Source organism: Pipra filicauda, unplaced genomic scaffold (assembly GCF_003945595.2).
Source record: "Pipra filicauda isolate LSUMZ 115617 unplaced genomic scaffold, ASM394559v2 scaffold251_size2273266_pilon, whole genome shotgun sequence".
Classification (NCBI taxonomy): Eukaryota; Metazoa; Chordata; class Aves; order Passeriformes; family Pipridae; genus Pipra; species Pipra filicauda.
In genome coordinates, this window is record NW_024104367.1 from 951385 (window position 1) to 1021719 (window position 70335).

Genomic DNA, 70335 nt, shown 5'->3' on the forward strand with positions numbered 1-70335 from the left:
TGAGGGAATGTGGTGGAGCCTCATGCTGTTGCCCCTTTTTCTTCTGCCAGACCTGTCAAGCTGAGATTGTGCTTCAGTGCTGCAATTTTTGCCATGTGACATTTCAGATGGGAAGCAAAGAACAGCTCTGCCAACCACTGCTCTCAGGTTCTCTGCTAAATAAAACCAGATTGCTGGCATTTGCTGTGTCTGAAGGAGAGGCGGGCCTGTCATTTTTACAAACAGTAAAGGATACAGAAAAACAAACGTATTCCCTCGGAGCCAAACGCAGTTCCCCATCATGCCTGGGAATCCCCGTGGAAGGGAAAGGGGTCATGCTGTTTTAACAAGAAAAGATTTGACCAAAAATACCCAACCAAGCACAGCAGCTGCAAAGTTGTTTTTCTTTGGTTCTTTTTGTTTGTTTGTTTCAGTTTTCAATATTTTGGCTTTTAAAGAAAGCAGTCTCGGGCAGGCTTCTCTGTTTGTCCTACCATCACCAGCTTTAGCAGGAAGACTTCTGCCCTCCAGAGCTTTCCCTAGGCTTTGCTAGACTGATTCTAACACCACCAAAAGTCACACCCTGAGTATTTCATTAAAATCTTTGATGTGAATAACAGATAATTTTCTCCCTTTGAAAAAGTAGCAGGGACTCAGACAGCAGAGCCTAAATGTCAGCAGCGAGGGAAGTCACAGGTTTTATTTCTGTTCTCAGCAGACGTCTTTTCGAGGTGTGAATTTGCTGATGTCTAACCAAGGTTAAGCTTATGCTTTGTCTCTGCCTGGAGAGGGGAAGGGGAAGGAGAGAATGAAAATACCTTTCATCCAGTTCTGGGTTTCAAACTTGCAGACACCAAAGGTCTTGAATATCCTTTGGAATCAATCAACACATTCCAAAGTTTTATCCAAGGATCCATTTTATATATTTACGAGCATACACTGTAGTTCCATAACATTCATCGCATTAAGAAACACCGGTAAAATTAACTTTTGTTGTTGTTGTTTTGGGGGTGTTTTTTGGTGTTTTGTTGTTGTTGTTGTTGTTTGTGGTGTTTGATTGTTTGTTTGGTTTTAGTGTATTAAGAAATTCCGAACCATTCGTTTCCTTTTTTCTTTTCCCCTCTTTTTTTTCTGTTGGAAACCATCATATACCAAACCAGCCTTTCTCAAGTTCTGCTGGAGGACTTTCTGTAGGTCATGACAGGTCGTGTGACAGGTCACAGCTGTGTCATGTAATGACATAACATGCATCAGGGGAGGTTTAGGTTGGATATTAGGTAAAGGTTCTTCACCCAAAGGGTGGCTGGTCACCCAAACAGACTCCCCAGGGAAGTGGTCACAGCACCAACATTTGGAACAGGCATTGGGACAGTTTAGAAAGTGTTTGGACAACACTCTCAAGTACTTGGTGGGATTCTTGGGGCTGTGCTGTGCAGGGCCAGGAGCTGGGCTTCATTGATCCTCGTGGGTCTCTTCCAGCTCAGGGTATTCAGTGATTCTATGATTCCAGGTTGCTCCTTAACCAAAGAACAGCTGTGCATACTTTTAACAATGTTCTCAGAAACATGAAGCACTGTCAGACTGTTCTTGCTTAGAAGGCACTGGTTTAGTGCCTTTCAGGGAAGAGGAAAAAATATCCTTGAAATGCAAGCACATCTGAGGATCTCCTGATCTTCATCTCTACGTATCTGTGTGTGTGTCTCCTGAGGAATCACCTCATCCCTCAGTGCCTGTCACCCCAAAACCTCTATGATTCTTTTAATGCCCTTGGCTGTCTCTGTGGTGATTTCTGCTAAGAAAGTCCACAATAAATCAGAAATAAATGAAAAAGGTAACCTGTGATGACGTCACAGGTGTTCTGTTCCTACTCCTTTGAATTTATGGTAGTTCTTTACACCACAGATCTAGACAGGAGTTTATAGACAGAAAGGTCAACAAGCCAAGGTGAGACCCTTGGCTGTAAAGCAGCAGCTCCTGAATCACTCCAAATCTCGAGGGAGTGACCCACTGGGTGACCCCGCTGTGCCTCACACCACTGCTGTAGTGTACCCAGCACCAGTAATGAGAGGTGTTAAATATATCCTTTATAGCTCTTGGAATGGGCAGCCTCTTCCCTGCATCCAGCCTGGCCTTTGGGAAACCATGGATACCTGCTCACGGTCAACACTGCACTGAGTTTGGCCTGTGTTGCTGCCCCTGTCCCTCCTCAAGGCCTCCTCTTTGCCTTCCTCATCTTTCTCTTTGTCATTCCTTCTTCTTATTTCCCCCTTTTCCTCCTCCTCTTCCTCCTTGTCATTATCACATTCTTCTCCTTTCTTCTTCCTCCTCCTCTTCCTTCTTATCATCTTCATTTTCTTCTTCTTAGAATCACAGAATGGTTTGGGTTGGAAAGGACCTTAAAGATCATCTTGTTCCAACCCCCTGCCATGGGCAGGGACACCTTCCACTAGACCAGGTTGCTCCAAGCTCTGTCCAACCTGGCCTTGGACACTTCCAGGGCTGGGGCAGCCACAGCTTCTCTGGGCAACCTGTGCCAGGGCCTCACCACCCTCACAGGGAAGAATTTCTTCATAATATCTACCCTCCTTCAGCTTAAGGTCATTTTCCCTCATCCTGTCTCTCCATGCCCTTGTCCAAAGTCTCTCTCCAGATCTCTTGGAACACTTTTGGGCATTGGAAGGGGCTTTAAGGTCTTCCCTGAGCCTTCTCTCCAGACTGAACAACCCCAACTCTACCAGCCTGTCTTCATAGCAGAGGGCTCCAGCCCTTCTTGTTCTGTCTTCCATTTCTCATTTCCTTTTTCTTTTCCTTTTCCTTTTTCTTATTACTTTTCTTTTTTCTTTTTCTTCTTCTTTTTCTTTATATTTTTCTTTCTTTTTCTTTTTTCCTTTTCTTTTTCTTTTTTTCATTTCTTTTTCTTTTTTCCATTTCCTTTTCTTCCTTTTCCTTTTCCTTTTCCTTTTCCTTTTCCTTTTCCTTTTCCTTTTCCTTTTCCTTTTCCTTGTCCTTGTCCTTTTGCTGTTTTCTTTTTCTTTTCTTTTTTCTTTTCCTTTTCCTTTTTTCCTTTCCTTTTTTCCTTTCCTTTTTCATTTCCTTTTTCTTTTCCCTTCCCTCTCCCCCTCCCCTCACACCCCTCGCCCCCATTCCCGCCCCCTCCCCCTTGGCTCCACCCCTTTCCTGGACCCGCCCCCTCCTCGCTCCGCTCCCCCCCGTTCCCATTGGCTGCGCGGGGCGGCACGTGAGGGCGCGGGGGCGCGCGCGGGGGCGGGGCTGGGGGCCGCGGGGGCGCGCGCGGGGCGGCGGCGGGAGCGGGAGCGGCCGCACGTGCGGGCGGGGGGCGAGCGGAGCCGGGCGGGGGCCAGTGCAGCACAGCACAGCCCAGCCGAGCCGAGCCCAGCACAGCACAGCACAGCACAGCCGAGCCGAGCCCAGGCAGCGGGCAGGTCAGTGCGCGGCGGAGGAGGCTGGGGACGGGGCTGCGGGAGAGGGGGAAGCGCCGGCGGTGGCGGCACGTGGGTCCGCCCGCGCAACAATGCGGGCGGGAGGGGTCCGAGCGCTGCCGGCCGCGGGGCCACCGCAGCGGGGCTGGGCAGGCTGGGCGGCGGTGGCCCCGGTGCAGCCATCTCGTGGCTATGGCGGCGGGACAACAGCGTGCGTGACCCCCCCTCCCCGCACCGTGACCCCCACCTTTCCTATTTCCCGTCTGATTTAACTCAAAATTAAAGGAGGGAAGCTACAGCGCGGGGGGAGGGGGGTCACGCACGCTGCTGCTCGCCCGGCATACCCCCGTGGGGAGGCCACGCGCGATGCCGCAGTCCCCCGCCTTGTGGTACCACTCGGAGCATCCCACAGACCCCCATCCCAGCCCCGTGGGTGGGATGCGGCGCGGACGCTGAGGGGGCTCCGCGGGGCCTCTCCACCCCTCCCGGCGCCGGACGCAGCACTCGGTGTCACCAGGGGCCCCAGGGGGGAAGTTCCATGCTCCATCCAGGCTGTCTGGACTCGCTGTCCCCATGGATGTTTCCCACCTCTCCGCGTCAGACGGATGGGGCTGCGCTGGCTGCATCAGCTGCGGCAGGGACGGCCTCTCCCGGGGCATGTTCGGGACAGGCTTCCAAGGGAAGTGGTGGAATCACTGTCCCTGGGAGTGTTCGGAAAGCGTGTGGATGTGGCACTTGGGGACATGGTTCAGTGGTGAACGTGGTGGTGCTGCTGCGCTGAGGGTTGGACTTGGTGATCTGGGAGGTCTTTTCCGCCCTTAATGATTCAGTGATTCGATATTTGAGCATGTCTCGTTAGGCTGACGAGCCTTTCGCTGGTGGGGGCTTGGGAATGCCAGTAGTTCCCATTCCCAGAGCAGGCAGGTCACCTATCAGGAGGACACCCCATGCCTTTCTCTGCCGTAGGTAAGGTGCATTTTTGCATACAACAGGGATTACTAATCCAAACAATTAGCCGGAATCTGGCAAGTTTGTGCCGCTGCCAATTTCCAGTTAATTCAGTTACAGCTTCATCTTTCTGTGGAAAGGAGCTGAAACATAAACGAGGTGATCTCGCATCTGGAGCTGCTGGGTTGGGTTTATGTGCATCCTTCTGGCTCAAGGAGGATCAGCAAGAAAACTGAGCCTTCATGAAGTCGTGTATTTATTCCACAACAATGGAAAAAGAGTAGTGGGGATAAACGGGGCTGGTGACTTGTTTGAATACAAAATATGAATCTCCCCTGTTATGAGCTGGATTTAAATCCTACTGTTACAACAATTACTAATTTTTTTGTCATAGTGTATGTTTAAAATGTTGCAGGTGGATTTGAAGCTCAGGGCTTTGTGGACCCACCAATATTCTGCACCAATATTTATATACATCCAGGATGTATATACACTGTGTTGTCACTAGGCTTCAGAATTAACCTTCCAGGTGCTGGCTAGTAGGGGTACAGTCCCCCACAGCTGCTTTTTGGGGATGTCAGGTGCTAGTAGCAAAGACCAAATTTGACACTTGGGCAAGGGAAGCGAGAGATTTTAACCTTTGGTAAGTGCTGCAATCTGAAATTTGTTCCTTTTGGGAACATTAACTTCCACAAGGCTGGAAATAATCGTGTCATCAGCGTGCCACGAGCCATCGCCCTGTTGGCTCTGCTTATGGATAGGGCTGCTTGCAGAAGCAAAAAGCTTTTGTTACAGCTGTTTTATTTTTGTGTGTGCCTTGATAGCTCAAAAATCACTTGCCGGCTTCCAGTCAAGGCAATCCTGGATGAGAAGCATCCACTGGGATCGGCCTGTTAAGTGCATTTCTTTGATTTGACAGCAGAAGTGCCCATGGAAACGTCAAAAACCCCGACGTTTAGGCATGTTTCCAGCTTCATCCTTCCCTGCAAGCCATGGAAATGAGTGGCTTGAAAGCCGACAGCACTTGATATTAAAATAGCAAACAGTAAACATGGGCTCCTATCAATAACTTGGGGTTTGTCTTAAATTATGGTTTGGGGTTTGTCTTAAATAGACGCACGTTGCCATAGGGAATCAAAGTTTAGCATCCAGACGTGCTCAGCGGGGTGGTAGCGTCTTTGGACAGGGCGTAGTGTACTTTTATAGCATAAATTAAAATTAAAAAGGGTTTTAGCTGCGTAGCAGTGCTGTTGTGTAAGAAAATTGCCAACTTTTGGGCTGAGACCGCATGGTTTCTGGGCATCATGTGCTGTGGTGTGTTGGTGGATGGTGTTCCCGGGCGGCTTTGGACGGGGAGAGCGAGTTTTACCACTCTGGGGCTGAACCTTGCCAGAGTTTTTCAGCCCTAAAACGAAGTGCAGAGGAGGCTTTGTGTGTGCCATGGGTAGCCAAACCGAAAGCAAAAATAAACACCCGCGAAAGCTGGGTTTTTTTTTTTGGTCGTTGACAGAAAAGGAAAGTGCCGGTGCAGGGGCGGGCGTGAAGTCCCGTGTTCATTACGCTCTGAATCTGGAAAATACATATTGTGGCACATGGCAGTGGTGTGCACGGCTCATTTTTGCATCTTCTCTTTTTCCCTTCCGATTTAACCCAAAATTGAGGGAGGGAAGCAGCACCCATCGGCCATCGGTTGTATGTTCATTTTTGCCAAGTTACGCCACTTTGAGAACACGAGACGCAGCCGGATTCCTGTGGCAAGGAGCCCTTAAAATTTCAACAGCTCTACCTATAAATACAGTCGCCGTGAAAGGCAGTCCAGCTTTACAAGAAAAAAAAAGCAACCACACTCTTTTTTTAGTCTCGCTGTATCTGCCTGACTTTAGTGCCATGCGATGCACCTCTGGCCGGGTAGTGAAGTCGAGGCAGCATGGAACATTCAATCTCCTAATTCCTCTTGCTAATTTACGTGAGGAATGGGTGCAAGCAGAGAAAAAAAATTCGTTTTAGTTGTCCTGGAGGTTTTTAGAGTTGAGGTGGTGAGGTTGGGTCTGTGCAGCCTCATGGCCTTTGCAGAGGGACCTTTGGTGATTGCTTGGTCGCGGTTAGTCCCCAGGAGCTGCTGCGGGGCAGTGTAGGATGGAGTCTAAAGCATCCCTTTGGTGCAAAGCATGTCCCACGTGAAAATTAAAGGGGAAAAAACAGAAAGAAAGAAAGAAGCTGGCTGCCACCTTGCCCCAGAGGTGTCTGGGCTCACCCGCTGTTCTCTGATGCAACCTCAACTGCCCAGGGAGCTCAGGGGCTGGTTTTGGACATGCCCAGGGTTGCCCAGGGACAGGCTGGGTACAGAATGTTCTTGGCGCTCCTCCACGCCAGTGGGAACCCCCACCAGCCCCAGATGGATGCCGTGGGGAGGTAGCCACTGTGCACATCCTGGTGGAGAAGACAGCACTACCTGCAGGGCTGGGATTTTGATGAAGAAGCTGCCAGGGAGGGTGGTATTGCAGCATAGCGATGCTTTTCAGCCTTTGTAGCCAGAGCAGCTTCGGCGTGGAGCCCTAGGTCACCTTGCAGTGCCAAAACCTGCTGGGTACGGTTGGGATGGGGCATGGGCTGGGAGGCGTGCGGGGGTGGGGCGGGAGAGCTCTCCGAGGCGAAGTGCTGCGTGTGCAGTTGGGCGAAGTGCTGAGCCCGGGCTGCGCGGGAGCTGCAGACAGGCAGCGCACGTGACCGTCTGAATTTCAGGGGATTGCTGGACCGCTCTGCCAACAGCATCTCGCGGCTCATCGCCTGCGATATCGCTGCTTTTCCCACCACCACCATCCTCCTTTTTTTTTTTTTTTTGGTCTTTGTATTTCCTTTCCGCTTCCCCACCCTGCCTGATTTCCAAGCCGAAGCAGGAGGGATGAACGCGGATGCGGAGGGTGGCTGCAGCTGCACTGGGTTTGTATCCAAATGGGTTCCTGGAAGGCAAGTTTTTTTGTTGTTGTTGTTTTTCAGTCTTAAAAATATTTTTACAGCAAGTTTCTCACATCGGAGCTGTTTGGCTGTCAGGTTTAGTTTCCCATGACATGGAGTGATTAGAGGAGGGAGGGGAAGGAGGGGCTGGATGCTGGTTTACGTGCAGATCTCTCTGCAGAGGTACCATCACCTATTGATGGTAAATGTGTTCCCTCTCATCTCTGCGATAGTTCTCAGAGATTTCCTCTTTTACGTCACTTCAGTTAATAAGATGTTTAACTTGGGAGCTGGGGGCGATGTGGCGTGTTATCATGTTGCAAGGAACACTGGGGATGACGAGTTCCCGCACAGACTTGTGCTAGGGAAGATCATATCAATGCTGTGGAGAACAGCTGGGTTTGGAGTCAAACCACTGCCTTTCACCCTTAATGAACCTGACCTGGCTGTGTCTCACTCTTTTTTATTATGACCATGATTATTATTTCCCTTCTAATACTGAGAGAGGCAAATCAGTCCTCTCTGTCTGCTGCATTGTTGGAGTCAAGGGTCCACCTTGATTTTATTGAGCAGATTGTGTCTGCCTGGCTGGGCTTTGGCTCTTTTTTCCCCCCTTTTTGGGGACCCCTGAAACATTTCATGAGGGCACTTGATGACTTTTTTGTGGTGACACTGAGATGATGCTACAGGTGCAGTGGCTGCAGAGCCAGAGCCTCTTCAGGAAAGTCCTTGACTGTGCGTTTTGAGTCCCATTCATGTCACTAGTTGATTTTAAGTTAAGAAAGCATTGCTGTTGGACACGCCTTGACCAGGAATAGCCTGCCTCCCTGCTGCCACAGTTTGCCAGGCCAGCTCATCGAGAGCGGGCGAGTTGGTCAATAAACGCTCCGAGCAGCACCCTTGGGAGTTGTAAACCAAAATGGGAACACTTGTGTCCTTCAGCCCCTCCTTCCATGCCAAGTTGTTTTCTTCCCCCATCTCCTTCTCCAAACTGCCACTCAAACCCTCTCATTTCTGCTGTGTTTTTCCACAAATGTCTTTTGAGCATGACAGCAAGGAGAAGAAAGCTGGCACAGGGCCACGGGTGCCACGCCATGGGGGGCTGGTGCCTTTCAACCCAGCCCTTGCCTGTGGCTTTGGGGGCCCCTTCGTTTTGGGTGACTTGGCAGCTGCACGTGGGTTCACATCTGGCAGCAGTTGGGCTTGGAGCTGCCTCTGTCTGCCACCAGACCCATCCCACCTGCCTTGCATCTCTTCCAGGGCTACCACCTCATCTCCAGGGCTTGAGTCAAGTAGCCCAGGCATGGTGACCAAGATGTCCCCATGGAGGTGTGGAAAGGGGAAGGGCTCCATAACGCTCTCAGGGCAATGGGGACATAGAGAGTTTGCAGATAGAGCAACCACAGCTCTGGTGGTGGCATTTTCCAACCTTCCAGCAGGACCTGTGGCTCACAGTCCTGCCAACACTTAAGTGCTGACTTGCTGTCAGTGATTTTGCTCAATAACTCTTTTCTTTTTAAGACCAAAATGCTTCTTAAAAAACAACGTGCCACCAGCACATTGGGATGTTGACTTGGTTTTTGAGAGGTTCACAGCCTCTCAGCTCAGCTTTTGCTCCAGGGAAAAAGCAACATGGTTGGATGCAATTTTCATCCCTCGTGGGAACAGGGTCTTAAAAAATAACCCTACCACATCCCAGCTCACGCCCTCACACTGCTGGATGTGGGAGTTAATTTTTCTTGCTCCTGCCATGCAGAACAGCCCCTCTCTGTGCTTTTGCTGCAACCTGGGACAAGGGGAATTTCGGGTGCAACTCCAGGCTGTGCTGGCTCGGCACATGTCCCCGAGCTGGGTGGCTGCCCAGGGCCCCCTTCATGTGAACGGGGTCAGCAGCTGGGAAATTGCAGAGCAAAGTGCCTCCCTGGTAATTCCCAGCTGCTGTTAAAGCGGCTTTAAAATAAATTCCCTCAAAGAGCAATTCCAAGTATTTGAGGGTTTGAACTTTTCCGGAGAAGGGTTTGGGAGCTGCCGGCTACCGCGCTGCACCCTGGCATGCCGGGGAAAGGCGCCAGGGAAATTGCCCTTATTATCCCAACATCTAGAAAACACTTTTTTTAATGTCTATATGATCTTTGTTTATTAGCTGCGTGTGCAACACAATGGTTGGAAATGGCGCGCTGCTGGAAGCAAAGTTTGCTTTAAATTGGGAAGGTGGGTGGCTGAGCAGTGTCCTGGGCTGGAGGCAATGCCCAGGGACCCTCACTGTGCCATCATACCTGACCACCAGTGCTTACCTAGGGGTGCAGCCCAGCCGAGTGCCCTTCACCGCACATTCCTCATCCGACTTTGCTTGGTAACATGGGCACAACAGAAAACAAACTTTGCAGCAAGCTTTGCTCTCCCATAGCCCCTGAAGCTTGCTTAAAAAAAAAAAAAATAACACCAACTTTGGAGCAATGTGGTCTTTTTTTTTTCTCATGCTTATGAAAATTCTCATACCAAACCAGTAACCTCCTCTGCCCCCAGTTCATTATTTTTTAAGGTGGCGTTAGGGGGCATTTAAGGGAAGGCTTGCCTCAGCCTCTGTGTCCCCTCCTCTCCTACATCCCGTCATGGCAAATTACAGCTTCATCTGTGCTTGTGTGACAGGCACTAAAAACAGGGAGGTTTGGTCAACAAACAGGAAAATTAGTCTCATGCCTGAAAGGCCCTGGATGTGCCTGTGCTGATGCTCCCCAGGGTGCTGCATGTCTGGTGCAACGCTGGTCACAGGGATGTCCCCATGAGACTGGGTACCCCGAGCAGGGGACAGCCAAGCTTTTCCCAGCAGGGACAGTGCTGGGCTCCTACCCAAGTCCCCTCTCCACTGGGCCCTGGCACCAGTGCAAGAGCAGCCAGGCTGAAGGCTGGTAATTAAACCCATGATCCAGGTCACTCCTGCCCCTCTCAGTGCCCCAAACGATAGGAATGCTGATAGCAGGACTGCATCCAGGCAGGGATATTACACCTCTATGAGCTCATTCAAGGAGCTTAGGAATGAACTGAGTAGTTTAGTGTAAAACCACCCTAGAAAACCCATTGCAGCGGGGAGTTTGTCCCCACACACCCTTCATTGCCATGGCTAAGCTGTTCCCAGCTCAAACCCATTTTGTTTGTGGGCTGTCCTTTGCTCTGACAGCTTCTTAATGAACTTTCTATCGTGTATGTGATTTAAAAATATTTCTCTTTTCTGTTGTGGACATGACAGAGCTGTCTCCTGAGGTGGCAGAAAATACATCTTGCTTCTTAAGGTCAGGTTGGGAAACCTGCACATGGCACAAGGAGGTTTGCTGTGGACGGGACAACACCGGGTGCAGACCCAGCCCAAAGTCGCGTCCACTGGACCACACACTTAGCTCCCTTTTTTCTTCCTTTCCTCCAAAACTAATCCCTCCGGCCCCTTAGGCTTTTTTTTTTGTTGTTGTTGTTGCTCCTCTCTGAATTCCTTCTAATTTGCAGGCTCGCTGCCAGCATCCAACACGCTATAAAAAGGGGACTTGTTCTTCAAGCTTCCCTCCGGTACGCAGCGTTTGCACAAATAGCAACACGCTTGACAAGTAGGTCTGATTCCCCCTGCTATTACCCAAATGCTCGTAGGGTGCTCGGGGAGTAGAGCCGCTGTCTTAAGACAAGCCAAGTTTAATTTCACACAGGGCCCCGAGCCCAATTCCCAGCCGGTGTTTAAGCTCCTGTCAGCTGGAAGAACGGTGCCTTTTTATTTTCCTCCCCATGCCGCTCTCTCCAAGAGCAAGCAGATGTGGTTTGCACCCCTCTGTACCTTACCAGCCCAGGTACAGCTGCCGCATGGGATGGCTGTGGCAGAAGACCCATGTCCTGCTGAATCCAGCCCAAAGCCACCACCGATTTTTGGCTGGTCCCCCCCCCACCGTTACAAGCAGCCTCGACACAAACCCCTTGCCAGTTTCCTTCTTCAAACTAATGAGCCGTTTGACCCTGGCAAGTCCTCCGGGAAAGCTGTTGCCAGAGCCTTGCTGCTCACACGGATACAAACTGCTCTCGTTTCCAGCTGAAATTTATTTGTGGATGACTCGTACCCATTTGGCCTTGTTCTTCTTGTACCCGCACTGGCTTTTAGCTCGGATGGCTCTTTTCCCTGCTCTGGTGTTTATCCTCTGGCAGGCTGTGCCAAGAGCCCTGGGTCTGCCAACCTAAATAACCTCAGAGTTCCTGGTTGAGGGTGGATGGAGGGGGTGTAAGGGCATCTAGGCTTCCTCATTTCAGCAGTGGAGACAGCCCCAGCAACTCCATCTGGAGCCCACCCTCCCACTGACAGGGGAAAATCCACCATGCTGCCTCTGGACATCCTCACCAGGGACAGTTCCAACCTGCAGAAGGACCTGCACTACTAACAAAGGCTCTCAGATTTGAACACATCATCTAATTTCAGTAGCACACTTCTCTTTTGTGGAGCAAAAGCTATCTGGGCAGAAGATCAGAGTTTTTTTCCTGATGCAGCCTTCAGCAACACCCTTTCCTCTTGTTTTGGGTAGCACTGGGGCTCACACTCCTGCCTGTGCTAATCTTGTGCTAATCTCAGCCCTGGTCTTGTGGAGCAGAGGTTTCCAGTGCACGGGTGTGCCAGGCACTTTGCTCAGAGGCTGAAGTGGATTTACAACATTAAAGTTCATCAGTGCAAAATACACACATGGCTCCTTACTACTGGTCCCCTTTTGGGGGTGTTGGACCATCCAGGATGGTATGGGAAGAGCTGTGAGGTGTTTGCTCTCCCCCCAGGATGGTAATTTCCCACTTTGGGGACTCATTTCCCCCATACTTTTTGCAGCTGCATCTTTGCCATGAGTTTTCTTTGCAGGTTGATGCCTTTTATGTGCTTTCTTTTGAAGCTCTGTGCTTATTCCCAGTGATGCTGAGGTGCTGGTTTATCCGTCTTGATTTAGACCCCTTCCTTGTCTTTGGCAGGCAGAATTCAGCTGGTTCCTTTGATGGAAGGAACGATGCTTCAGGTGCCATCATTCAGCAGCTCCTTATTTCCTCCAAGTTTTCCTCTAGTTACAAATTTATTTTTGTTTACTTTTTTTTCATCCCGCCTAATCTAAACTGTATCAGCGTGTGTCCATTTGAGGCAGGATTTTATATCCCCCTGCAGTGTCCTTTCATCATTCCATGCCCTCATTAAAGCACACATAAATTGGCCTCATTGAGGAGGAGCTGGGCTCTGCAGTTATTAGCAGGATTATTCTTATCTTTCCCAGTTTCCAGCAAAACTGCTGGGCTATTGTAACAAAATTCCCCCTAATGCTCATCTGGGCTTTTGGGGAGAGCGATGCTGATGCAGCACTGAGCATCAGCAGCAGATACAAGCAGGAAACCAGCAGACCCCATCATATCTTTCCATGTTAAGTGATTTTTTGACCCCAAGCTCCTCTTCTCCAGGCCATGGTTGTTTAGTACATCACGCTGGGCATTAACTTTCCATCGTGAATATTTTCTGAGCAGCCCGTGGGCTCCTTTGCAGCTGCAGCATCCTGTGCTCGCCGGTGGTATCGCTGCTGTTGCTTTTTGCGTCGTGTTTTCTCACTGCCTAAACCAGCATCCACAGCCTCCAACACTTACAGTGGGTGCAGCTGGGCGTTTTCTCTCTGGAATCGATTTTCCTTGTTCCTCTCTCCCCATTTGTTTGGTTTCTCACTGTATTTAAAGCCAGGAGAGTCCAGTGTGTGTTTTGCAACCTTCTGCTCCTGTTATTCATTTCTTAGAAACGAAGGGGAAGGAACCACAAGCAATAAAGAGCTCGAGGTTTGAGGACTGGCTGTTTTATTAGTCAAAACTAGAAATGCAGTGACTGAAGAGGGCAAGAGGAAATCCTCGCTGCAGATGTACCTCATTTAAGTTTAGGCTCGTGTAGGTCAAATTTTGGGGGCTGTGGATTTCCTCCTGCTCCAGTTTTAGATGGAGCTGTTATCACTGCCATTACTGCAAAAAGCATCTTAGTTTTTTGCCTTTTGCACCTCAGTTTTGCACCCCCCAGGCTGGCTTTCCTGCACCGTGCCTGTCTGACACTGGGGGAGCAGAGGTGCCCGTTTTAGTGACATCATGGCACCTCTTGCAGTGGGATTGCACGTGGCTGATGGCAAGTGGGTGGCCATAAACCAGTCCCAAGGGTCCAAATCGTGTCAAGGAGGCTGAGTCTGGCCATCAGCTGCCAGGAAGAGGGGATGAGGAGCAGCAGGGTGGCTCAGATGCCAAAGCCAAAGACACTCTGAAGCCCAAAAAGGACAAAAATAGGCGACTGGGTCATTCAAGAGGGTTTGAGGACTGCTTAAGATCTTCTCCCTCGGAAGCAGCACTTACCAGATGAAAGGGAATGTCTTCAACCAGGCATTTTGGAGCATCTGGTTTGTGTTTGGTGCTTGGGGAAGCAGGGAAGGCTGGAAGGCTTCTTGCTGGGTTGGTGGCTGGGCGAGGAAGAGTGTCCTTCAGGGGATACAGCTGGTGGCTTACGAAACGCATTTGACACCAGGAGCAATTTCCACATCTCCCTTTTGGACTGCGTTGTGAATAACTTTCCAAAGTGTTAACTCTGGGCATGAGCTGGATTTCTGCTTGCAGGAGGGTGAGGGGCCATCTCCATGCAAAGTGGCGAGTAGGGGGATGCCCACGTGGTTTTCTTTTTAGGTTTTGCCCCTCCTCGCTACAGAGGAGGCATTGGCATGTAATTACTGCCAGCTTTAATCCAGCCAGACCAACTGCCTTTCTGGCAAACACAAGTACAATAGGAGCCAAAGGTTATTGCATGCCCTAAATAAAACCATTGCAGCCTTGGGGCCTCACCCAAGCCCAGACCGCAAAGCATCCAGGACCGGCTCTGTTCAGTTTTCCGGAGCCCAGAAGAGTTGGTTTGATGGCAGTGACCCATAACTTGTTTTTTCTTCTTTTCCGTCTGCCACCTGCACGCTTGTGGCCACCGCGGCACCTGCCAGGAGCAGCACATCTGGCCAGCATTAGGGAGCCCGCCACGGAGTGTGCTTGGTTCAGGGTTTTCCTTGCTAAAATCATTAGTGGCTTTAATTGAAAGCAGGGGTGGGTGAAGGCACGTCCCACAGACGTGCACCACGGTTTGCGCGGCTCAGCCCAGCACATGGCTGTGACCAGGGGCCTCACAAACGACTGCCAGATGCAACCCAGTGTCCTGCCATCCCTGGGGTAGATGGAGATATCAGGCACCACCCAAGGTCCCATGTGGCCTGGAGGAGCCACCCGGGAGCCCATGCATCCCACCAGGCTTTTCTCCCAGCTACTACTCCCTACTGGGATTTACACTGAAATCTGAAGGGTTTAACTTTCTATCCCTGAGCAAATACAGCCCAAAGTGATCCAAATGCATGACCTCACTCAGATCTCAAGAAGAGGTAAATATTGCGTCACACTGAGCGTACTGTATCCTTTGCCCCAGTCTGAGATGCTCTGCCCTGCTGCAAGGACAAACCAGGCCAGAGAGGAGGTATGTGGTGGGAAAGGCTTTCTCCTCACCTCACAGGGTAATTATTGGTGTCTCGTGTCTGCAATGTGATGGACACTGGTCCTGCCCCCATGCAAGGCTGCTCTGGCTTCTGGCATCTCCACAGAGCTGCCAGCAGGGAGGAATTGCGTTTCACAATTCCAGGCTCCCACAAGATTATTGGAGGGAGAGGAATGTGCTGGAGAAAATATCCCAACTGCTGTTAAAAGGCACAGCTTTCCCTGCCCCTCTCTGGGTCAGCCATTCCTCCACCACACCAGACACCCTCCTCCAGCTGGCAGCACCCGCTGGAGCCAGCACAGTGTCACCTCCCCATACCACCCTGGGGTTCGTTTGCCCTCCTGGTCTCCCCTTTATGTGCAAATAATTGCAACTGTGATAAGCAGGCTCTTTTATGAAGAAGCTCTTTGCTTTTCCCTGGAGCTGCTCCTGGGACAGAGCTCAGTCACTTTATATCTGGACAATAAATCTCCAGGCTCTCCAGGGCACACCCTCCACACAAGGCAGTAATGGGCCTGCCAGATGCTGTTCTGTCTGGGTGAAGAGCACGCCAGCCAGTTGCAGCATCTGTAAATCATTTGCCAGGAGAGCCCAGGCAGTGTAGGAGTCTCAAGCTGAATCCCTTTTGGCCAATCCTTTCTAATCACGGTGAAGGTTTCTGTGCTACCCAGAGCACAAACATCTGTGGGCTGCAACAGTCTGTGGTCCCAGGGTGAGAGATACATCCCACACGTCTCAGGAGGAAGGTGGAGAAGTCTTTCTCCTTGGTTCTTCTGCTTCTGAAAGGCATGAAATCCTCGCCAGGCCAAGGCTAAGGTATTCCATTTCCCTGATCCTACTCTTTGCATCTGCTGTTGCTACAAAATGCTGTTAGCATCAGATGATGAGGTGTGGTCCTGGGCAGTGGAAAGTGCTGGGGGGCAGTGGAAAGTGCTGGGGAAGCTTGAACTGGTTTGATGTTGAGTCATTTCCTGGGTGATGGGACATGGACAAGGCTGAAAGTGGGGATGGCTTTCTCCGATGTACCTTCCCTGTTGAGTCATCTTTTGGGGCTCCACAATCCCAGTCCATGTGTTTTGCCTCCAGCAATAGAACACCTACAAGTTCTCTGCAGAAGATCTTGTTGCATATGGGGATGATGGTCAGGCTGTTGCACTCTGGTTTCTCTCCCAGGCTAATTACAAGCCTCTTGGCCTCTCTTAGGTGGCTTTGGCAACTCTGCTTCTCTGGCTCCAGTGCTGGGGAGCCCTGGCCACAACCATCAAGTCTTTCCCTGACTTTTAGAAAGCGGTTGCACTTCTCGTGTGTCTTTTCATTGCCGGAAGCTGGTAAGTGGACAGATCCCACACAAATAAACTTCTCAAGGGCAGAGAGTCAAAATATCCCTGGGCTTGTTTGGTGGAAAAAGGTTAACCAGCGTGAAGTCTATGAATTGCCGCTGACCCGACTTTGTTGACAAAATACAGTGTTATTAATTGGAGTTGCAGGCAAACTGCCTGGGGATATTTAGAAGGAACTTTTCCATCACGAGGGCCAAAATCTCCCTGGGAGAATATCTGACTGGGCTCTTCGGAGATGCGCCTTGAGCTTGGCCATGGCTCTGATCTGGGGTTTTGTTGCTGAGGATAAGGTGTGTCAGTCTCCCACAGTGGCCATGGGACTGTAGGGATTCACTGGCACCGGAGCTGCAACAGAGGAGGAGGCCACCAGGTGACATCAGGTGACTCTTTTAGAGCAAGCCTAAAAGGTCTCTGTTGATCTAGTGGAAGGTGTCCCTGCTCATTGCAGGGAGGGCAGACTAAATGACATTTAAAGGTCCTTTCCAACCTAAACCATTCTGTGATTTTTATGACTCTAACAAGGCTTCTGGGTCCCTAAATTGAGGTTTCTGCTCTCAAGCTGAGTCCTACCCACAGCATCACTGCCTGGGCAGGAGCAACAGCTTCATGGTGAAGGTGAAGTTCAGGAGTGTGACCTGTGCTGCTCCCAGCATGGTCCTAAACCCCAGCAGCTGTTCACTGCTGCGTTGACATCCATGACACTCCCTGTCACCCTGGTGGCTTATTTTAGACCGTGGCAGGGCCGTGGTCTGTACATGTCCCTGGGTGCCATCGCAGCATTTCAAACCGGAGAGGAGCCGCCACCGTGGCAGCTCCAGAGCCGGCTGCTCCTGTCACGGCTGGCAAGTTCCTTCACAGCCTCTCACGGCAGTGCGTGACGAGCAGCTTGCTTCCCTCGGCCTGGGAGCGAGCGGAACACCCGCGCTGGCGCGGGCCCAGCGCAGAAGCTGTGGGAATCCTCCTCGACAGCATGACAGCAAAAGATCCTCTCGAGCAGGGCCGGAGCTGGGAGGCTCTCTCGGAGGTAAAGCCCATACCGGTGCAGGAAGAGCTCACCTTGGACTGTGAGGTTTCCTGCACCTGTGTGGCTGAGTGTGCCAGAAAGCACCCTCAGTGCGTGCCAGGGTGATGGAAATTCAGCTGTCAGCGCACAAAACGTGCCAGTGCGTGTCCTGATGTGCTTTGAGGAGGGGGGTAGCATCTGGTGGAGGTGGGCAAAGGGGCTGTGCCCTCTCCTCAGTTTCCCTGAAAGCTGACAGTCACCTCCTAGGTAAGGTCAGCCACGTTTAGGTGGAGCCTTGTATGGGTGAACTCTGCACCTCAAGGGCTGCCAGGTCCCTGTAGCCCACAGGTGAAACCCCCTCTTCTGGGATGCTCAGCCTTGCCTGTTTCAAGTTGGAAGAGCCAGTGGGAGCGAGATCCATATGCCTGTTTCTGCTGGGCTGCCTCTGGACATGGTCTTGCCCGGGGTGAAGTGGCTGCAGGGGTGGAGGGTCCATCGAGGCTGGAGTTCGGAGCAGCCTGACCGTTCTCTGCAGAGCAGCCATGGCAGGCAGCCCACGTTTCACAAGTGGGGTTTTCCCATCAGGCTCTCCAGCTGCTATAAATAACAGGAAACGTTTTGTCGTTTTCTGCTCCGGAGAAGGTCAGGGGCTGGATTCTGGTCTTCGGAGCTTTAATAAGGTTGGAGATTTATGCAGTGTACCCAGAAGTCCCCCGAGACAGCCTGCCTGAGGCTGTTTGGCTCCTTGGGTGGAGAAGTCCTGAATGCCAGCCTTTGACAAAGTTACCTTAGCCACCCTTTGTGAGATGTCAGGTCCTGCTAAATCCTTAGCGTGCTCTTCATCTGCAGATGTTAACTCTTGGATTGCTGCCACACCAGCTCACGAGAGGTTTGAACCGTCCTCTTATCTGCGGTAGGAAAAGCTTCCACTGTGGATCCCAGGATGGATAGACACAGGGACACCAGCCAGTGGTCTCTTGAGCTTACTGGGAGCTCATCTTCATGGAATCATAGAATCTGCCCTCATGAGAGCCCACCTGGAGTACTGTGTCCAGGTCTGGGGTCTTTAAGCACGAGAAAGCCATGAATCTGTTAAAGCAGGTCCAGAGGAAGCCACAGAAATGATCAGAGAGCTGGAACATCTCTCCTTGCAGTTTACCTGGCTTGTGCTTGAGCAGGGTGGAAACCCAACAAATCAAGTGAGAAGATCCATCCTCAGGACTTTGCTCAGACATCTCCACAGCTTTTCTGGGTCATGGAGAGCCACAAGCACCAGGTCTGTGCCGCCTGTTGCCCCAGCAGCCGCCCAGGGAGGAGGCAGAGCCTCTGTCTGTTGCCTCTCCCATTTCCCCAGCAGATGCAGGAACGCTTTGATGTCCTCTTCCCAGCGCCCAGCCCCAGGATTAACCACCAGTCAGACCCCTTCACTGCCTCCAAATAAATCTCCTAAACTCAGACAAGCCCTGCTCAGAGAGGTCCCAGCATTCCCCTCTTGCAGAATGAGGGTTAAAAATAGCTTTTCTCCTTGCACCTGCCACTCTGAAGCCAAGACTGCATTTTATTTTTAAAGCCTAGGTTTCCTGGTGGTTAGCTCCTCTCCTGGGGCAGAGAGGTTGGGGACAAATAGAAAAATTATCTGTCTAAATGGTACAGAGAAGGTGGGCAGCATGGAACATACCCGTGTCAGAGACAGTTTGGAAGAAACCCTTCCCACCGTAATCTCTTCCTATAACCTCATGCTTCAAAACCAAGGCAGGGATGCAGCTCCAGGGATGATCCTTAAAAAATATACTGAATTTTGCTACTTTTTCTGTGTTTATGAGAATGTCTCTAAGGGTCTATTGGGTCTTCAGGCAGATCTTTGAGGCCTGGCTCAGGAAGCCTGGCTCAGCCCTGCTTAAATGGTTTCAGTGAGGCTGAATTATTTTTTGTTAAAGCCCATGTGTTTACATTTCATAAGCCTATTTTAAAACATGTGTATACAAGAGCAGACTTATTTATAAGGCAGATTGGCCTGCTGTGTCCTTACCTGACTTAAGTGTCAAGGAAGCAGTTTTTTTTTACTTTTTACAAGCGCAATTTAAAATAAAATACTGGTTTGCTGTGCACCAGTGGATCTGCCCAAGAGGAGGTCAGGGCAAGGTCTTATTTTCCAACTGTAAAATGCTATTTTGCTTGTTTATGGAGCTTCCTCTCTCCAGTCATCATTTTAGGTTAATGTTAATGACAACTATAGGTTAAAAAAAATCATTTATATTCCCCAGAGTCCTGGCAAGCCTGCATTGCCAAAATCCCAAACTAGCCAGGCTTCCCAGTGAAACAGCTTTTGGGAACTTTCCATCAGTAAAGCAGGATTTGCTGAGTGACCCGCTCGGTCCAGGTTCTTGGCAAGGTTTCTGATTTCAAGTCCCCAGGGAAATTCTTGAGAAAGTCTTTGTGGGGGGATCTTGGCATTTTCTGCTTGCCCTGGAGGAAGGATTTTATTCTCAGTTTGAACCATATGAACTGGTAACACACCAGTCCAACAGCAGGAAGGTGAGGAGCACTTTATGGTGGTGCAGGTCGATGTTGGAGTATGGTGAGATGTGTATAGACCTTAACAGCAGGATGGGGAGGGTGAGGAGAGCCCCAAGGAACAACTAATTTACAAGAAAGCAAAGTGAAACTTTGACTGTAGGACATGAAGTTCATCTCTCACAAGGGACGAGAAGCCTGTACATGTTTTTATGCCTATGCTGGGATATCTTTTTCTGCCTCTGTCAAGCTTCCATGAAGCTCGTGGGGCTGGGACATGAAGACCTAGGAGGTGGGGAGGTGAGCAGATACCGTTACACCCAGGAGAGGGCTGAAGCAGGCGTGCTGTGAGGGGTGGTTTTCCATCCAGCAAAGCTGTAAACCAAAGCCCTGACCACTGGTGGTTATTTAAAGACTCCGGCAGCGCTTCCTGCGATGGGAAGGTGCTTGGCCCACGTTCAGGCTGGGCGACTGCTCTCTGCAAAGCCAAATAAACAGCAGCCACTTGAACTTTCCACCTTGTGGGCTCCGCCAGATGCCTCATCCCCAGGCTATGGCCAGGCACCAGGCCTCAGATGGGCTTTGTGGACAAGCCTCCTTGGAGGGTTCAGGGTGATGGCCCGCATTTTGGGGCTCAGGGGTGCTTTTCCCATCTCTGAAGGACCATAAGGGAAGAGTTTGGTGCTGCTTTGAGCTGAGAGGGGGCATCTGTGAAGGGAAATCTGTGTCTCAGAAATGGGTTAGGATGCTCTCTATGCAGGTCCATGTCCTTCAGTGACCTTGGGTGGGGCAAAGGGAGGAAATTATGTCCTTTAACCCTAGATCTCATTAGATGCTAAATTTCTCAGAGGAGCACAATCCAAGTAGCCAGCACAAGGAATCTCATCCATCCATCAAGGCATAGTGGTGATGTGTGACTGCAGACCATCTTACCTGCAGGATGCCAATGAAAGCATTGATGGTTCATAGTGATGCTTCATCCATTGGGGAGGTTGAAGGTGGTCCCTTCCAACCTCAACCCTTCTGTGACAGTCGATGTGAGATGTCAGACACTTGCCTGTATTTACTTTGGTGCTTTTCTCAAGTTGTAGTTAACATTGTGCATGTCCTTCCCCACTCCTGACCCTTCCCTGGTGACCTGAGATGTTTGAGCAACTCACACGAACCCTGCAGGGGAGGCTCCTTCCTCACATCCAGCAGCAGCAGCCCCTCAGCCTGGGAACTTCTGCAAGACTTGGCAGCAGGACCATTGCAGGAGTATTTCACACAGGACCCAAAAATATTGCTGTGAGTGCAACGTTGGTCGGCCTGAACGCAGGGTCAGGTCCCTCAGAAATCAGACTGTTGACGAACAAGCTTGAGTGTATTCAAATGTTTCGTCTGATTTTCTTGGACTGCAGAGTTTCCAAGGGAGCCAAAAAAACTGGCTGCTCCTCTTTGTTGACTTTGCAGGACCAGAAATACAGCTGGGTTCAGTGAAATAATGAAGCTCCAATTCTTGTGTTGGTGTAGCAGAGAGGGGAAAAAAAGCTCAATTTTGAAAAGCTCAAATGTCTCTTTGGAGATAAAAATACAGGTCCAAGGTGGTGCTCTCTGACTGTGCTCAGCATTGGGGATGATCACTTGGGCAGCCCCAGGAACAAAATCCTTGCTTGACATCCCTCTGAAGTTCTAGCAAAGAAGCAAATCCAGGGGCATTTCACTTGATCAAGGTCAAAAAGTGGGCCCAGACAGGCTTTGGGGAGTGCAGATATGAGCTGTGCCGACACTGAGCTGGGATGACAGCACAGGAGACATCAGGCAGCAGCAGAGAGTCACTTAAACTGCAAGTGAACCCTGAAATGACAGCAAATTAGAAGCAAGCCCACGTTTCAGTCCAGGCTGGCCGTGAATCAGCTCTGGAAAACGAAAGACGAAACTTTCTGACTTCAGTTCAAGTTATGAACTTATAAACTCCCAATTATCTGGTTTCGTGGACGTGAGCCAGAGACAAACATTTTTTGAGGCGAGTGGATGGGACAGATTCCTGAAAATGAACTCATTGAAAAAGGCGTGATTTGGAGAAAAAGTTTGTCTCAAATTCTCGGATTTTACAAAGCTGGATTAATGTGACATGAAGATATCTTCTGTGTGTCTCAGACCTGTTCTTGAGCATCCTCCATCCATTTCCTGCTCTTTACTGAAATGTAGGGGCATGATAAATCACTTCCAAAAATGGAAGTTGAAAAAAATAATCAGATTTTAAGCCCATTTGAATGATGACAAATGTGCAAAAAGCTTTTGCACAGGACAGCCATGTAATCTTATTCTATTCCTCCCAAGATAACAAGCCCAGGTTGTCAGTGAACTCTGGGCAAGTGGAGCAGCCCATGGTCCAGCTTTGTGATTTCAGGGCACAGCTTTGGAGTGGGGGTTGGAATAGGAATGGACCACATGTGGGTGCAGTTTTTGTCAGCAGATCTTACTACTGCAGGGTTTTTTGACGATGCTGTTCCAGAGCAAGGCTTTTTTTCCCCCTCTGTTTCCCTTTAAAATACTGATTTATTTTTGCTGTTGCTTTAAAAATGGCTGTATTTTCCCCAAAACTGCCTTCAGGCTTTACAGAACCCAGAATATCTGCCTGAAGCTGGGGATAAAAACACAGCATAGGCGTCATGCAGGCAGCTGGGCAGCAGTTCCCTCCCACGAGGTGCTAAAATTGGCATCTGCTAAAGTTAGCTGGGAATTCATGGAGCTGTTGTTTGTTTTATTGAAGCGGACAGGTCAAGAACCAGGGCTTTATCAGCACCCTGGCATCAAAGGGATGCAGCAGCAGTCCTGGATGCTGGGAATCATCCTCGTCCTTGGTGCTGTGGCTGCAAGCTGGAAGGGTGGCTGGGATGTGCTCCCGGTGAGGAGCTGGTGATGCATCACCAGTTTGGAGGCAGGGACACTGCAATGATGGTCCTGCCCAGCCCCTCCCCGTGGTTGTGCCAGTGAAGTGGGTGAGCTCAGAGTTGATCCTTAGTATTTAAAATCTCCTGTTCCTGCACTGTGCCAGCCCTCCAAGGAGGCTGCAGGTACAGCTTCATGGGAGAGGTCAGTTGGCATCTCCAGACCGTGCAGGGAAGCCCCTTGCTGAGGTCCCCGGAGACCTTCAGGTGCCACTATCCAGTAGAGCTTGAAGGAAGTCCTTCTGCTGTGTTTCCAGTAAGTGCCAGCCCAAGACTTCTAATGACAGCAGAGTACGTGCTCCATCTGTTTGATGATCGACACTTACAGTAGATCTGGATGGGTGGGGATATTTTATCGACCAGCTGATAAAAGAGAATGCCAGGGAAATTCCCACATGGGAACACTCAGCGGAGTTTTGCCCCGTGCCTCGGCATTGAATTACAGGACTCATTTAGTAACTCTTGGCTGCCTGTCCCAGTGCTGCCCACAGTGCCGTGCCACCACTGCCTGTTTGCAGGGAGATGAACTGGGAACGGATTAAGCTGAAAATAAACTTTTTTAAATTTATTTTTTAATTCCCCCAAGGCAAGATCGACTCCATGGTGCCTCTGCCAAGATGGCCATTGATGTCACGATGACCTCCTGCTGGCAGGGCTGAGTCTAACCGGATACCTGCTGGCTTTGCAGTGGAGCACATGAGCCCCATGTCCTGTGGCTGGAGGGGACATCTTGAGTATCCCTTGGGATGTCCCACTGCGATCCAGCCCATCCCTGGGCTTGTTTTGCTGTTGGTTGTCATGCGTGATGCCAAATTTAAATTACTTGTGAAATATCAAAATACCCTTTGTGCTGGCTGCTGGGAGTACCGTGTGCACATCTGTACCTATAGGGTTTTTCTGCCAAGATAGTTGCAATAGTACGGATTTTGGCAGGGAGCCAGGTACATGCTCTCATTTAGCTTCCTCTCTGTACCACAGGAGCTTGTAATTGAGCCTTAAGTCAGCACTGGATGTTCTGCAAGGCCTCCATAGGTGTTTCTTGGTGTTGCATTTTCTGCTCGCTGCATTCTGGCTCTTTAGGAAACAACATGAGAAAGAGATTCCTGGGATGCACCCATGACATGCAGGATTGAGGATGGCTGTTTGCCTCCTTGCCCAGGCTGAAATCCTCTTGTGTGCCCCCAGGAACAGAGGGTAAGGACCATTCTGGCCATATCTCAGAGCCAATATTTAACCCAGATGGATGAGCAGCTTTATGCTTGTTACTGGCGTTGCTTTTTCATTCACCTCCTTTGCCTTTTTCCCTGCCGAGAGGCAGAATGTGTGCATGTGCATCTCCAAAAACACTATCACCAGTTGGCTTCATCATAAATGATGAATTTGGGCTTACAGCTTAATTTACCCAGGGAAGCTCATTTGCTTTCAGCTTGATTAGAGCCTGCTCCAGTGCAGCAAGGGTGGCTGGGAAATGCCACCCACGCCGGGGTGTCAAAATGCCTCTGAAACCATCCGGGAGCCGGAGCCGGGGAGCCAAGCGGAGCTGGAGCAGCTTGCGTGTCTCCAGGCCATTAAAGCTCACCCCTGGGGCTGGGGAGGATGTGCAGAGCATGGATGAAACACTGCATCCTGCCTGTCCCATCCCTGCTGGATCTGGCCGTAAGAGCCGAGGAAGTTTTCCTGCTTAGCAGGGTGGGGAGGCTTCACATCTCAGCCTTTATTTAATGTTCAGGTGATAAAAGCTTTGCTTCCCTGCCTGGCACTGTCTGAGCAGCCAGCACGTTCAAACGCTTCCCTTTCTACAGGGAATTTGCATCTCCCTAAGGGCAGCAACCGGATTTATGCAAATATCCAGATGAAAGAGAGCCAAAGCCAAAGCGTGCTCATGAGTAAGCATTCCTGGGCACTTCTGGAGCAGTCAGACGCTCTCTTTCTGACCTTTGGGCGTTTTGAGGAGAAGCAGCATGGCGATGCCAACTGCTCCTCTGGCCCCAAAATACTACTGTGTGATGATCACTTCACTTCCATATTGTCCCAAGAGTCTGAAACAATGTTTTGGGGTTGAAACGTCCCTGTTGTTGGAATTGCTTTGCTTTCCATGGGGTGTGACATCCCCACTTGTTGTGTTGTTCGGGTGATGTTCCACAGTAGCACTGTGGACAGGATGGATTTCCTCCTTGTCCTGCCATTCCCTTGAGAATGTGGTCCTTCTCCAAAATCACCCAGGCACAGTCCATGCAGCCAACTGGGCCGTGCTGCACAACCTTCTCCTTGCTTTCCCTGCCAGGATAGAAAGAGGAGAAAGGATCATCATCCCACGGCAGCTTTGACATGAGATTTTTGCTCATGCAGATCATTGCAATTTCCCTTCCTGAGAAGCCAGGGCGTTTGCTGGCTCTTACAAAGCCGCTGCTGGAAATCCTTCCTGCGAATGACAGAAATAGGATTGGATGACTTTTCATCTTCTGTATTGAAAGACAGTTCATTCAAGTGCAAGAAGCATCAGGATCTGTATAGTTTGCCATTCTTTTTTTAGCTGGTTTCGCCTCAAACAGCGACTGGGAGCAGCCTTGGCATGCCAGAGCATCACTGCCTGACGAGTGAGGATGTGATTTAAAACGTGATTGTCTGGAACACCAGCAGCTGCTTTCTGCTTCTGGTGTTCAGACCAGAAGGGAACTGGCTTGGTAGTAATTGGGGAGCCCATTTTGGCAGTCTGAGACCACGTCCCAAGCTACAGCATTGTAGGAGTCTGGTCCTAAGGATTTTTCAGCCCTTTTTTCCAATTTTCAGAGAGTCCTGTTCCAGCGAGGTTTTTTAATACTTTGATTAAACTTGAATCCAGCTTGGATTCCACTTGATGAAGAGGCAAGCTGGGAGCTGGGTGGAAGCTGATGTGGAGAACCCTGGGTAGGGGTCACGGTGCCACCTGGCCACCCTGACTGTCAGTCACTCATAGAATCAGGGAGTGGTTTGAGATGGAGAGAACCTTTAAAGATGGTGTTGTTCCAGACCCTATGCCATGGGCAGGCACACCTTGCATTAGAGCAGATTGCTGCCTCCAAGCCCCATCCAGCCTGACTTTGAACACTTTCAGGGATGCAGCATCCACAGCTTCTCTGGGCAACCTGTTCCAGTGTCTCACCACTCCCATAGCAAATTTCTCCTTATGTTCAATATGAACCTGCCCTTTTTCAATTCAAAACTGTTGGTTCTTGTACTATGGCAGGCCATAGTAAACAGTTCTTCTCCATCTTCCTTATAAGCTCCCTTTACTGTATTGAAAGGCCACAATAAGATCTCCCTGGCCACCAATTCCTGAGCTGGAGGAAGAGCCACAGCTGCATCCTCAACTTTTTAAGCCCCTATGAGCCCAGCTGCAAGGTGCTTTTCCAGGGCCTTTGAATTTCAGGAGCTCCGTAGCTGGAAAATGGCCTCAAGTTGCGCCAGGGGAAGTTCAGGTTGGATATTGGGAAAAATTTCTTCACTGAAAGAATGGTTAAGCATTGGAACAGCACCATCTCTGGAAGCGTTCAAAAAAACAAGTAGACATGTCACTCTGCGATACGGTTTGGTGGACATGGTGGTATTTGGTCAAAGGTTGGACTTGATGATCTTAGAAGTCTTTTCCAACCTGAATGATTCCACAATTCTGTGGTTCTAATTTGCAGATGCTGAGTCATCTGAGCTCTGCACTGCCTTAATCTCCTTCCTCTGAAGTAATGCTCGATTCTTCCTTCTCCTTCTGGTTTGGTCCCCCATCCGCCCTGGTGTGAATTGGGCTGAGGACATGGGGCAGTGCTTTACACACCAGGCAGGCTCTGCAGATCGAGTGGAGACATTCTTGTCCCACCAGCAAGAACAGCTGCAGCTTTCAGCATTTCATCCCCTTTGATCTTTTATTTGAAAGAAAAGCCACCTTTATTTGCTCTGCAAGCTCCCACGGGTGGGGGTCAGCTCTTGGCACAGCATCCTTTGGCTCCGGGTTTTTGCGCAAGGGCGACAGGACCAAAGGATTTTGTCCCTGTTGCTGGGGGTGGCTGGGTGCAGGAGAATGGGAGAGGGCACAGGATCAGACTATGCCACAGTTATGCATCCAAAACTGGCAGCTCAGAGGTACCCACCTTTGTCCCTAGAGCTTTGCTGACGTGTTGCTTTTGCAGAGCATTTGTCCTGTGGCAACTAGGGAGCTGTGCTATGGCTTTTTGCTGGAGCTAAGGAGTTTCCTGGAAGAAGGTTTCTGGGCAAATCATCTCTGCAGAACCTGGGCTCAGTGGGATGAGCCAGGAGCACAGTGTGCTGAGGATCTACAGCAAGCCTGGCCCCTGCCAGATCTCGCTGCATCCCACCCAGGAGCAGGCTGTTTTCCCATCTCCCTCCGTTTGCTTCATGGCTTTTAATTGTCCTGGCTGACACCCATCATGTTTCCCCCCACACGATGTCTCTCCATATTATTAGTATCCCTGAGGGGACATTTGCGTACAGCATCTCTGTCCCATCCTGCTGGAAAAGGGACATCCCTGGAAGGGCTGTTTCAAGTGGTGGTTTCTGCTGTTAAGGTCAGGGCTGATGAGGATGAGGAGGAGCCAACTCAGGGTTTTCCATGCAGGATGGTGGCTGCCTTCGGAAGTGCTTCGGTGTCCACCACAATAAGGGAGAGGGCCAGTTGCGTTGCCATCCCCCAGCATCCTGTCATGGTATGTGTGACCCTATCTCCATCAGGTGAAATGTGTAGACCAAATAGTGCAGAGGAAGAGTGAGATGGTTTGGGAGGACAGCCCTTTAGAGCACAAGGTCTGGATAGTGGAGGAAGCTCAATGACTCACAAACTCCATCTAAAACCTGGTGGCATTGGCTTGGAAGAGAGGCTTTTCTCTAGAGCATGGCTTTTCTCTAGAGCATGGCTTTTCTGGACAATGCTGGCCGTAGCTGGATGCCACCAGAGACTATGCGTCCATGGGGTTTATCACAGGCAGAGAATGTTCTGTCCCACATTGCATCCCCAGCATGTCATGGAGCACTATTTCAACACTGTCTGCAGGTCAAAATCCACCTGTTGGGTAGACTGAGTCCCCTGGAGCCCCTATTCTTCATCAGCAGATGTCCATCAAAGCCACCGCAGCCCGGCAGCGTTGGGGGTTGTGCAAGGGACACCGATGACGCAGACAGGGCCACGATGGCCTTTGGTCAGGGCTGCTGCTGACCTGAGGAGGAGGTAGGACCAGGTGGTGTGGGGACATCTTCCCATCAGAATGTCACCACTGAGCGGGAACACGCCAAAGAGCAAAGTCCAAGCCTGGTGGAACACAGAGGGTTTGAAGACCAGGGGACAAAATAGTGGTCCTGGGATAAGCAGTGGAAAACACTAAATGCAGGCTGCACTTCTCCCAAAAACAGCCACCCCAGCACAGGCTCAAGTCGTACTTCCGAGGGGAGGTCATGACAGCCCCTCCATGCCCTCCCCAGCAGGGTGCTGCTGCCTGTTTACCCTGAAAGAGGCATTGTTCTGCCCCCACCCCCAAATTTTGCCATTCAGACACGTGCCACAAGTGCTAAATTCACTCAAAATGCTGTGAGAAACCACAAGAAAAGATGAGCAGGTGTTCAGCCACATCAGATATTCGGGATGGAGAGACAAGTGGCAGTGACAGTTGTTGTAAGGGACCACTGGGGTCAGCTTGCCCCCCCCATGCATGTTTTGGGACAAGGATGCTGCTTTGGGATTCATTTCTTTCCAAGGATGCTCTTGGGCAAGGCAGGAATCCTGGAAATGCCCAGTCAGATGCAGAATTGCTTTTTTTCCCCCTGATTCCTCTAGCTGGAAGAAATCCCTGAAGGATGGTGGGGAGGTGGCCCCAGTATTTGGGGTGCCTGACTTCCCTGTGCATCAGGCGCCGGAGCGTGGGGACTGTCCGTCCCCAAATGACCAAGCTTTTCACCCCCCCACCAAAAAACCCTCCAGTGCACACCCTCTGCAGATTTGGGAAGCAGCCAGCCCCAAGCCTGTTATTACTTTTCCCTGTGGAGTTGGCCTCTCTTCCATCTCCCTTTTTTTTTAAGTTTTTTTTCTTTCTTTTCCCTTCAAATCCAAGCCAGGAAAAGCCTCTGAGTCGGCACCAAGCTCCTCATGGCTGCTGAGGAAGGTGGTGGAGGGGATATCTTGAGTCATAAAACCAGGATCTCTCTGCAAGCAATGCCACTGCGTGTTGCCCATGAGTCATCTGCTACCAGGGACAGAGTGGGAGGGCTGTGTTCAGTTGGGGGGGTTCCTTTTCCCCTTCAGTGCTGAAGGTTTGGTGCCTCTCTGAGGTTTTTATGATCTTCTTCTGGTAGCTGGATCTCTCACGGTGCAAGAAGGAGTTAGGTTAGAAAAAGCCATCCATGGAGACTGCAAATTGGAGATGCTTGGGTTCTGCATGTGAGGGGAAAAGCTGAAATTCCAGCTAAGGAGCTGGGAGATGTTGAAGGGATGCCTGGGGCACCTTATGTTTCCTCTGGGGAATTGCCTCACGAGCTCTGGACAGGAGATGCAGCCCCAACACCAGTGGCATCACAGGAATCCTCATGTCAGCACAGGGTCCATGTCCCATTGGGGTTGTGTACCAGCACCAAAGTGGGTGAGAGGCAAAAACAACTCCCAAACAACCTTTACAGGCACTTTCCACACTGTGCTTCAGCCTCTCTTCAAAGAAAAGAGGTGCAAATAAAAGATAAGAAAGGGTCGATCATGTTACCAGGGCCTCTGGTGCATTCCCAGCTTGCACAGTGCTGGGAAGATTGTGCTCTTCTTTTTATCAGTCTGGCTGGCTCGCTGCCTCAGCTTCCCTATTCCTGCCTCTTTCCTGGTCTCCCGAGTGCCTGCTACTTGCAAATCTCCATACCAGCATCATGCTGGCACCTTTCCCTGCTGCCTGAATACTACCAAACTATTTAAATCCAACTGGAGCTATAAAATCAGAAGCTGTACAGCTCTCTTCTGCAAAATCACATGTCAGCCAGCATTTACCACCAAAAAGGAGGAAGATGCATGACCTGGTTTATCTTGCAGGTGTGTTTTGGTGGGCTTCCTCTCCCTCTGCAGTTTTAATCCTCCTTGCTGCTTTGCTCAGAAAACATCACCTGCAGCAAAAGAAACGACGAGAGAAAACAATGACCCCTTGGAGGGAAAACCCCACCATGGTTCCCTGGCAGATGGTGCCGGGCACTGCTCCACTCCTGGTAGCAGATACCCCGCATCCACCACAGTACCCAGCACAGCTTTTCTGGGGCATCCCCCTGTGCTCTGTCCAGCTCTGCACCTGGAGCGGGACGTGCCGGTGGCTGCTGACGCCTCTGCCCCCAGATGCGGCTCCTGCCGGGGGTTTTGTTTCCGTCGCTCTCCTCCCGGATCTTTCCTGTTTCCTTCCGTGCAGATGCGACCGGAGGAAATCTCAGCGACTTGGCTTTCCTCTGGCTGTGTCCCAGCTGCGGTCACAGGCTGGGGACAGCACTGTGGCTCTCTGTGTCCTGGGACCTGTCCTCCGTGGCAGCGATGGCAATGGTGGCAGTGGTGACACTGGTGGCAATGGCAGCAGTGGTGGTGCTGGTGGTGGTGGTGACACTGGTGGGAGTTTGGTGACACTGGTGGCAACGGTGGCAGTAGTAGCAGTTGGTGGCAGTGGTCACTGTGGTGGCAGTCATGCTGGCGCTGGTGGTGGCAATGGTGACTGGTGGTGCTGCTGGTGCTGCTCATGCTAGTGGCAGCAGTGACGCTGGTGGCAGCGGTCACACTGGTGGCAGTAGTGGCGGTGATGGCAGTGGTGGTACTGCTGGTATTGGTGGCAGTGGTGCTGGTGACAGTGGTGGTACTGCTGATACTGATGGCAGTGGTGTCAGTGGTGCTGCTCATGCTGGTGGCATTTGTGGCAGTGGTGGTGCTGCTCATGCTGGTGGCAGTGGTGACAGTAGTGGTGCTGGTGGGCAGTGGTGGTGGTGCTGGTGGTGGTGCTGATCTAGTGTGCAGCCAAGCCTCACAGACCTGCTGCCCGTGGTCACACATACCAGTGACGGCAGTCCTGTGCAGAACTGCTACGTGGTAATAACTGGGACTGCTCAGAAACGTGCATTCAGTTTTCAGGATGGTGGAAGTGCTTATTGCAGAGGTGGGATTGGGAGCAGGGAGAGCAGGACTTGATCAGCCTTAAGGGGAAAAGGCTGGTTGATGTCTTGCTACAGGGGCTGGAACCAGGAGAGAGGTCAAGGAAATGCAATACAGATGGGTGTTTTGTTGTATTTCTCTGAAGGTGAACTTTGAATGGGGGATGTGCTCACTCAGAGACAGCTATATTTATATACGGGTGAGATACATATTCTTTGGGTGAGCAAGAGCCTTTGTTCCGAGTCCCGCTGCTAAAGCCCACGTGGAGCAACAGTTTGGCTCTGCAAAGCTTCCTTTTCCTTTGCTTGGGGAGTTGCTGTGTTTAGAAGAACCTGACTCCAGCAGCTGCATCCCGCTACCCCGTGTACCCGCAGCACAGCCTTCAGGTCTGGCACTTGCTCACTGCTCCAGCCAAGCTCTTCCATTAACTGTGTGAAGAAGACCTGACCTTCGTTTTGCATCTGGTTGCCATGAGGAAGAGCAGCCTCATCCCTGCTGTTGCAGGATCTGTCCCTGGACAGCTGGGACAAGGCCAAGACATGTGTGTAATGGATCTGCCACACTGCAAAGGAGTATTTTGGAGACCCCTGTGATCCCCTCTGATTTGGGGTGTAAGACAAGGAGATGATGGATCAGTGGTCCCCATCTCCAGAGCAGCATCCTTCATTGCTCCCTTGCCACACCAAAGTGTGTTCACTGAATCCTCACAGGGCTCTTGGCTGCTCAGGTTCTTGTGGAAGAAGCAGAAACTTCCACAGTCCTGGTGCAAAAAGAATTATAGAATCACTAAGGTTGAAAACCTGAGATCATTGAGTCCAACCACTAACCCAGCACTGCCAGGTCCACCACTAATTGCCACATCCATGTACCTTTTGATCATCCCAGGTATGGTGATTCCACCACTTCCCTGGGCAGCCTGTTCAAGTGCCTTACCACCCTTTCAGGGAAGAAATTTTTCCTAATATCCAATCTGAACCTTCCCTGGCACAATTTGTGGCTGCTTCTTCTCACCCTGTCGCTTTGTTACTTGGGAGAAGAGACTGACCTCCACCTGGCTACAACCTCCTTTCCTCAGGCTTCCCCCTGATGGGTGTGAGCCTGACAGGCCAGCGCTGCACTGCCAAGCATCCTCATCCAGGGCTTGTTCACTGTGTCCTCACATGCTTCCTCTGGATCCCCCATAGCACTCAAATAAGAAGGATTTATGTATGCTTGGCAGGTTATTAATATTAGCTGAAATTCCCTTTTCCACATTGTTCTGCAGTGCTTAATATGGAGATCAGCGCCTCAGCCTGTAGCGCCGGGGATGATTTGCAATTGAATATCCATTAGGGATTTATGGGCTTCGGGGCTGAATTGCTGAGACGTGCAAGTGCCAAAATACTTGAAACGCTTCCATTGGAGAGAAGAGACCTTGTGGGAAAGGAGCACTGGCTGTTCCCGTACGCAGGCGGTTCCCACTGAACCTCTGTTACTGGCAGCGAGCACACCCAAGCCAGTAAAAAACTGTGTGGGATCCGGAGCGCCGATGGAGCATGAACTGTGTGTTGGATGGGTGGCAGGGAGTGAGCCACTGCTCCTGGTGGACACTGGTGCTCACAGCGGCTCCCAGTCCGACAGGGTTGCTCAACGGGTGGGATTAATCCAGGACACAGTTAAACATGGGCACAGTTCATATTAACGTGTCTCTGCAGCCTCTTAAAACAAGGTATGAGGTTGTTTGGAAGGAGAATTTGCTGTTGTTCCTTGAGCACCTCTGGTGTAGTGTTTCAGATCTGAAGGGGCAGAAGGCAAGATATCATTAAGCAAAGTGGAAGTTGGAAGAGCCAGGAGCCAAAAGCTTTAAAAGGAAAGGCAAAAGATCCTCAAGTCCTTTGTTTGAGAAAGTGGGTTTACAAGGGATGTTCTGGGGCTATACCTGCTTTGCATCAGCTCTTCCCTTTGAGCAGGCACCTGTGGCTGCCCATCCCTCCCACCTCCCATCCCTCTGGAGGGTTTTAACCTCTGTTTTCCTTTAAGTGAAAAAGATGAACCTTGCTGAGGGGTTTGCCAGCAGGTTTTCTTTGGGAAACATCCACTAGCTGGGCGGCTGGTTCTTTTCATGATTGTGCTGGCCCTCAGCTCAGCAGCTGGACGTGTAGTAGCCACATAGCCAAAACTAGCCCAAAATTACCCTCCAGAAATACCATATGGAGTCTTATCCAGCCATGGTGATATCATCTCAGGGGGAAGCAGACCCCACAAACAAAAGTGATGGGTGGGATCATCACTGGAAAAGTGTGGCGAACACCAGGGGAAGAGCAGGTTTCCCAGCCCATCATGCAGGATTGTTGCAAAGTTTGAGCAAAGATTCCAGCTGCTGTGGTCCAGGTGGGGAGGGTCAGCTACCTTGGGAGTTTCGGCATTGTCTGCTCTGAATCACACCTAAAGTGCTGCTAGGAAGCCAGGTCCTGCCTTGCTCCCGTACTTCAGCCAAGTACGGAAGCCAAGCTTTCTGCCTCTATGAGCTGCTGAAATCTGATTTCCTCAATGGGAACTGGAAATTTGCCCCCAGAATGTCCCACTCATCCCCTGCAGCCTAAGTAGGGTTTGAACTTTGCAAGAATATCCCTGCAGGGCTCTGGAGTAGCATTACCCCATTTTTTCTGGGCAAAAAAAAATTAGTCAGGAGTGATGGAACATGGTCGATGGGAAAAGTCCATGATTTTAGCAGCCAGACTGGGCACATTCAGCAGAGCAGCCCTGCTTCCCCTGAATCCTCACCTGGCTTTTTTTCCCCCTTTGCTATTTGACTTTTTCATTCCTGGGTGCCACTGGAGAAGCAGGAGCTGGCGAGCAGGTTGTAAATGCTGCTCAGGCATGGAGGATCCCATTGTCAGCACCCAGGTGCTGTGATGAGCTGGTCAGTGCTCAGCTCACCTCCCTGATCCCACCTGTCTCGTTACATCAGAGTAAAACAATCCAGAGGGAAAGTTTCTGTCTGCTGGGGCATCGTGAGGAGAGGTGAGGGGGTGCCTGCTGGCCTGGCTCGAGTTACTTATGTGCTTATGTTCTATTTTGAGGCTCTGGCCAGGCGACTCTAAGCAGCCTCTGACCAGGGGAAGGAGCAGCTTCAAAACAAGAGTCCGGTGGGTAACAACCTGGGGAGGCCCCGGGTTTCCCTCAGCTCTGAGTGGGGCTGACAGAGCCCTCACCTCCACCCAGGGCCCATCATCTCTTGGATTTTGGCGTTTCCACAGTGGGAATTGATTTATTCTTTTTTTTTTTATTTCCTCCTGTTGCCATCCTTGAAGGCAAAGATGCCACAGGTACAGAGCTAGAGTACTTTATAGGGAGCGATGTGCCGGCAGTGTGGTGATGCAGATGAGCAAGCAGGGAGACACATCCACCACTAAAGCTAGTGAAATCATACACATGTGACTCCCTCCTCTGCCTCCCCTCCCCAAGAAAGCTCATTTGCAGGCGGCTTAGTTCTCCTAAGAGCATTAGAGGTGCATTTGGTAGACATGAGCCGCTCGAGCAGCGCCGGGAGCATGTGGCCGATTAGGGGCAGTGGCAGCTGGTTTCAGGCACAGCAGGCATTTGGGGTGGAAATACTCTGTGCTTTCCAGGGACGCAAAGGTGAGGTCTGGGGGGACAGGGTGGGTGTCAGGGTCGGCTTGCGTGGCTTGGGTGCTTAAATCCTCCAGTGGATGTAGATGTTGGGTGGCACAGGAGAGAGAACAAGCCCTTCCCTGCCATGTGCTTTTCCCTTCTGTCTAACTGTGAGTTACCTCCTCTGGCTTTCCAGTGCTATTTCAGCTCTTCAGATGATATTTCAGTTTTATTTTTAAATACCACCTCACTTTCTAATCTGTGATCTTCTGCGAAGATGAGGATGAACAAACTGGTGAAGGGACTGGAGCACAAGCCCTGTGAGGAGCGGCTGAGGGAGCTGGGGTTGTTTAGCCTGGGGAAGAGGAGGCTCAGGGGAGACCTTCTCACTCTCTACAACTCCCTGAAAGGAGGTTATAGCCAGGTAGGGGGTCCATCTCTTCTCCCAGGCGACCAGCAGTAGGACAAGAGGGCACAGTCTTAAGCTCTGCCAGGGGAGTTTTAGGTTGGATATAGGGAAGAAATTCTTTACAGAGAGAGTGATCAGACATTGGAATGGGCTGCCTAGGGAGGTGGTGGATTCACTATCCCTGAAGGTGTTTAAGAAGAGACTGGATGTGGCACTTAGTGCCATGGTCTAGTTGACAAGGTGGTGTTGGGTCAAAGGCTGGACTTGATGATCTCAGAGATATTTTCCAACCTAATTGATTCTGTGATTCTGCAATCAGTGATACTGGTATGGGTTGTGGTGGGTGATGGTGCCTTCAGAGGTACCCCCACCAAGCAGGGGCTTCCTTGAGGAGCACACTCTCACCACAGTGTTTCCCTTTCCCTCCTCTGCAGCCTCGCTCCCTGCTGGGATTTATGGAGGTGCTGAGGAGCAGCTGTGATCCCCGCAGCCCCCGGCAGTGCACCCTGTGAAACAGTGCCCGGCTGCCCTCACCTCGTCCCGCCCGGCATCCCGACCCTCCGACTCAACCATTCACGGCTCCCGTGCATGGATCGCCCCAGCGAGGCACCGCTGCCGGACGCCGCCGACGCCGCCCCGTAGGCTCCCGGCCCCCCGTGCCACCCCCAAGTACTCCACATACCCCGATGGGGTAACGTGACGGAGGCCACCCTCCCGCCACCACCACCCCCCATATGCAGAGGCCTTTCTAGAGCGCCCGGGAGCGCGCAGCGCTGGAGGCGGCGGCCACTCGCCGTCGCACACACACACCGAGGACACCGACACTACAGCAAAGGGATTTCTTTTTTTTTTTTTAATTATTATTATTATTATTATTATTATTATCATTAATATTATTTTTTTTCCTGCCTGGCTTTTCCCTCCTCCCTGGGGAGGGGGCTTGCGGTGTGTCAGGAAGCCGGCGCGCTCCCACAAGCTGGGATTATTTGCACAACGTCTGTATATTGAGTTCTCGATCCTGTTTTATTTTTATTTTTGAAGCGCTAAGGGGTTGCTGGGGGGGAAGTGGGTTGGGGTTTTTTTGCCCCTCCAAGCCACACTTTTCTGGGGCTTTTCCCCCGCCGCTGTCAGCAGCACCTCACCCTCCCCCTGTCCCACCATGGCCCGGATGAACCGCCCTGCGCCGGTGGAGGTCTGCTACAAAAACATGAGGTTCCTCATCACCCACAACCCCACCAATGCCACACTCAACACTTTCTTGGAGGTAAGGAGGGGAGACTGGAACAGGGGACCGGGGTCCAGCTGCACCTTTTGGGGCTAAAAACTGATGCTGAGATGCAGCCAGGATCAGTCCTGTGTAAATGAGGCAGCGGCACTTCCCCTTTGATACCACGGCCCCTGGTGGCATCCTGAGGCAGTGGGTATAATCACTGCCAGCTTTTTGAGGTGGGATGTTTTGGAGGACCCCAAGCATCATGTTTGGGCACTGTAGAGATGGAGAAAGTTTCTCCATTCCTGTTACATCCCCTGCCAAGTCCACTGGGACATCATGTCATGGGGCTTTGCAGCAATGCATGTAGATGCACACACGCAATCCCCAGCATCTCCCAGCACCTCAGTAATGACTTTTCATCCGAAATATCCCAGTGTATTTCCAATGCCCAGAGTGTGTTGGGTGGTGCTGGAGGGTTTGGTGTTGCATGAGCCAGCAATGGCGTCCTGCCTGGGAACTCAGCATCTGTGTGAGTGCCACTGGCTCAGAGAGCCATGGGAAGGTGGTTGTGGTTTGGGGACAGCTACCCCATACCCTGCACACCGTGGGGACCACACCAGTGGGAAGGGAGAAAAATTCCCCTTTCCTCCGGCTGCTCAGATTTTTGGCTGAGCTGCCGAGCGTGCGGGGGGTTCAGCACGGTCTGGTGAGCTCACACGGGGAACAAAGGGGGTGGATCATGGACAGGGATGATCTCATGGTGCGAGGTCGGTACACCGGCACGTAATCTGGGGGCAATCCTTGTGCCGGGCAAAAAGCCATGCTGGAAACAGCCCAAATCCCACGCCTGAGCCTGCAGTGTGTTGGAGCGATGATGGGATAGCTCAGCAAGGCTGGGAAGGAGGCCCTGAGCCATCTGTGAGATGCTGAGTGTGATCGGCAGGGTGTCCTACGACCCCCCAGCCACCTCCCACCTGCATTTCTGCCATTTCTGCAGCAGGAGTGTGACATCAACAGGCACAAATAATTCCTCCTTCAGGGAACTTGCACTCGTGTTGGGGATGCTTCTTTGCCTGGGGTGTGATGTCTCTGCTGGTGTGGCTGTCAGGACTTAAAAATAAATTGCCCCACTGGCACTCATGACTCCAAGGAGTCATGAAGGTGCTGGTTGAAAATCCTACTGTGGCCGCTTGAGTTTGGTGTCCTGGGATTTCATGTTTCCTTGTGCCTCTCAGGCTGGATGAACCATAGGGGGTTTACTCTAGGGTCCAGAGATGGGGCATGGTATAACTTTAAGGTCTATAGTTGTCTGTGTGGTCATAGCAGGGCTGGGATATGTTGGGGTTAACTGGGGTGCAACTAGCAGGGTTTATTCAGACCTCTCCTTCTCCTTCCCTCCCCAGGACCTGAAGAAATACGGTGCCACCACAGTTGTGCGAGTGTGTGAAGTGACCTATGACAAGACCCCCCTGGAGAAGGATGGCATCACCGTCATGGTGGGTGGGCAGCAGGATGGTGCTTAAATATCTCATCTCTTGAGGCTGCTGAACACCCTGAGAGAGCAAAGCAGCATCACGCTCGCCCAGGAGCAGAGTTTGAAGGCCAGCTGAGCCGAGATGAGGCTGGTGCTTTAAAAAAAGAAGTGCTGCCCACACACCCGAAACTGTGACTCATCTGGCTGAGTCGGCAGCTGCCTTCCCTGCCTGTTGCTCAGGCTCTAAAGCATCCAGGGATGAGAGTGCCTGATCCCACGTGGAAGATGCGCGTGGTTCCCATTACCCGCGGCGTTATCTTATCCTGGGGGGGTGGTGTGAGGGTTCTCTGCTCTCCCAGCAGCAGGCTGGTGCAGCTGCAGGGATGAAAGGGAGCAGGCAGCAGGCTGGGAAAGGCAGAGCAGGCAGCTGCCTGGGCTGCATCTTGGCTGATAAGTAATTGGAGATGATGTCAGGCGTGATTGCCCTGCCAGGGAGTTCAGCTCCAGCTGGAAAGTAAGGCTCTGCTCATTATTTAGGGAAGGGTTTGGAAGTGCCTCATGTCTCCTGGGGTGGTCTGCTCTGTGTAGGTCCTCTTTATATAGCTCTCTCTGCATAATCCATATCCTAGAGAGAGAGCAAGCTATATCCTAGATTCTCAGGGATTATCCTATATCTCTGTAGATACAGATTCTGCAGATACAGATGTCTCTAGGTATAGATGCACTATCTCTATAGAAGATATCTTATAAAGATAGCTGTATCCTACTTACAGAATTCATATGGTGGAGATCATATCTGCTCACTTACACGCCAAATTTTCTGCCTTTTACCCCATTTCTAACTGGAGTCCTCCAGTCTGAGTTTCTATATCTAGGATATATGTACCTCTATACATCTCTTACACAGAGATATATCTGTATCTAGGATATGTTTTATACAGGGAGTTAGAGAAACTATATAAGATACTGTATAGAAACTAAATAGCTTGTATATCAAAGTTTCTATAACCATATAGAAACCATATAAGGCAAATCATATAGAGAGATATCTATATCCTAGCTATCTATAGCCAGATGTATCTATGTAGCTACAGATATATCTCTATATTTAACTATATCACTTATATCTGTATACATATTTGAGATATGTATATCTTGGCATATACATTTTTGGTGTATATATATAATTTTTTTATATATATGTATCTTGGTATATGTATTTGACACATATATATATCTATATCTATATATATTGGAACACAAGAATTATGAGGACAGTTGAGGGAGCAGAGGGTGTTTAGCCTGGAGAAAAGGAGGCTCAGGGGAAACCTTCTCACTCTCTACAACACCCTGAAAGGACGTTGTTGCTGGGTGGGGTCCTGTCTCTTCTCCCAGGTAACAAGCAATAGGAGAAGAGGAAATGGCCTTCAGTTGCACCAGGGGAGGTTTAAATTGGATATTATGAAAAATTTCTTCACTGAAGGGCTTGTCAACCACTGGAACAGGCTGCCCAGGCAAGTGGTGGAATCACCATCCCTGGAGGGATTTAAGAGACGTAGATGTGGCACTTAGGGACATGGTTTAGGGGTGGACTTGGCAGTGCTGGATTAATGGTTGGAACTGATGATCTCAGAGGGCTTTTCCAACCTTAATGATTCTGTGATTCTATATTTAGACTATGCCTATATATCCCATCCCTTTCTTCAGGGAAGAGAGCACAAGCCAGCTGAGGCCTGACTGCTGTAGCATGCCTGTTTGCCAGCACCCACAGCCACAGTCACCCCACATGTACAGGGATCCTGTCCCAGGCACACTCACTGAGTGGTTGGATGCTTCCTGTGCTTGTAGCTCCTCCATGTGCCACAGGGAATCCCAAGCAGCTTCTAAAGCTGGTGGCAGTCACCAAGTCATGCTGGAATGATGGAGCGGGTCCAGAGGAGGCCACAAAAATGACCAGAGAGCAGGAGCACCTCTGCTATGGAGACAGGCTGAGAGAGCTGGGAGTGTTCAACCTGGAGGTGAGAAGGCTCCAGGGAGACCTTAGAGCACCTTCCAGTGCCTAAAGGGGCTGCAAGAAAGCTGGAGAGGGACTTTTGACATGGAGACTGAGTGACAGGACAAGGGAGAACAGCTTTGAACTGACAGAGGACAGGTTTAGATAGACATAAGGAAGAAAGTTTTTGTCATGAGGGTGATGAGGCACTGGCACAGGCTGTCCAGAGAAATGATGGATGCTCCATTCCTGGAAGCGTTCAAGACCAGGTTGAATGGAACTTTGAGCAACCTGGTCTAAGTGGAAGGTGTTCCTGCCCATGGCAGGAGGTTGGACTAGGTGATATTTGGAGGTCTCTTCCAACACAACCCCATTCCATCACACCACAATGATTTTGTGGTGTGGTGCGTCCTCCCCAGTGCAAGCCTGGTGACCTGCACTCGTGACTGAAGTGGTGCTTTGCTGGCACTGTGGGGAGGAGGTGGCCTTGCAGGACAGGCACAGGCTGTGCAGGGTGGGCTGGCTCAAGCATTACAATACCCTGAAGCCCAGCATGCTCCTCTCCTAGCAAATCCCAGCAGAAATCACATTAGCTGTTCAAATAACGAAATGAAGCAGCTTATTTTGCCATCTCACACCAAGGATGACTCCAGCACAACAACTCAGTGACTTACTCCTGAAAAACTAGGATTAGGGCCCCTGGCCTCCCACCCTTCAGGGCTCACCAGGCCCTCCAGGAGATGCTGCCTTGCCTGTCCCTCTCCCGCTGCTGCATAGCAGTGGCCATGCTCCTTCTGCCAGATCTTATTTTGGGGGCAAAAATCCCCGTTTTGGAACACTTGGTTCTATCCACTTCTTCACCAAACTCGAATTTTGAGCCCCTGCAGGTTGAGGATGAAGCTCGGAAGAAGATGGGCTTTTTTTTTTTTTTTTGTCCCTTAAAAACCTTTCCTGAAGGTTTATGTTTAAATGGCCTCATTTGGAGGGGTCTGTCTCCCTGTCACTGTTTCTAGGGCTGTGTTAGGGGGTTCCCAGACCATTCTTTCGGCACTTGGGTGTTCCCCTTCCCATCCATGTGTTTCAGGAAGCTGAATTTTGGCACTACATCAGGCTCTGAGATTTCAGCCATCTCCAAGCTGCCTTTGCTCAAATTCCCTACGTGTCTTTGCGCTCCCAAGTGCTGGAATTAGATGGGAACTGGCGGGGGGGGGTAGGCACGCGGCCCCAAAGCTCAGTGAGGTCACCTGAATAGGGAGGGTGCAGGGTGTGGCCATCCTGGTCTGCAGAGGCAGGGGGGTCGTGGGGACCGTGTTGTAGATCCTGTGGGTGCTCCCAAAAACTGAACGTGTCCATAGGAGATGGGAAGACCCCAGACCTGGACTTGCATGGCTTCAAACCCTGAGCTGATGCAGCCAGGGAGTTCCTGTGTGCTGGATGGTGCCACAGAGCCCCACAGAGCTGCACTGTGAGCCCAGTTCCTGACACAGTCATCCAAGGGCCCAAACACTGTTAACCTGAGTAAAAAACAGCCCCTGAGAGTATTGACAGTGTTTCTCTCTTCCCCTGACCTTGCAGGATTGGCCCTTCGATGATGGAGCACCTCCTCCCAGCAAGATAGTAGAAGACTGGCTCAACTTGCTGAAGACCAAGTTCTGCGAGGACCCCGGGTGCTGCGTGGCCGTGCACTGTGTGGCTGGGCTAGGGCGGTGAGTCCGAGCTGAACATCCCTCCTGCCACCCCACTCGTGCAGAGAGAAGAGGGAAAACCATGCCTGCCCTCCTCCTTCCCTTCCCCAGTCCCCCTTTGAGCAGAGTTTTGTGAAACCTCACTGAAACCATGCTTGTGCTGCTCCTTCTCTTCCCCAGTCCCCCTCTGAACAGGGTTTTGTGAAACCTGAGTGGGAATAGGTGTTGGAATACAGGGCGGGATCTGAGCTGCCTGAGCTTCTCCTTGGAGTTTAAATGATGTGATGTCAGTGTGGCCGAGGAGTGACCATCATCTTTGCTTTTCAGTGCTCCTGTCCTTGTTGCACTGGCCTTGATCGAGAGCGGGATGAAGTATGAAGATGCCATCCAGTTCATCCGACAGTAAGTCCGGTGGTGTTTCATTGCTGGGAGAGAAAACAGCCCCTCTGTGAGGGAACAGAGAGATCTGATGTGTCCCAGGGGTTTTTTTTGGGGTTTTGTTTTTCTCTCCTTTTGGGGGAAGAAAAGGGAGGTGTTTGCATTCAGCACTCTGTACCTTTGGATCAGGGCTGCAGGAGGCTGTGGCAGCAGCTGGGAGCCTCCCTGGGGGGCTTTTGGCAGTCACCACTTCTGCCCCACGTGTTTCCTCCCCAGCTCTCCATGAGAGTCTCTCCATTGTCCTGAGACTTCCAGGGCGGATGAGAGAGAAAAGCTGCTGGAGGCAGTGCCTGTTCTCCATCCTTGAAGGATGCACGTGTCCTCATCCTCCAAAATCCCTTCCTGCTCCAGGCAGGGCGAGTTCAGCACCCTGACAGGGGTGGTTTGGGATGGGGAGGTCTCCTGCCACCCCACTGACCCTTCTCTGTCCCCGCAGGAAGCGCAGAGGAGCCATCAACAGCAAGCAGCTTACGTACTTGGAAAAATACCGACCAAAGCAGAGACTCCGATTTAAGGACCCTCACAACCACAAGAACAAATGCTGCATCATGTAACCTCAATGACCTCTTGCCAAAACCCGTGCACACAGACACCCGGGCACTCGCACACATCCCACCCCGTCACCCCCTCGCCCAGCCCTGCACTCCCCCTGCCACCACCAGGGCTGGGGTGGGGGACACGGAGCATCATCAGTGTGTTCCAGCACCCACAGCACAGCCCCAGAAAAGGCTGTTCTCTCCAGCTGCAGCCCCGAGGAAGGAAGGCAGCTCTGCCCATTGACTCTTGGCATTAGTAGGCAATGAGCTCGTGCGACAGTTCTTCATCACCTTCCTCCTCCTCCCTCTCACCTCCCCGTTGCACTGAGAGGGGCGGGTGAAGGGTGCTTGGTTTGGGGTGATGCAGGCAGGGCTGTGCCAGCTTAGAAGGGATGGGGGAGCCGGAGGGCCAGAGCACCCCTGGAAAAACTCTTTCCCACCTCTTCCTATAAATAAGGGCTGCAGCAGCAGGGAGGGAGGTGGGGATGGCGCGGTGGCCTCGGGGGGAGGTGGTGATGGCAGGGAGAGGTGACAGGGGCTCTTAGCTCAGTGCTGGCCTTGTGATCATGGGAAGGGCTGAACTAAGACCCCCAGCACTGTTCCCTTTCTCCTGGCTCCTCTGCCACTTCACCATCATCCTGTTGCCTCAATGCCAGCTGGGATGCTGCAGATGGGGCTCACTGGGGGTTTGCTGCAGTGAAGGCAGAGCCACTGGGGACCTTGGGGACATGTCAGGGCTTCGAAGCACCAGCTTTGCCAGGATCAGTGTAGGGTCAGCACTGAATCCCCCAAAGTGTTGGATGCTCTTACTTATAGCTTCCAAATTCAATGCACAGGGCAGTGGGTTCTCTGCTGTCATGTCCCCATCCCTGAGTCATGGCACAAATGCCAGTTCTGGGAGCAATGCACTGAGGACACAGTGTGCATCTCAGGGCACATCCATGTCCTCCACCACTGCATTTGCTGGCCAAGGGGCTGGGCTGCATCCTTCCTAGGGGATTTTGGGTGTGCCTGGCAAGAGCACATCACCAAATTTTGCACCTGCCTTTTCCATATCTGTAACGAGGCACCTGACACCCTGAAACCCCCCGGTGTGTGCCCTGGTGGGGTGGACTCAGAGCTGCCCCTTAGCCGGGACATTCAACATCTCTCAACTTTCTGCCTTTGAACGCTTGCAGCAGCTGGAGCAGTGAGCACACAGGGGGTGTGGTGGGGTTTTTTTCGTTTTAACAAGGATGAAAAGAAATTTGCTAATTAAAGGAAAAAAAGAACTCTAAAAAATACCCTGTTTGTCTTCCGCACGTCCTCTGACCCTTCTTTCTCCCATCACTGCCCAGTGGAGCCCAGGAGGTGACCCATGGTTCCCTAGACTGATCCCCAGCACCAGGTCCCAGCTGGCTGCCATCTGCTGTCACCAGGGCACACGTGTGCCCCAATGGAAGCTCCAGGTATCCTTTGGACTTGCTGCTGCTCACCCTCAACTGCAAAGGATCCCAGTTGTTGGGGCAAGGAGGGCTGGTCATCCACCTTGTGTGGTTTTAGGCTGCCCAGCTTGTAATGCCTTCAGTGTCCTGTGTTGGGTGTCTCCAAAGGTTTGTGTGCCTTCTGAAATGTAGATATCCAGAGACATTTGCTTCAGAGGGTTCATCCCTTGGGATAGGTGGTGAGGAAGGCTGGGGAGACACCTTCAGTACCTGCAGAAGGGCAGGGGATAGCTTTGTACCATGATGTGGGTGGGCAGAGAAGGTGTTCGTAGCAGTTTCCAGCACCACTTCTGTCCTGATGGGAGCCAGCCCCCCTGCACATCAGGGATGGCCATCCCATGGGATAGGCTGTGGTGCCAAGTGAGGTGGGGATCCTCCACACGTGGCTCTGGAGTTGTCATGTCACACACCTTGGGCCTGTCCAAGCTTCCACATTGTAGGACAGCCCTTAGTCCCTTGAGTTTTCTCCTGCCTTGTCCCAGGCTGTTGGTTCCCATGACTCGTGGAGAAGGCAGCAATGGTTGAAGAGTGTGTGTTTGTTGGGAAAAGTGAGAAATTGGGCTGATGAAAAGGCCTGACCCTGTATTGGAGCACCCTGCTGGGCCATTCCCTTCAAGCCTGAGTCTGTCCTGCTGCTAAAACAGGTGCTGCTTCATCCCCAGGGACGTACGTAGGAGGTAGCTTGGCATTACAACAGGGACAGCCCCTATCTCTCCTAGCCAGGAAACCTCGCAATCCCATGTCCTTCCTTGTGGGAACCATTGCTTTCTAGGCTTGGAGATGGAGTTTTCCTCACCCATGCCTGTGGGAGCATCACATGGAACATTTCCAAGTGGTCCAGCCACAATACCTTTGAGTGGAGTCAGGCTGGGGACAGAAGGGCTTGAATTCAGCCTCCTTTGGCCACTCCTGAGCAAGAGTTCACTCAGACCTCAGCTTGATGGGCTGGTTTGGGGCAAACACAAGGAGGACAGACTTGGCTTTATGTAGCATCAACCCAATCACCTTAAAAATAGAGAGCTTCGAGCAGTCCTTGACCTAGTACAATCCATGTGGCCAAACCCTGAGCACCTCTGGCTGGCAGAGTGGCATCTTGATACTCCTCAGTCTATGAGTCACAGCAAAAAAAAACCCAAATCATGCTGCTTTAATTGTCCTCACTTTTTTCTTTTTTTCTTTTTTTTTTTTCATGGGTATCTTCCCCCTTCCATCCTGCAATGCGCTGTCACCTCCCCGTGTGCTGCTCCATGAACAGGACACCTTGGCAGCCCAGGAGCTGCTGTCCTTGCCTGGAGGGCTGAATCCAAGGTTTCTCTGGGTTGGACTGCAAAATATTGGGGATTTTTTTTACATGGACTTGGGCTCCTTCCTCTGAGGTACCAACTCCTCAATGTTTTGGCCTAGAGTGAGTTACGAAAGGGAAAATTAGGGGGTCTTCAAAGGGGGATTTGGGTTAGAAATCTCAAAGAAGAACCTAAGACAAAAGTCTTGCGTCAGTTGGGCAAGAGGGAAGGTTGAAGCTCAGTAGACACAGCAACAGAGTGTGGCTAAGCAGCCAAGGGCTCATGGCTTGGTCTTAGGGTCTCTCCTTGTATGTTAATCCTTGTTTCACCTTAGATGCCAAGGTGTTGAAAGGAGAGCCTTAAAAATCTGATGTGTTTGCCAACTCTCTTATTGCTGCTTGTTTCCATTGTGTCCTGGCAGATGTCACAGGGAACAGACACCCCACGGCTTTGGCTACAAACCAGCCACCTCATCCTGCCCTTCTCTGCAGAAGCAAAGGCTCATACTGGGTTTTATACCTCCTTACACCTATCCACCCCCTCACCCCCTCCATGGAAAGCGCCTGTCCTTCCATAATTTACAGGAACAGGGCTCCAGACTGGTAGCTAGAGCTATGGAGACCCAAGGGATGGCAAAGCAGAGATGGCCTAACCATCAAAACAAGAGATTTAGGGCTTTACCCAGCAACCAGTCATGGCTGAACCTTGTGTGGGGAAATAAATCTGAGCAGGGCAGGGATTCCTAGTTGTGTCCTCTCACACGTGTGCTCTTACGTGTCCCTTCTGTTCTTCATTTTCCAGTAGCAATGGAGCACATGGAGGAGGTGGTGGTGGTAAGAGAGGCAAGGTGGCTGTCACAAATGTCCAGCTCTGTATTTAAGAAAGTTCTGTTGACATGTATTTGAAGACTTTGCATTTGTAAATTCATGGTATGAGTCTTGCAGTCAGGCTGACACTGTAGTGCTTGGGCTGGGAGCTTCAGAGGAGGAGGTTTATGAGGAACAGATTTCCCAAGAAAGCAGAGTCTTCCTCTATCCACAATAGAACGAGTCCTTTTCTTTTTTTATTTTTTTTTCATTGGATTTCTTTGGTTTTTATTAGTCCCAGTGGGAAAGCACACAGGGAGATTCGTGACTTCCATGCAGTTTCCAAGGTCTTACATCTTAGTTGCTTCCAGCGCGCTGGGTAGGTGCAGTTTGACGGGTGGGTTTGGATGGGATATTGTCTGGTGGGAGAAAAATGTAGCTGGTTTCTTAGCAGTGGGGGGATCCTGGGCTGGCTGTGGTCCTGCTCACAGGCTCTAGCAGACATTCCCGGGAAGGGGGGCGTTCCACTGAGCTGCTCGGCTTCCCTTCAGACGATGATCTCCCAATGAACTCTCCCCTTCCCTGCTGTTCCTTTCTGTGCAACAAAGAGCTGCATATTTTCCTTTTTAACCCCCTGGGCAATCATAGTAGTATGTAGATTAAGCCCAGATGACTTTTTTTTTTTGTTGGTTTTGTTGGTTTTTTTTGGTCTGAGCCATAGCTAAATTATTATACCCAATGCTTTTTGTATCAGACGGCATCACTTTGAATATGCAGATGAGGTATAGGATCTTGACACTTTATAACCTTTTTAAAAAGAAACCTGTCTGTTTACTTAATGTCTTGTGTAAAAAGGAAAAAAAAAACAATGTATGCCTTCAGTAATCACTTTTTTGTTGTTGTTGTTTTTTGAGTTTTATGAAATTACAGTGGTTACACTCCAGCAGCGAAATAAAAAGCGTTCACTGTTTTGTACATCCCTGTGTGCCTGGTGCTGCTGATGGGAGTTGTCAGGAGGTTGGAGGCAAAGGCAGAGTGAGACTCTGGCCAAGGGTGAAAGTGCATGGGGGAATTGTTCAGGCTGGAGAAGAGAAGGCTCCAGGAAGACCTTAGAGCACCTTCCAGTAACTAAAGAGGCTACAAGAGGGCTGGAGAAAGACTTTTGCAAGGGCCTGAAGTGACAGGACAAGGGAGAATGTCTTCAAACTGACAGAGAGTAGGTTTAGATTAGATATTAGGAAGAAATATCCTGTGAGGGTGGTAAGGCCCTGGCACAGGTTCCCCAGAGCAGCTGTGGATACCCCATCCCTGGAAGTGTTCAAGGCCAGTTGTAATGCCAAGTGTTCAAGACAGGACTTGGAGCAACCCAGTCTAGTGGAAGAGGTCCCTGCCCATGGCAGGGGGTTTGGAACGAGATGATCTTGAAGGTCGCTTCCAACCCAAACCATTCTGTGATTCTATATCCAGTAGAGCATGGCCCAACCTTGTTTGGACCTGGGAGTACACCCAGAGGAGACTACTCATACTCTACCCCATCTGGTCAGTGCTTCACCACTGGCACAGACCACCTGTCAGACATGAAAACAGGCTTTGCACATAAAATCAATTGGGTTTTTAACTCTTCCCCCCATGACTAAGGAAGGCAAAGACCAGAGTCTCCATGGTGGCTGAGGAGACAGATCCTACATGAACAGGCTAGTAAGCAAGGAAAGCTGACACGAATCGTGTGATTTCCCAAGTCATTACACAGAGTCGGGTGGGAGAAGGGGGAGGAAACTCCCCATGTGCTGCTGAAGGCTCAGGAAGGCTTTTAAGCCAGATGCCAGCTTGGAAGAGGGTAGACTTGAAGCGGGTGGTGTGGCCAGAGCTGTCCTTGGATTCTCCCAGCAATTCCCAAGTGCTAGGCAAGGCAGATCTTTATCTCCTCACAGGCTTTGAACCACACAGCTGCAAGGGGCACTGCCTCTGCCGTTGTGCAAGAAGCAGCTGGGCCTTCAATCAGCCTAATTGCTGCCTCACCTCTCCACCAGGAGGGCCGGGGGGACTGCTGAACGCTGCGTGTGCTCTGGAGAAACACCCACCTGCACTCCTGCCTGTACACGCTGTCTCCTACCTCCTGCATTCCTCCTTGCTCTCCGTCACTGAACAACGTGCACCCCTGTGCAGGCCAAATCCCAGCTCTCCATGTTAGGCTGCTGCCACTCTATGCACAGATTCCTGCCCTCCCTAAGAAAGTCCATAAAGTTAGGGGTTTACTGAAAGGTCTAAGTTGGCCACTCAGGGACCTGTCCAGAGAAGCTGTGGATGCCCCACCCCTGGAAGTGCTCAAGACCAGGTTGGACAGGGTTTTGAGCAACCTGGTCTGGTGGAAGGTGTCCCTGCCCATGCCAGGAGGTTGGAACAAGATGATCTTTAAGGTCCCTTCCATCCCAAACCAGTCTATGATCCTATTCTATGATTCTATGATCTCTTCCCAACTGGTGTCATGGTGCCTTAACCCATTCTCAGTTGATGATGTTGGTACCTGCAAGCCCCATCACAGCCCCATATTGCAATGCCTTCAGTCCTGCAAACACTAACATCAGTGAGATCCCTCCTGCTCTAGGTGGGTGTCCCCCGATTGGTCTCATCCCTGACTCCCTTTCCAGTCATCAGAGATCAAGAGACAACACTCCTGAGAATTGATTCAGGAGGGACTGATCTCATCCTGGCACGGACACTTCTTCCAGAGCTCCAGGACCACAGAGGGACCCCAGACCTCTTAGCTCACACAGAGACATCCACACTGGAGACATCCAAAGCCTTGGGAGATGACCCATGGCTCACAGCCCACTCTGTCCATGTTATTAACCTACCTCAGCATTCCAGCTCTCCACAGAGGCATGGAAGCAGAGGTTGCAAGGTCTCAATAAAGCCTCAACCAGCCATAGTCCAGGCTCATGAGACTGCATAAAAAAATGCTTTCTGAGGGTCGCCTTGCTCCTTGTTTGCTATGTGCTGAACCATGGTGAAGCCTTTTCCTGCTTATTTTGGACTGCTGCTGGCTGTCATAGCCAGCTCTGGCTCTCCTGCTGTGTCACAGCACAGCTCTCATCACTGCTCCCAACAACCTGCTTGGGATCAGCCCTCTGCCAACACCTCCACCTGAGGACATCCTGCTGCCTGAAGGGTCTTCCGGCTTCCCTCTAGGCCCAGGGAGTCTTGCACCATCACCTGTGCAGGGGTGAAGGTCTCACCTCCCCCCAGGATCTGGGGGACCCTGTGGGTCTGGGCACGAGGCACAGGAAGGTGGGAGGTTCTGCCCTGCTTCTTGATGAGGTATCTGGAAACTCCCATGCACTCGGGCTGGGAGGGAAATTAAAATGTTTGCAACAAATATAGCTGAAAAGTCAAGCGGGGCATTAGGCACCGCTCGGCAAAGGCACAGGAACGCCGATCGCCGGGGGTGGGTTTTGCCCTGGGAGCTTTCCCTGCGAACAGAACGAGGAGGGGAAGGACTCTGCCCTGATTCACGGGACCATCTCCACGGTTCAGAAAGGGCGTCCTGCAGATTCCCTGCTCCATGCCATGACCACAGCAAGGAGCAGTGCTGCCCTGCCTGAGCCACTGGCCGGGCAGCACCTCCGGGCAGAATCTGTTTAGGCCGGGGAGAGCAAACATTTGAGTGGCAGGAGGGGAAGAGGCTTGCAGGGAGCCTGGAAAGGGCTGAGTCACTCGCTGTCGGCGTCAGCAACTGAGGAGAAAGCGTGACTGCCAAACAGCCACCTGGAGCTTCGTCAGCTCATCCTTAAAAAAAATAAAAAAAAATAAAAAAAAAAAAAAAAAGGAAAAGACTCAACTGACAGCTTCTCCCGCATCCCACTGGAGAGCTGCATGTGCCGCACGCAGCCGGGGAGTTCCCCGCAAAAGCAGTGGCTGTGGAAAATGCCCTTCCCTGGCTGCAGGTGCCGGTTTCTGTTGCAACATCTGCCTTGGGGCTCGCAGAGCAGAGGAGGCTGCGCAGCTCTCCCACAGCAGCCGGGCAGCCTCCAGGGACGTGTCACGGCCAAGCCGGGGCTCGGTCCAAGGACCGGGGGCGGTAGATGATTAGAGACCTGACGGCTCGGCGCTGAGAGAAGCACGACGCAAAAGCTGCCCCCGCCTCGCAGAGATAACTGCGGCTGACTTCAGCCAGGCACTGACTCACCTAAGCCGGGGCATCTCGTCTGGATATCAGGTGGAGACAGGGAGAAGCAATGCATTTAAATGAGCTTTGATCTTTAAAGCAAACAACTGCCAGCTTGTTTTGCAGCGCTCAGGCAGCCGTGGGTGACAGGGAAGGACGGCCAGGCTGGTTTTGGGGGGCCCCGTTCAAGGCTCAAGTTTTTAGTGGATGGATGCTCAGCACTCAGAACAAGAGCTGTGATAAAGGGCTGTCGTGAAAACTCACCTGATGCTGCCAAATTCCAGGGCTGAACGTTTTGGGGCTCTATCTGGGTTGCAAATCTGCCAGGTTGAGGGAGACAGCACAGCTGGGTAATGCAGAGAGACACATGTCTGTAACTCGCCCAGCTGTAGCCAAATGACATATCTGGGAAGCAAAGTCTAGTCCTTCTCGTTGCAGGTCCTCAGTTTGTTCTATCTCCAGTCTCCATCCTGGGAATATTTCAGGATAAAGCTGTAAGCAACTGGGCTGACCCTCAGCAACAGCTGCCCTGTTTTGAGCAGGAGACCTCCCGAGGTCCCTTCCAACCTGAATTATCCTGTAGTCCTATGACAATGCCAGAGAAGAAAAGGGCACTTTATAGCTCCTAGGGTGCAAAACTGGGTCACTGAAAGAGACTCCAGAGAGATACTTCCCTCAGGGCATGTACCTTCTCCAGACACTGCACATGTTTCCTCCAGCTCCTTCTGTCACAGTTATGGTGTCGATGGCTGCCAAGTGGGAATTATGTCCAGACTGCCTGCTCCCCACACAGACAATTCAGCATCCTCTCCCAAGTGTGGACACCAGAACTATATATTGTACCCAGTTTCATAGAATCATGGGGACGAGCGGTCAAGCACTGAAACAGGCTGCCCAGGAAAATGGTGGAGTCACCATCAGTGGTGGTATTTAAAAGACAGGTAGATGTGGCATTTGGAGACATGGTTTAGTGGTGAATATGCTGATGCTGGACGGTTGGACTCGGTGATCGTAGAGATCTTTTCCAACCTTAATGATTCTATGATTCTATGATTTTATTTCATGTTTTCGTAGTAAGAGAGACTGACTGGCCCTTGTGGGTGTCTGTCTTTTCCCACATAATTTTTGTCCCCTCCCAGCTTCCTTGGGAGCAATTCCACCTTTATTTCCAGCTCAATGGTGAAGAAGGCTGCACGGCTTTGGGCCAAGGATTTTCCACTGTAGAAACAGATCTAGGCCCCAGCGATTCCACACTGATCACCACTCTCTGAGATCTGTCAGACAGCCAACTCTTAGCTCATTTAACACATGCTCTACTGATGTGTGGTGCTTTTTTCCCTCACTGGAATGCCACGCTGTACAATTCTAATATTTACAAGGATGTTGCATATGCACTTATGTTTATGGACCAACTTTGGGATCCAAAGGAATGAAGTCAAGTTGGTACAACAAGATCCTTTTCCATAAAACCACATGGACTTGCATTTTTTACATTTCTGTTCTTTATGTTTCTGTTCTTATGCTTATGATCCCGAATCAGATTTTAGATCAGCTTGTTTTTATTAACAATCAGCCTGTTATTATTAGCCTGACATCACTCCTAGACATGTCTGGCCCACAAAGGCAGTTGAGCTGCTCAGCAGGCTCCTGAGGCTTAGCACCACGTTAGCAGGGGTACCAGAGAGCAGGAGAAGATGCTGGCCCATGCATCAGGGCCTTTGCACTTCCCCAGGAACTGAGCTCTAGGCTTGCTTGGGTTGAGCCTGAAGCAGCTGCTTTACATCCAAGAACCTATTTCCTTATTTTGTTTTTAGGAAACTCAAGTAGAAGACAGATATAATGGCAGCATCTAAACTCAGGAGTGCTCACAGTGTCTCTGTGCACAGTGGCCAAGCAGAGGAGATGGTTGTGTGGAGCCTGGCAGGATACACCAGGTGAGACCTGAACTCACCTCTACAAGCTGTTGGAGAGGCACAGCCACAGTGACCCTGAAAAACCCTTCCTGTGGGACAGCAGTGTGCTGTGGTCCTTGACCCTCGGGCTGTGGGACAGTAGGGATCAGGCAGGGTGTGATTATAGAATCACAGGATCATTAAGGTTGGAAAAGACCTCTAAGATCATCAAGTCTAACCATTAACCCAGCACCACAGTGTCCACCACTAAACCACGTCCCCAGGTACCACATTTACATGTCTTTTGAAAACTTCCAGGGATGGTGACTCCACCACTTCCCTGGGCAGTCTACTCCAATGTCTGACCACCCTTTCAGTGAAGGGAGCACAGCTTTAGGGTGCACAACTTTAGGAAGCTGTTCCTCCCGTGAAAAGATTAGGAAGCCACAGCACTATTTCTAAAACATCAAAATCTACCCAAAATCAGCGGTGAAGCATCTGATATGTTGAGGCCACTGAACCACACCATCAAACCCCGTGTGCCCATTTCCATGTGGACCCTCCTGTTGCCTCATCACAGACTTTGCTTGGGGCTGTTTGTCCTCATTTTATTCCACAAGTGCAGTTTCCTCTATAATGGGTGCTTCAATTCCTGATCTTCTGGGTCCCCTGGAAACCCCTAAAACTTCAGTGTGAATAAGAAGATGCCTCAGGAAAGATGCTTCAGATTTTGGACCACGCCAGATCCTGGTGCCCAGTTCCACCGCTCCCTCTCCCTGAACTCACACCCACCCCAGCCTTCTCCTCTCGCAGCCTGTGCTCAAGCAAAATCATTTCCACACTAAAAAAACCCCGCCAGTCAAAGAATCAGCCGCCCACCCGTGCTCTCAGCCTGCCACCGGCGTAGAGAATCCCCGTCCTTAAGGACACAGCCTTGAACAAAAGCCAAGGAAGTAAAAAAACAAAACAAGCTTCTCTGCAGCCTGACCTTTTCTTGTCTGTGCGGGGCTGCCAAACCAAACCGCGCTGCGGGTCCTTCCCGCTCCCTGTATCCCGTCTGAGGTTCCTCCCCTCCCTCTGCTCACGCAGTCCCAGCCCTGGCTGTGTCATCGGTACTTCCCAGGAGTGAGGAAGACAATAGGGGGATCCTCGGGGTGATGTGGGCGGCTTCCTCTGCCTCCATCCAAGGAGGTCCTGGGGATTGGCTCAGCGCAGGGTGGGATCCGCAGTTCCTGGCAGATGGAGCAGGGAGTGAAGGTGGAAAAGCATCTGCAGCCTGGTGGGCTTGGCAGCATTAGAAGGACCGAAGGGGACACATCAGGTTCAAATAATTTTCTCCCCTTCGGGGCCCACACAAGACACTTCAGGAGAAAAAAAAAAAAAAAAAAAAAAAAAAAAAAAAAAAAAAGAAAAAGAGAAGATAATCCCCCTGCCAGTGCCTGGTGCCGGCTGCCAGAAGGAAAGCTCGGCTCAGGGCTCTGCTTGCCTCAGCAGAGCCTGCCTGGCTTTTGCTGCCCCTCACATTTCCCTAGCAGCCCCCGGCTCAGCTCGAACTCCTGAGGACACGAGAGGAGCTGGAGCATCCGAGAGCCCTTTGCTGGGACGTGGGGAGCTGTGCCCTCCCTGCCTGCGAGCACACAGCCAGGGCTTGTCCACATCACACAGAGCCGGCTGCCTCTCATTTGCAGTGGGTGATAAATCCAGGCGGGAGATGACAACTCAGCAGGATGGATCCAAGCGTCCTTCTCTTTCAGTTCCCTTCCTCCCATCACACACAACTGGGCTTGCCCAGTCCCATCCCATTCCATCAAGAAGCCATCCCTCCTGGATGGGGAAGGAACTCCAATGACTGGAGCATCTGCTCTGTGCTTTTTGCTTCTGTTAGGAAGCAGAGGTTGTCCTGGCCTCCCCTTCCTGCTGGAGGTGGAAGGAGATGCCATGAGGTCTCTGCTGTTAGACCATGCAGGGGTTCAGCCACATTGTCCAGCATGGACCTGTAGTGACTGTTGGACTGGGACTCCACACTGGACACCACCATGATTTGGTAGACAGGATGGGTGAAAAACCACCTGGTCTCATGGTTTACTTCACTGTCAGCATCCCCTCCTGCAAACAGGGCTGTTCCAAAGGGGATTTACAGAAATGAGTGTTTTGCTATGGACAGCCAAGAGTAGGGGTGCCCAGCCATCCAGCATTCCTTCCACAAGCCTTGATCCAGCCCATCACAGGAGAATGGGAGGTGCTTCAAAAGCCAGTGTGCCGTGGATGAGGCTGCATGGACACCCCAGCACTGAGGGCTGGGGGGGTGTCAGTGTAAGCCCTGGCACTCCTGTGACACCCTGGAGCCTGGAAAGGGGCCAGAGATGTCAAGGAGGAGGGCAAGGCCAAGCAGGTTGTGAGCAGGATAATGGCAAAATAAAGAGCTGTATGGAGTTTCTGCCAACCCTTTACTCCGTGGCATGAGGGAATAGTCCATGCCTGCAGAATGATGCATCGTCAAGAATGATGCAACCGTAAGCCCAAAAGCTTTTGTCCCACCTTACCACCCCTCCTAGCCCACGCCAATGTTTCCTCCTGTACATCCATGCCTCTGTCACTGACCCCCACTTTCCCCGTCCAGGGCAGGGCTTGGCTGACCACATCTGCACGTTTCCATCTGGGAGAGCTGATTTGGGACAGGCTGTAGGCAATGCCTTTGATGTGTGGGGCTGCTGAGATGGCTGAGCAGAGGCAGCAGCAGGTTACAAGGGTTCCCATGGATCATAGACTCATAGAATGATTGAGGTTGGAAGGGACCTTTAAAGGTCACCTAGTCCAAACACCTGGCAATGAGCAGGGACATCTTCAACTACATCACGTTGCTCAGAGCCCTGTCCAACCTGGCCTTGAATGTTTCCAGGGATGGGGCATCCACCACTTCTCTGGGCAGTGCTTTACCACCCTCATTGTAAAAACTTCTTTCTTATATCAAATCTAAATTGGATCTTTTTCAGTTTAAAACTATTGCCCCTTATTCCATCACTACAGGCCCTACTAAAAAGTTTGTCTACACCTTTCTTATCAGCCCCTTTTGGGTACTGGAAGGTGCTATAAGGGCCTACTTCTCGAGCTTGTCCAGGTCCCTCTGGATGGCACCACCTCCCTCAGGCACATCCTTCAGGATGGAAAGGCACAGCTCAGCCCATTTTTTCACCAGTGAGACTCTGCTCTCCAAACTGCCAAGCACAGGGAGGGCCCCCTCAGTGTCACAGTCAGTCCCAAGGGCAGGGGTTGCTTTTCCCCTGCAAATCTGAAGGGAACAAAATCTCCCTGAGGGCTCTTCTGCTCGGCGTCGTTTGGATTGAAACTGCCCGGATCACTCACATAAATCTTGCTTCTTTAGGAAAACAAGGGAAAAAAGCTGGGGTGTGGTGTCAAAGCAGCTTGCTGTGCCAAGAGCACCCCTGCTGGGTTTTCAAAGCCTTCCCTGGCGTCTTGCAACCCTTCCCTGTCATTGGCACTTCAGGGAGATCATAACCCACCACTGGACTGGCACATTTTTGGGGACCACCAGCCCTGGAGGTGATGGAGAACAATGTCTTCTCTGCAGACCTACACAAATTGCTCTGAGCCCAGCTCTGCTGCTGTCCAGGGTGGACAAGCTGTGGATTCATCCCATTCTGAGGAAAAAAAGGGCTCATGACTGTTTCTCAGCTCTGGCCCCTAAAAGGAAAGTGTGGACCTCATTGAGGGGATTTCTGCACCGTCTAGTACAGTTGTGCTCTGGTTTATGGTGCATTTTCCATCACACCAGACTTCTTCTATAATAAAAAGTGAGAAGGGATGTAGGAAGATACAAGCCTCAGGTTTGGGCTTAGGCCAGGGCTGGAGACATGCTGGACTGGGGAAGGAAGGAGGAGCTGCGGGATATGGCTTATGTGGCTTCATACTGATGCTTGGATACATTTGGGAACACCTCGTTCAGAGCTGGAGGCTCGTGGAGGCATCTCAGAACCTGCCAGCAGCCTGGGGAGGCAAACATCACTGTGAGCTGGAAGAGGAGGCAGCAGGAGAGGGCATGGATGCAGAGACAGCAAAGGAGGCTTGGGGTGTAGCCTTGAATCAGCCACTGATCTACTGCTAAATCAATTCTCATCTTTTAGAGCAGCCTAGATCCTTTTTGGGGGCACAATTTTCACTTGGTTGTTGTGAACAGTGGCTGGTACAATGGGAATGGCTGGGGCACATGGCTGGGATGGGAGAACTGCAGGTCCAGCTGTCCTTAGCCCAGCAAAGCGCTGCCCCAGTTGTACATGGAGCATCAATGACCTCTTCAGGAACCCAGCAGCACCATCACACCCTGGACTTCCCCACATGAGACAATCAGGGCACGGTCCTAAGGCAAAACTCTTTGGACTGAGTCAAGAGAGGGAAATAAAAGGGATGCAATTCATGGCAAGGCAAACTCGCTTCTGCTTCCCTCCCCCCACTACACCACCCTGGGGGAAACAGTGGGGAAAAATAAAAGGCTAAAGAAAATAAAAGAATCAAAATAGAATAAAAGAGAGCACCTAGGAGCAGGGCTTTGACACTCCAGTTTGAGTGGACTTGTCCCTGGGCCAACACTGTAACAGCTGGGCAAGGTCAACCTGACCATCTCCCAGGCAGGCCCCATGCATGGCAAATACATCAGCCATGCTGGCAGCTCTCTTTCATTAGTTTCTTTTAAAAAGAAAATTATATCATTAACTGCAGGCCAATTAAACACATCAAACAATCGTTGTTGATAACTTCTGTCACCCTGTGCTGTCAGGAAATGTGAGAGTGGTAAAACAGGTCTGTCCCTCGGAGTGGGAGTAACAACAAAGTGAGATTTGCCCTCATCCAGCACCACAGCCCCAGCCCAGGCCTTCTGCAAGAGCAAAACACACGCTGCAGAAGTTTCTTCTGTTGGTATGAGAGGGACCAGAGGGACCAGTCAAATAAAAAAAGCAAGTCTGTAGAACAGCAAGTGCAAAAGGCCCTGGGTTATTTATAAAGGGCTTTTAAGTATATTAGGCCTAACAAGCGCTTCTGCAGCCCACACTTGTGCAGGTGTGCCATCAGCAGTCAGTCTGGTGTCTTCTGGGATCAGTGCTGTTGAATGTGCATCCCTTGCCACAGCCCACTGACAGAAACAAGCCTGTGGTGGTTTGGGCAGGAGAAGGGCTGGCTGGAGGATTTTCGTGGACCATCTTTCTTTGGCCAGGTGCTGGAATGTCACCTCCTGGGAGCAGGCAAGAGGTGTTTGCTCTGGCATGCGGTTAGGACTTCAGGCTGGGGCAGTTTGAGGATGGCTGTGAGTGTAGGGCAGCTCATCCCGTGTTAAAGCTGGGGACTTCACCCCAGGCTGCCCAGACACTGCAGCCTGTTTCCCACAGGATTTCAGATTCCCTGACTTCTGTTTGTCTGGTTCAAGGTGCACCCAAGACTCTCATGGCTTGAAGATGTCAGGGATGGGCCGTGGCTGGTCACCTGGATGCTGGAATATCATGAGGCTGCCCTACACATCTCCTGCCTTCCTGGCTTCTGTGGATGCCACCATTGTGGGTCCCCAAACCACACAGCACCATGGCTCTGGGACACAACAGTGGGAAAACACACATGAACATGAAGCTAAGAGCCCTCTACATGCTCCCATCAGGATGGACAAGGTGTTTCCCAGCTCTTGACACCCCAGGGCTCTCAGCTTTCTGCTGCAGGCTCAGAGGAAGTCTGGCATCCACAGTGGGTTTGCCATGAATATTTTTCAGTGTTTCTCACCTGCTAGTCCAGGCTCTGGAAGAACTGCAGCCACTTACAGCAAACTGGTGCTGGAAAACCTACCGGTGTAAGAAAAACAGCCCCAGGATGCCATTGTTCCAGACAGTGCCTTGCATGAGGGTAGGAAGCTGCTGTAGGTATAGGTCTACTGCTCCTCAGGCTCTGACCTGCAGAAGGGGTCTCTTGTATCCTGGAAGAGAACAGATTCACCAGGGATGGTAGATGGACCCTGTGCATAGCCAGGGATATGCTGTCACAATAGTTACAGGAGATTGTTCTTGAAATAACTTCACTGCTGCTGCCTTTGGAGCAACTAGACCCAACCTTTCTTGAATGAAGTCTGCCAGGACCAGCCCAAGCGTTTACTCCTGCATCCTGGCTTTTAAGAAGCCCAGCAATCTCCAGAACAGTGGTCCTAGGAGGGTGCAGCAGAGAGACTGCTCTTCCAGAGTTTTTCCAAGAGGAGCCCCACATGACCCTGTACTGAAGCCATGCACCTCACCTTGGACTTTCAGTGTACCTCAGTTAAAGTGTTCCTTGAGGGGTGCAAAGGCTGGGGAGTTAGGAGCTGTCTCCTGATGGGCATTTATTAGTAGCAATGTACAGAAGGTGTCTTCCCCTGCCCGGGATCAGACACAGCACAGGCTGGGTGCACCCCAAATTGAGCAAAATATCTAAGTATCCTTTCAGCTGGCTGGTGGGGCTGGATGTTCATGGGTGCCTACATCAAACTGGGTAATGGGAACTGAAACCTGTGAGATACCTTGTAAATGCTGACTCAGATCTTCTTCTCCTCTAAGTCATTTGTATTCATTACTTATTGTGCCACCATCTGGGGAGCTGACACAGAAAAAATGGTCCCACCATGTGGTGAGGCGGATAGATATGAGTAAAGGCCTTAGATTTTTTCGGCCTTTATCTTAATTACACAATTTGAATGCTCTTAGGGGGTTTCTCTGCTTTTTTCCATTGCAAATGGAAAAGGGAATGATGCCTTGTGCTTATAGGTGGCCATATGATGTGCTTGCTTATTGGGCTAATAATTACTGGGGAAAGGTTAACGAAGGGTAGATATTTGAATAGTTAAATCCTTTTTTTTTTTCTTAGTTAAGCAACAAAAAGGGTTGAATGCCTTGACTGGTGGATCCATAAGAATTGTGTTCCCTGTGTTCTTGGACTAAGTGAACAAACATTTACAGGCTGGGGCTCTGTGATTTAAGCACTCAGCTGTGTGCTTAAATCTCCTTGGCCTCAATGGTGCTTAAATGCAACCTTGTGAAACGTGCTAGATGTGAGGACCTTGGATTTTTTGGATAACAAAGACAACATTTGTCATTGCCAAACTAAAGGTCACCAAGTCACATTGCTGGCTAGCACAAAGCCCTTCATCCCTGTTGTTCTCCCTTAAATGGTGAAATAGTAGCTGACTAGGTGATTTTAACTTGTTTTTACTCTTCTTTTTTTTTTTTGTGGCAATGCTGTTGGTTTCTAAATTGCCTGTATGAAAATCTTTTAACCTGAGTTCTAAGTTTGTGCTTTTTTGATTTGTTTTTTTTATGGTGCTGGTGCTGCTGTAATACAATCAGGAGATTTTTCCCATATCCACCAGGAGAAGAAAGTTTGCTGAGAACGTCTGATGTCCCTTTTGTGTGTGAAAATGCAGAAGGACTCACTCAGCAGGTGGCCAGAATGGTTGCTTCTCATTCATCTCTAAACGAGGCTCATGGAGCACCTCAGGAGATCAAACTCCCTTATATTCAGTGTGTGCATTTCTCTTTTCCTTGCTCTTGGACTCCCTCTGCTGATCTCAGTGATCTGTTAGACAAGAAATGCTGGTGCCAGAGCCAAGCAAAGTGCAGGGAGAAAACAGCTGGACAACAAAAAAATGAACCAATTCATCCCAGATGAAGATGACCTGAAATTCAGAGGGCTGAAGGGAAACAGCCACAGTGATAAATGTAGATGTGGCAAATTCAGTCCCTGATTTCTTTTGTCTCAGGACCAGTGATAGGACCGGGGATTCTTGGACTGTCCTGTGCAGGACCAGAAGCTGGACTCAATGATCCTTGTGGACCCCTTCCAACTCAGGATATTCCATGATTCTATGATTCTATGACCCTTTTCTTGGCATCGTGCCCCAGTTTGAGATGAGGTGACCATGTTTGTAAGGGCAGGGCAGGAGGCAGCTTTCCACTCCTCCACCTCTTTCTTCACAGAGCAAAGCTGTCCAACGCTCCCTTTTCCTCCCCCAGCCTTGCAGTGACAGGGGAGGTGACCCTGTGCAACCCAAAATACGCAGGATGAGGGGTACAGATGGAATTTACCTTCCTTCACCCTCTCCAAACCATGACCAAGGACACCTGTCTGCCTCTCACCCACCCTCCTCTGTGGATGCCTCTTGGTCCTTTGGGGTGATTTTTAGCTCTACCAGCATGCTACCCCTCAAAAAAAAACAAACTCAAAATTAGAAGACTCATTGTCCAGAGAAGCTGGGGATGCCCCAACCCTGACAGTGTTCAAACCCAGGTTGGATGTAGCCTTGAGCAACCTAGTCTAGTGGAAGGTGTCCTTGCCCATAGCAGGGCAGTTGGACTAGGTGATCTTTAAGTCCCTTCCTACCCAAACCATTCTGTGATTCTATGATTTTTATGATTCAGCTTTGGAGGCCTGAAGAAACACAACCCACAGGGGCTCAGTTAACCTTTCCCCAGACAGCCTTGCCTTTCCTAAGCCAAAAAGATAAGAACTAAGAGGGCTGCTGGGAAGCAGGGGAGAAGCACAGAGTTGCTCTATGTGTCCTTCTGAAAGTCCCAAAAGAAAAAGGTCCCTGACAAGGAGTTTATTTTCATTAAAAATGACAGGCCCAGCTCAACCAGTCAAATAAACAAAGCAAGTCTGTAGAACAGCAAGTGCAAAAGGTCCTGGGTTATTTATAAAGGGCTTTTAAGTATATTAGGCCTAACACCAAGATAAATCAACCCTGCTAGGATTCCAGAGGCATATCATATGGGGCTCTAGCTGTTGTCAGCTTTCTCCTGGAATATATTTAGCGGCCTGTTATCCTCCAAAGCCTCCTGGTTTTTTCCCTAGTGACTCCCCCTTGAAAATTAATACATTGGGACTAGACATAAGTTCCTGCCTTCAGTCACATGTTGACCAGCTCAAATCTGTAGAATCACAGAGTATTTTGGGTTGGAAAAGATGTTAAAGATCATCTCGTTTCAACCCCCCTTGCCATGGTCAGGGTCACCTTTCACTAGTCCAGGTTGCTCCAAGCCCTCTCCAACCTGGCCTTGAACACTTCTAGGGATGGGGCATCCACAGTTTCTCTGGGGAACCTGTGCCAGGGCCTCACCACCCTCCCTGTAAAGAATTTCTTCCTAATACCTGATCTAAATCTACCTTCTTTCAGTTTGAAGCCATTCATTCCCCCTTGCCCTGGCACTCCAAACCCTCGTCAGAAGTCCCTCTTCAGAAGAGTTCAAATCCTTGCCATTGCACTCCATGAGATATTGTGCTGCCTAGAATGTTATGGAATGGCAAAGGACACTGTTCCAGACCAGGTTTGCTCAAGTCAACCAGGTTAGTTTCTTTCTTTCTAGTCAGCGCAGAGCGTCACCAACTTCTACCACTGCGAACTTCAGTTCAAATAAATCTGAGCAACTAGTGCTCAGCTGTTCAGAAGGAAGATGAGGATGTTTTGGATCTTGTGGCATTTGTTCACATGGCCGTTTGAAGACCCTGCAATTTGAATAAAAAAAACATAGGTGATTTGTGGAAGGGACAGAAGGGGTTGGCTCTGCTGACTCTGGGATGTGGAACTCTGGGAATCAAGGCAAGGCCCAGAAGCAAGGCAGGTGAGAGCAAGGCTTAAGGTAAAACCTGGCTCCTTCCCTTCAAGAGCTGAGCCCAAAGTTCATAGAACAGCTGGAGGAAATTTAGGGGTCTGGTCCAGCCTAGATGCAGAAATACCTCATTTTCTGACAGCAAGTTCTTCATGTTCAGACCATGGATGAAGTCAGTGATGGGAAACACTCACATGTTGGTGGCAGCCAGCTCAACCTCTCTGCATTTCAGGTCACTCCTTGCAGTGGCACGAGCACAGAAGAACTTCTTTTTGGGTGCTTTCTTCTCCAGTCCCACCAGAACAACTCTGTATTTTCCCAGAGCCAGGATGCAGACCTAGTCCAGTACAACATGACATGTCCAGGACTGCAAAGAAGAAGAGGTTTTGAGTCTGGGAATTGTGGTGTGATTGTTGGAATTTTCCTGTGCAGGGTCAGGACCTGGACTTGATCCTTGTGGGTCCCTTCCCATTCAGGATATTCTATGATTGGCTATGGAACTGTCTACATGTCCTTTACTTTATTCTAAGGGTGTAATCTATTGTCCTAACACTGCTGTTAGATGGATTATTGCCACTGATCTCCAACTGCAGCATATGGGTGTCCTAAGGGTCTGTGTGGCCTTCCATATGCATCTCTTGGGTATCCTGAGGTATTTTGAAGAGTACCAGCTGTTTAGGCAACATCACCATTCTCTGTAGGTTCCCCAAAACTTGAAAAAAACTCGTCCCATTTAGTGCCTTGCACAGCAAAGCTGGGGAGAGTCCCATTTCCAAGTCTCATTCCTAACTTTTATTGTTCCAGCTCCTGTTTGGAAAGGATGCCACATGAGGGGAGGGAACTTTAGAGGGAAAACGTTCTTAGAGCAATGTTCAGATGGGTGCCCATAATTGGGATCCCAGCTCACTTGCCAAAAAATCTGGCTGTTTTTTCATTTCTGCTGGAGCAATCTGGACAACTGGATTCGCTCTTCCAGAGAGGTTTTAGGACAGGCTTTTTGTCCTCATTTTGTGATGAGGTCAGGTGCCCCTGTGTGCCACTGCCTGGGAAGGTGATGGTGTTCTTCTGTCATCTCAAGGCCAAGGCCAACATCACAGGTAAGTTTTCTGAGGGAATGCAGAGAGAGAAGTACCTGGTTTAGGAAATCCTTTGGATTTGCTTTTTGGTACCGAATGCCTCAGCTGTTTCCAACTTATTGAAATTAACTTCAGTTTAGTAACACCCAATAATTGCCTAATTGGTTTTAATGAATTGACTACATACAGCCCAGAAGATGCCAGCTGGGCAGATCCCCTGCCTTTCTGAAAAGGCTGCAGGAATTGTCTGCTGGAACAATTGCTCAGCTGGAAAGGCAAGTCTTGCAAAATCAAGCTTCGCTGTGAGAAAAAGCTGTGGTTTTGCTCAAGTAATTCCATTTTTCTGTTTGTTTTTCTTCCCGGAAAACTCAAGTCAAATGTCATCATTTGAATAAGGTTGGTGCCAGACATTTGCTTTTAACTTTGTGCCATGACACATACAGAGCCCCAGAAAACTCCTTCTTTCAGGTGATGCCTGTGAGCAATTTTCCCTTTTTCCTTAGCCAGACAAGAAGCAGATGAAAGCACTGACACTGAGGAAAATAAAAATTTGTCTATTGAGTCTTACATAGGAACTGCTGTAGTTGTTTTACCCTCTGGATAAGAAACAAACCTGTTTTTTCAGGGTGACACTCAGCTCTCCATCTTACATAATAAAAAATTAAAAGGTCATCTGTCTTAAAGACAGAAGTTAGCCAAATTTTAGCAACCCCATGGACTCAGATGCTCCCTGTAAAAAACAGGGGTCCAGCCTCCTCTGCCCAGTGCTTTGCTTGCTTTCCTCCATTCCTGCACTCATCAACTTGCTGTTTGATGCCCCAAATATTTCTGAGGGGAGAATCAGGCTGAAAATGCTGAGAATGAGGGTCATCTCTCCTTGAGCCGGGCTGGGACCAACCAGGACTGTTCTGACCAGCCCCACAATCCCAGGCAAGCATTTCCACGCTGGAGCTGCTCACAGCCGGTTAATTCTGGAAACTTGCACCAGATGGCGTTACCAGCCCATCTCCAGCTTCATCTCTTAAACAGGAAAGGCAAGTTCTTAGACATCCCCGAATTGTTCCGGTTTAGGGGTATTTTGTGTGCTAAGGGCCGATACCTGCAGGAGTCCCACTGCAATGGTCCATGTCACGGTGTGCTCCCTTAAGGACTCGCTGCTGTATCCTGCCAATATCCTGTGAGGAACAGAGAGACAGGAGAGCAAACAGCCAGCACTGTGTTCAGTTAGCATTTACAGAGATGGAATCATGTCTGGATATAAGGGCTCAGAGTGGGGATGGAAGGTGCCGAGAGCGAGATCAGGGCTGAGCAGCAAGAGCCATGAAGAAACAGTTCTGCCCTTTGGCCCAATAGAGTCACAGAATATCCTGAGCTGTAAGAGACCCACAAGGGTCATTGAGTCCAACTTCTGCTTAGGAGACTCCAAGAATTCCACTATGTGCCTGAGAGCATTGTCCAAATGCTCCTTGAGCTCTGGCAGGCTTAGGGCCATGACCACCCTCACCCCATATAGATACATAGATATTCCCACCTCAGTGGGTTAAAAGCAGCTTACACAGAGCCCTGGTAAATGTACGTGTCTCTGCTCACTGATCTCAGCCCCCACATGCTGTGACACCAATTTTACAGTGACATTAAACAGGTTTTGTTGTCTCTGAGTTTTTTGGGGCTCCCCTCCACCAGTTTCCCTGAGTGGGGCCCTGCTCAGGGAGACAAGCTGCAGCCACCTCAGTCTGCCTGGCCACAAGCATTTCCATCACCCTGATGTATGTTCCCAGTGCTCCCAGAACCTGTCAGGGAGCTGCTCAGTAAAGAGGAATTGGATTTATAAAGCTCATTCCTGGAGAGGAAGTGCTGGCAGGGGGACAGGACAGGTCCTGCACATTCCAGCTTTACCTCTGGTCAGGTGGGATCACAGCTCTGCAACCCAAAGGGTTTGTCCTGCTGTGGTGAGTGGGAGGTAGAACTCATGTCATGAGCTCTATAACTCATCTCCTGCCCATACATTGGCTTGGACCACGATGCAGGAGGAGCAGGGCTGTGGACTGTGTATGGAAACACTTCCTGCGTGGATACAAGCAGTGTGAGGAGCAGAGCTGGACAGAAAACAGGCCTGTCAAGACATCAGGTGAGAAAACTAATCTTTTTCTGCATGAGCCTCTGATGTGCTGGTCTGAAAAGCAGCAGCCAGTGGGCTGGGCTGGCCACATTATCTATGCAGCCAGATGCACAGACTGAAAGTGTTGGTTAAAAAATGCAACTTCCCAGCCTAGTTCTTCTCTGTCCAGCATTTTTGGTTACTATTTCTACCTGAACAAGACTGTGAATGTGATTTACCAGTTCAGAGAGGAGCCTGGCCTCCCTCCTATGCAGAGGTGAAGGGTGGCTCTGGAAGGAGGCAGGGAGAAGTTGGCTGGGTTGAGGAAACCAGTCTGGCCTTACTGGGACATGGTATTTGCCATTGCCTACTGCAGAAATAATCACCTTCTCTGTGGTGTGGTGATTTGAAAATCCTGGTCACAGCCAGCAAAAATTTCCATTCTCCATTTCTCCCCTGCAAGCACAGCCTGATCCCAGGGGAATTCTGCATCAGAATGAAAATATGTCCTAACATTAACATGTGCAAAGGTTTAGACCAGGCTGTCAAACAAACCCTGATCACTCATTGTTTAGCAGTTATGGATCCAAGCTACGCAAATCGGTTACAGAATACACTGGGAATCCATCCACCTTTCTCTTCTGGAAGTCCTCAAGGAATTTAGCCATGGCATGTCTAATGACCAGGCTGATCGCTCCAGGCAGTCAGGCAGATGTGTTTGCAGGTGGTGGTGACCCCCTGTATGACAGGATGAACAGGATAAGCAACATCTGACCACGGGAAGAGCTCAGGGAAGGCACGGAGGGCAGGATGCAGCAGCTTGGAGTTGGGTACCTGCCCAGGGTTGTCTCTCCCCCTCTATTCAATGGGGTGGGTAATACAATGATTTCCTTTCTCTCAGAACTTCTAACTGAGAAAAAAAAATTAAATCATCAATTTTTTCCCCAGAAAACCAGAGAGAATGGGACAGGTGCAGTTCCTTTTTCTTGGCCTGTCCACAGACAGGTCTCTTGCCATAGTTCCCATCTCTGTTCCATCCTCATCCAACTCAACTACCCATCTTCCAACCACTGCCATAAGTGAATCCATATTTACTCCTTTTATTCCAGAATCTTACAGGCTGGAAGGCTACCAGCCCTTCCCAAAGCTGGGCTCAGAGCCTTCACAGTCAAAGTAATAGAGCCCAGTACATGGTCAGTCTTCATCACTGCAAAAACCTGTTGCTGTCACATCTCCGTTACTCTGCTTTTTAAAAGCTGGTATTCACAGGAGCAGGGATTTGAACCACTGTGATCCCTGTGCTGTGGGATTTTCACATCCTCCAGGCTCAGATAAAACAGCACACAGGCTTCCTTCCTCTCTGTTTTTGACCCCAAATTCAGTCCAGGACCTGAGAAACTTTTCTCAACCGAGGTTTCATTGAAATGGGTTTGTTCCCATGGAAACTTTCAGTTTCAATTAAATCAGCATTTTTCAATGGAATAAAAAAAATCATCAGAAAGCACTCCAGTCTGTCTTAGAGAAATTTACTAATATTTACCTCAAAAGAGACCCTCATGGCAGACTTTTTTTTCACTATCAGGATGTTTGGGAAAGGCTCTGGGCTTTCAGGTTAGGCTCAGCAATCTTCTTTCTGATGTAGAAACAAGGCATGGAAGGTTTCGGATCAATGACTTTAATATGTCTTTACTTGATTAGGAGTGTTAGTGTTGGCCCTTCTTAGTTTTGCTGAAAAACCTTTTCTGGATTCAAGGGCATAATTATTGCAGTCTCTAAATTCTTCAACTGAACAGGGAAAGGAGGCTGAATCCTTAATAAAGACTTCCTTCCTCCCAGTGTTATTTATTCATTGGATAAAGATAGTCTAAAATAAACAGAAATTACTGGTAAAGACTTAAAAACTTAGTGATTAAAACATCATTTCTCCTGTGAACGCTCCACATAAATTCCTTGATTCTTAGGACACTATTTCTCAGTTTCTCCAGTTCAGAGTAAATGAACTCAGATGGTAGACAAAGCCAGTCTTTATCACCAATACAGGTTGTAGATTTTTTGAAAATAAAGCACTGTGCCCTTTGTGTTTTCTGAGCTGGAGTTCCTTAAATTAGGAAGCAGTTAGGACAAATCGTGGCAAAAAAGAAATGTTTTCTGGCTCCTGATCCTGCTAGAACTCAACAAATATGCAAAAAGATGGTCAGGCAAAGGATTTGATACCAACAGAAGGAAAGGACTTTCCTTCTAAACAATACATGTAATTAATTTGTGTGACTCTTTGCCACAGGATGTTATGGAGGCCAACAATATGCATGAGATCACAAAAGATTTAGTCAAAATTGTGAAGGATTTCATTGGGATAACGTAGCACAGTGATCTTGGGGCAACTTCTGCATCAGGAAATCCCTTAAATACTGACAAGCAAAGGCAGAGTCTGCCAAGTGTCTTGCTCTGGGCATCAGCATTTCTTTCTTTAAACCCACTGAAGGGGCAGCAGACTGAGATGCACTGACAGAGTTTAGCAGTTATTATTGACCAGGGTGGCAAGGAAAGATTGGGGATTAAGGACATAATTCTGTATTTAACAGGATTTGGAGAACAGATTTTCAACTGCTGTAAATCAGTTTGTGTTCCCAGTTTTCCAGGAGACTCTGGAGATTTTCCCCTCCCAAGATCTACCTCTCCTTTTTTTTTCCAGAATGCCAGGACATCAATTTCCGGCATGCCCTCAGAAGCATGGATTGCAAAGGGTCCTAGCAAAGCTCTTGAGATTTATTGGAGGTTTCCACACATCCCTTCACTCTCTGGACCTTCCTGAGACCCTGACTGCAGCTCTGTGCCCACACAGGCTGTGTAGATTTCGTGAGGGAGATGTTCACACACTCCATCATCCAGTTGCAGGGTCAATGAAGGTCAAAAAGGTCAGAAGCTGTGCGTTTTCCTCTCTTCTCCCCTGACCTTGAGCCTTTTTCTCTCCTTTCAGAACTGTGTTCAGCAGGGAGGTGGGGAATTTCTTAGGAGAAGTGCCCCAAGAACAGCAACACACACCTCTTGGGCTCCACCAGTCATTTGGGCTTTGAGTGGCTGAAGAAAGGTATAAATCAAGCCTGGTAAACTAACCATGATAAGCCAATCCTCAAAAATAAAGGCAGAAACCCTCTCTTGCCAGCAGAAAGATACTGTGATACTAAGTACAGGGTGGGCAGCTGCTTGGCAGCCCCCACTCATTCCCACAGGACAACTTTATCTATTCCTACGGGATTTGCCACCATCTTATAACATTGTAAGGTTTCTTTCCCTGTAATTCCCTGAATAAACTTTTCTAATATCCATAATGTGAACTGATCCCAGCTGCTCCGCAGGCAGATGGCTCCATCACAGATGGGTATCAGATACTGACATAACACTTCAGAGCTTTGCCTTCCCTGCTTCCCATCCCTTGTGATACCCTATTTCACAGGAGCAATTCCCAGACAGCAGCTCAGCAACTAGAAACGATATGTAGAGAGGGGATCTGCTCCTACTCTGAAGGATTTATGCCAGCTGACTCAGATTCTGTAGGCAACCAGGGAGAAATGTTGTCTCCAAACAAGGATAATTTGGCTAGCAAGTTTTGGGGTTCCTGCTGGTTGACAGAGACTCAGCCTGGGATGGTGGCAGCCCCTGGAAAACAGGTGATTTCAGACCTTTCCCTGATGGTTTGATTAGCACAGATCCCCTGCAGAACTGAGATCATCCGCCAAGTTGTTTGGGATGAGAGGCTTGGGATTTATTGTCCTCTGAGACCAAAATATGGTATTTCTGCTAAAAGCTGAGAGAACATTAAGAGACCTGTGATGGGTAGCTTACTGCAAGATGGTAAATAGAGAATTAAAATGTCACATTCCCATTTATTTATTTGATTGAATAAATATGGGTCCTAAAATGGCAACATCCACTTCTGAACCAGTGGCTCTGCCAGTGTGGGGTTCAGTGGGGTTCTGGCATGGACACCTCACCCAAAAGCAGATGCAGGTGGCAGACCCGTATCTCTGCTGCACAGGGGTGACCAGGCTCAAATATAGACCAAGGCCTGGTGCACACCCAGCGTTCATCACACTCACTTCTGTCAGGGGCCTGACAATTAGGGAGGTTTTCTGTGTGTCTTGTCTCCCTGGAGATGAAGCTGGGCATCCCTCTGGGTGCATGGGAGAGGCTAATCCAGAGGTGGCCCATCCACACCACAGGAAGAGGCCCTAAAGCACCACAGCCACACAAGGCAAAAGCAGCAAACATCAGCCTCAGAGGCATGATCCATGCTGCACTGCATTTCAGCTTTCCTTCTGCCTCCAGACTAGGGAGACCCACACGACCACTTGCACCAAATACAGACAGCAGTGCCACAGACTACTCCTACCCCCATATGCTCCCATCACCCAGCAGCCAGATAAGGCTGTTCCGTGAAATCGAGTGCAACAGAGACATATTTCAGAGTTAAACATCCTGCAGTTCAGAAGGGGCTGCCAAAGGGGAAAAAAAAAATTAGTTTCCTTCCTTGCTTTACATTTTTCCAACATTTTACAGCTGGATACACCTTGAGGTCTTGCTGGTGTTCATTAGTCTTCTCTCCTCTGTCCCCACTGGATGGATGCATCTCTGATCCGGCACAGGTCAGGGACACAAGGTTTTGGAACCCTGAAAACCCAATGCCTGATACCAGGAATCACTAACCTTTTTCCCCAGTGCCAGTTCTGATGTCCATTGCTGTGTGGTTGTGGATCTCAAGACAATGTCACTATGCCCTCTGAGAACACCTCCTTTCCTAGGCATACTTTGGAGCCCTCACGCATCTCTAAAATAGAAGAGAGCACTGGGTCAAGACTAGAGAGAAATCTCAGGTGTCCTGACACTCAGTTTTCGTTTCAGCATCACTCTCCTTCCTTGTACCAAAAGAAACCTCACCAGGAGGTGAGGTTCTCTATTACCATACAGTTTGTTCTTTGAAAGCACTTTAAAAGTACTTCATCTCCCTTTGCAGTGGTGCATCCTCTGTCTCCTGCTCCCAGCTCTTGATCCCTTCCTTGTCCCCAGAGAGAACCAGATGAAAAAGTAGTTTCTCCTGAACCTTGCACACAGCAAAGGGCTCAGAGTAACCCCAAAAACCTGGGGCAGTTTAATCATATGCTGTTTTATCCATTTAACTGACTCAACTTTTTCTTCCTGGACTGCTTTTGCTGACCCTGGGATGCAGTTTGCTGCCCTGCCCTTGCAGCCCAAACCATCTTCCCAAACCCAAATCCCTGCAGTAATCCTGTTCTTCATCAAAGAGGAAAGTCCCTTTGTAGCAGATGTGCAGCAGCAGAGAGGTTTTGGCTCTGCCCATGACCCTGGGAGGCTCCAAGTCCATCCTTTCATCCTATGGCACCTTATCCTCTCTCTGGGTCCAACCACTGTCCCATGTTAGACACTGATGTGGACGTGAGCTCCTCCAAGGAAAAGGAGACCAGGGTGCCAGTGGATATTACAGCACTGACATCTGGATTTATACTTCGTTCCTCTAGTTCAGACATCACTTTTCACAGCTCATTGCTCTGCTTTCTGTCCAGCCCTGCTTCTAATTCCCCCTCCCTCCCCTCCCTTTACATATAGATATTTTATTGCAAACACTCTGGTTTTTATGACCGGATTTTTCATGCTCTGGACCACTTCCCCCATCAATTCTTTTGTCACTTTTACTGTCAGCTGCTTCTGGATAAAAATAACAAGAATAACCAGGTTTCTTGTGCTGGTCTCTGCTCCAGGGG

At 50.2% G+C, this 70335-nt stretch overlaps 1 protein-coding gene across 3 annotated transcripts; it reads left to right on the plus strand.

The window, feature by feature from the left end:
- The first annotated feature begins 3371 nt into the window (after positions 1–3371).
- On the plus strand, positions 3372–44210 carry PTP4A3 (protein tyrosine phosphatase 4A3). 3 transcript variants are annotated; one of them, XR_005563793.1, is made up of 7 exons: positions 3372–3422; positions 35224–36053; positions 37406–37498; positions 41045–41175; positions 41482–41556; positions 42029–42607; positions 42638–44210. XR_005563793.1 is itself a non-coding variant. In XM_027713046.2 (6 exons), exons 2-6 carry the CDS (start codon positions 35949–35951, stop codon positions 42144–42146), a joined length of 522 nt encoding a protein of 173 aa, XP_027568847.1. In that variant the 5' UTR covers positions 3372–3422; positions 35224–35948; the 3' UTR covers positions 42147–44210. The 3 variants fall into 3 exon arrangements, 2 of the variants coding, with proteins under 2 accessions (XP_027568847.1, XP_039237966.1); XM_027713046.2 differs by having other exon boundaries at positions 42029–44210; XM_039382032.1 differs by lacking the exon at positions 3372–3422 and adding an exon at positions 34334–34407 and having other exon boundaries at positions 42029–44210.
- Positions 44211–70335: the final 26125 nt, after the last annotated feature.

Coding starts and splice junctions, on each gene's coding strand:
- PTP4A3 (XM_027713046.2), top strand. CDS start 35,949: ATGGCCCGGATGAACCGCCCTGCGCCGGTGGAGGTCTGCTACAAAAAC. Junction 36,054..37,405: donor CACTCAACACTTTCTTGGAG/GTAAGGAGGGGA, acceptor TTCCCTCCCCAG/GACCTGAAGAAATACGGTGC. Junction 41,557..42,028: donor GCCATCCAGTTCATCCGACA/GTAAGTCCGGTG, acceptor CTGTCCCCGCAG/GAAGCGCAGAGGAGCCATCA.